Genomic DNA, 72,089 nt, shown 5'->3' on the forward strand with positions numbered 1-72,089 from the left:
TCTTTGCCTGTGATAAGTTTAGATCTTATATTGTTGATTCAAAATTTACAATTCATACTGATCATGCCGCAATTAGATACCTTATGACAAAGAAAGATGCTAAGCCAAGGCTTATTAGATGGGTACTTCTTTTGCAAGAATTTGATTTACATATTGTAGATAGGAAAGGTGCTCGATAATCCCGTTGTCGATAATTTGTCTAGATTGGAAAATATTGCTTATGATCCTCGTTCTCGTTAATGATAGTTTTCCAAATGAACAATTGGCTGTAATAAAGGTGAGCTCGCGGGACAGTCCTTGGTATGCTGATTATGCTAACTTTATTGTTTCCAAGTACTTGCCCCCAACCTTTTCAGCTCAGCAGAGAAGGAAATTCTTTTATGACTTGAGGCATTATTTCTGGGATGACCCACACTTATATAAAGAAGGAGTGGATGGTATTATGCGAAGGTGTGTTCCCGAATATGAACAACAAGAGATATTGAGTAAATGTCATGGCAAGTGCTTATGGAGGACATCACGCCGGAGATAGAACCGCACAAAAGGTTCTACAATCAGGTTTTTATTGGCCAACTCTCTTCAAAGATGCAAGGAAGTTTATTTTATCTTGTGATGAATGTCAAAGGGTTGGTAATATCTCCAGACGCAATGAAATGCCTATGAATTATACTCTTGTTATTGAACCATTTGATTGTTGGGGATTTGACTTCATGGGACCTTTTCCCTCTTCAAAAGGTAACACTCATATACTTGTTGCTGTTGATTATGTTACTAAATGGGTGGAAGCCATACCTACAAAAAGTGCTGATGGTGAGACCTCTTTGAAAATGCTTTTAGATATTATTTTTCCTAGATTTGGAGTACCTAGATATATTATGACTGATGGAGGTTCTCATTTTATTCATGGAGGTTTTAGAAAAACTCTTGCTAGGTATGGTATTAATCATAGAATTGCTTCCGCTTATCACCCTCAAACTAGTGGTCAAGTAGAATTATCAAATAGAGAAATTAAATCTATTTTGGGAAAAACTGTTAATAAATCTAGAAAGAGTTGGGCTAGTAAATTGAAAGACGCACTATGGGCTTATAGAACTGCTTATAAAAACCCCATGGTAATGTCACCTTATAAAATGGTTTACGGAAAAGCTTGTCATTTACCTTTAGAACTAGAACACAAAGCTTATCGGGCCGTTAGAGAATTAAATAAAGATCCTAAACTTGCCGGTGATAAGAGGTTGCTACAATTAAGTTCTCTAGATGAATGGAGAAGTGAAGCTTATGAAAATGCTAAACTCTTTAAAGAAAAAGTTAAAAAATGGCATGATAGAAGGATCATCAAAAGAGAGTTTAATATTGGGGATAAAGTCCTATTGTATCGGTCTCGTCTCGGATTCTTTGCGGGGAAATTACTCTCGAAATGGGAAGGACCATATGTTGTTGAGGAGGTGTATCGTTCGGGAGCAATTAAAATTAGCTCTCTCCAAGGCAATGCTACGCAAGTGGTGAATGGACAAAGACTCAAGCATTATATTTCAGGTGATTCTTATAATGTTGATGTTGATATTATTCGAGTGGAAACACCGGAGGCTTTCATAAAGGGACAAATTGACAGTCCGCCAGAACTCGACTTTGAATAGGTAACAGTACTGGTAATGAAAGGTTCGCGATTTACTTTCCGAACATTATTTTTGTTGTTTTTGGAAAATATGAAAAATTACGAGTTCGAAACGGAGTGGAAAGGACGCACGAGGGCGTGCCACCATAGGCCGGCGCGGCCTGGCTCGGGCCCGCGCCGACCTATGGTCCGGCCGCCTCGTCGCCCCTTTCCGACTCTGGTTCGATCTGGTACTTTCCGTTTGTTCTGAAAATTTTTATTATAAAATCCCCCGACCCCTGGAGGTCCGTATATCGTTTTCTCGACGTGTTTTGTTTCGAGCTGTTTCTGCCAGGATTTGTTTTAGATCTAGAGCCATCATGACTTCATCGGGAACTCCGAAGGACAACTCCTGCAAGGATGTTGGCGACTTGCACATGAAGGAGCTGAGGATGCACCCAAAGGAGTTGATGCTCGTCGAGGGAAAACTGCAGATCAAAGATGTTCAGGGACCCAAAGGAGAAGGAAGCTTGGAAGACAGGATGGAGAAGCTAGAACAAGAGGTCTTCAATTACAAGAAGATGGCCGAGCGTGAAGTGGATATTTTTCACAAGATTGTGTCTCGAACTCATTGCTTGAACACGAGAAGGAAACTGCGAAGCTATGGGGCGACATCCTCTCACTTCACGACACCACCAACAAGCCGCAAGCTCAACTCTATGACATTCATAATCAGAACTGTGAGTATGAAAACAGGTTCAAACATATAAGCCGTGCTGCTAGTTTCAGGATTCCCGAGACCAAGATGTCATTTGTTGATGGAGAGCCTCTATCTTGGAAGTCTGAAGACGGGAATTCATCACCACCATCACCAAAGGAGTAATCCATCATCGGTATTGGCATCCCCTTGGTTTGTTCCAAGCTTGGGGGAGTGCCGCGGTATCACATTATCATTACCTTTTACTTTTTACTATCAAGTAGTGTCATATCATGAGTAGGGAAGTTATCGTATGAGATGGGTTGCAGTGTGGAAGTATCTCTCCTTTAGTTTGTCTATGTATCCCTTGGTGTGAGTTATCGTTATGGAATATTAATGAGAAGTCTTATCATTTACATATTGCACACCTTATTTTAGTTTGCAATTTCTACTATATGATTGATCTTGATTTTAGTATTGGTACCACTTTGGGAGCATTAAGTAAATCTATTTGGTTTTGGCAAACTTAGCAATGGTCAATAGCAACAACACTTTGAGTTTAAGAAGAATAGAGGAAATACATGTAGAAGATATTATTATCTTTCTTATCAGTTCTTAGCTTAGTATTCTAGAAGTTAAAACTGTTTGTGCTTACAAGTAAGATGCATGATTGTTTCTATCACATGTATATTTGTTTGTTTCCCTCAACTCTTATGCTTGCTAATCAACCTTGCTAGCCAAAGACCTGTACTGAGAGGGAATACTTCTCGTGCATCCAAACCTGAACCCAAACCTATGCCATTTGTGTCCACCATACCTACCTAATGCATGGTAATTTCTGCCATTCCAAGTAAATACTTCATGTGCTACCTTTAAACAACTCAAAACTTATTACTTCTTATTTGTGTCAATGTTTTATAGCTCATGAGGAAGTATGTGGTGTTTTATCTTTCGGTCTTGTTAGGCAGCCTCCACTAAAGGACTAGTGGCTTCATCCACTTATCCTATAATTTTGCAATAAGAGCTGGCAACGGGGTTCCCAGCCCCAATTAATCAACCTTCATTAATAATTCTCTTCACATGTTTTGCCCCGATTCATCGAGTAAGCAACTTAATTTTGCAATAGACACTCCTCCATGGTATGAGATTGTTGGAAGGCACCCGAGGATTCGGTTAGCCATGGCTTGTGTAAGCAAAGGTTGGGGGGAGTGTCATCCTTAAAATAAACTAAAGTACATGTGTAAACAAAAGAGAAGGGGGATGATCTACCTTGCTGGTAGAGATAACGTCCTTCATGGGAGCCGCTCTTTGGAGGTTTGTTTGGCAAGGGGGTTAGAGTACCCGCTACCAGTCGTTGACAACAACAAACACCTCTCAAAACTTTACTTTTGTTCTCTTTATATGATTTCAAAACTGAAAAGCTCTAGCACATGATTTAATCCCTGCTTCCCTCTGCGAAGGGCCTGTCTTTTACTTTATGTTGAGTCGCTAAACCTATTTCCCTCCATCTCAAGCAAGCATTTGAGTTGTTGTGATCAAACTATTATATTGTGATTTGTTCCATCATGTCTTTACTCTTTCTTGTTTAGTACAAGTTTTACCTGAACGAATATAGCTTTGAAAGTCATCAATGATTAATATGGTTGAGTATGCAAATTTACCATAAGCCTTAATATGAGAGCACTGCTCAATAGATGAATATAATCTGTTAAATGTTCTCTGACCAAGAACAAAGTTTGCCATCACCAATTATGATTTCCTATGCACCTTTATTTGTGATTACCTTATACTTGTTTCAAGTTGAATTATATGAGGAAGTTGTTTACTATAATGTCTTGTGTGAATGAATATGATGCTTCTTGTCCGTATTCTATTTATCGACTCTTCACTCCATAAACATGTGGACCTGTTTACAGAGTTCAGTTTCGCTTGGGGACAAGCGAAGTCTAAGCTTGGGGGTAGTTGATACGTCCAATTTGCATCACTATTTTATATCATAATTTGTCTGTTATTCATTGATATATTTCATATTGGGACACAATACTTATGTTATTTCATCTATTTTGCATGTTTCATGATTATTTGGGGATCAAGCACCGGAGCCAGGATTCTGCTGGAAAAAGCACCGTCAGAATGCAATATTTCGGAAGATCAACCGTGGAAGGGAGTTTTACCAAAAATCCTATTTTTCCAGATGACGAAGGAAGCCAGAAGGAGGGGCCAGGAGGACCCAGGGTGGGCCCACACCCTAGGGCGGCGCGGCCCATGCCCTGGCCGCGCCACCATGTGGTGTGGGGCCCCCTCGGCCTCTTTCGCCTCCTTTTCTTCGCGAAACCCTTCGTCCCGAAGACCTAAGCCACGAGAGGAATCCTCACGAAGGGTTACAGCCGCCTCGCGGGGCGGAGAACACCGAGAGAGAAAGAGCTCTCCGGCGGGCAGGAATCCGCCGGGGAAATTCCCTCCCGGAGGGGGAAATCGACGCCATCGTCACCGCCATCGAGCTGGACATCATCTCCATCACCATCATCATCATCTCCACCATCATCACCGCCATCTCCACCGCTGGACATCGTCACCGCTGTAGCAATTTGGGTTTGATCTTGATTGTTTGATAGGGGAAACTCTCCCGTATCGATTTCTACTTGTTGTTTATGCTATTGAGTGAAACCATTGAACCAAGGTCTATGTTCAGATTGTTATTCATCATCATATCACCTCTGATCATGTTCCATATGATGTCTCGTGAGTAGTTCGTTTAGTTCTTGAGGACATGGGTGAAGTCTAATTGTTAGTAGTGAACTATGGTACGGTTGAGTAATATTCAATGTTATGATATTTAAGTTGTGGTGTTATTCTTCTAGTGGTGTCGTGTGAACGTCGACTACACGACACTTCACCATTTATGGGCCTAGGGGAATGCATCTTGTACTCGTTTGCCAATTGCGGGGCTGCCGGAGTGACAGAAACCTGAGCCCCCGTTGGTATATCGATGCAGGAGGGATCGCAGGATCTCCGAGTTTAAGGCTGTGGTTAGATTTATCTTAATTACTTTCTTGTAGTTGCGGATGCTTGCAAGGGGTATAATCACAAGTATGTATTAGTCCTAGGAAGGGCGGTACATTAGCACAGGTTCACCCACACAACACTTATCAAAACAATGAAGATTAATCAACTGTAGGTAGCGAAAGCACTAGACTAAAATCCCGTGTGTCCTCGAGAACGTTTGGTCATTATAAGTAAACAAACCGGCTTGTCCTTTGTGCTAAAAAGGATTGGGCCACTCGCTGCAATTATTTCTCTCGCATTTTACTTACTCGTACTTTATTCATCCGTTACATCAAAACCCCACGAATACTTGTCCGTGAGCATTTACAGTGAATCCTTCATCAAAACTGCTTGTCAACACCTTCGCTCCTCGTTGGGATCGACATTCTTACTTATCGAAGATACTACGATACACCCCCTATACTTGTGGGTCATCGGGGGTTCGGATGATAACTCTGAAGGTGGACTTTTTAGGCATAGATGCATGCTTGGATGGCGGTCTATGTACTTTGTCGTAATGCCCCGATTAAATCTCATAGTACTCATCATGATATATGTATGTGCATTGTTATGCCTTCTTTATTTGTCAATTGCCCAACCGTAATTTGTTCACCCAACATCTGCTATCTTATGGGAGAGACACCGCTAGTGAACTGTGGACCCCGGTCCTATTCTTTACATCCGAAATACAATCTATCGCAATTGTTCTTTACTCGTTCTTCGCAAACAAACATCATCATCCACACTATACATCTAATCCTTTGTTTACAGCAAGCCGGTGAGATTGACAACCTCGCTGTTACGTTGGGGCAAAGTTATGTGATTGTGTTGTGCAGGTTCGTTGGCGCCGGAATCCCTGGTGTTGCGCCGCACTACACTCCTCCGCCATCAACCTTCAACGTGCTTCTTGACTCCTACTGGTTCGATTAAACCTTGGTTTCTTGCGAGGAAACTTGCTACTGTGCGCATCACACCTTCCTCTTGGGGTTCCCAACGGACGTGTCAACTACACGCATCAAGCAAATTTTTGGCGCCGTTGCCGGGGAGATCAAGACACGCTGCAAGGGGAGTCTCCACTTCCAATCTCTTTACTTTTTTTTGTCTTGCTTTATTTTATTTACTACTTTGTTTGCTGCACTTAAACAAAACACACACAAAATTAGTTGCTAGCTTTACTTTATTTACTGTCTTGTTCTCCATATCAAAAACACAAAAAAAATTAGTTACTTGCATTTACTTTATTTAGTTTGCTTTAGTTACTACTGCTAAAATGAATACTCCTGAGAATACTAAGTTGAGTGATTTCACTAGTTAGGCTTAATGGAAAACAACAAAAATATTAGAGATCTGTATAGTATTTATCTTGAACTAGGACATGATGTGTTTGAAGAGAGAATTAAAAAACCCATGGAACTTTATATGCATGCTAATGGGAATGTTATTAGCATGAATGCTTTGAACACTATTGTTGCTAATGCTATGGAAAATTCTAAGATTGGGGAAGCTGGCTTTGATGAGCATGATATTTTTAGTCCCCCAAGCATTGAGGAGAAAATTTTCTTTGATGATACTTTGCCTCCTATTTATGATGATTATAATTATAGTGGTCTTTTGGTGCTGCCTACTATGGAGAGTAAATTTTACTATGATTATACTATGCCTCCTACACTTGATGAGAATAATAATGATAGCTACTTTGTTGAATTTGCTCCCACTACAACTAATAAAATTGATTATGCTTATGTGGAGAGTAACAATTTTATGCATGTAGCTCATGATAAGAATTTTTTATTTGATAGTTATATTGTTGAGTTTGTTCATGATGCTACTGAAAATCTTTATGAGAGAGGGAAACATGGTTATATGCATCTTAATAATATTAAGTTTTCCCTCTTTGTGCTGAAAATCTTGAAGTTACACTTATTTTATCTTTCTATGCTTGTTGCATTATGCTTACATGACTTGTTTATTTACAAGATTCCTTTTCATAGGAAGTGGGTTAAACTTAAAAGTGTTTCTAATTTGCATCTTGATGCTCTCTTTTGCTTCAACTCTTATTTCTTGGGAGTGCATCATTAAAATTGCTGAGCCCATCTTAATGGCTATAAAGAAAGAACTTCTTGGGAGATAACCCATGTGTTTATTTTGCTACTATTTTGTTGAGTCTTGGAAGTTGTTACTACTGTAGAAACCTCTCCTTATCTTTATTTTATTGCATTGTTGTGCCAAGTAAAGTCTTTGATAGTAAAGCCAATACTAGATTTGGATTACTGCGCAGAAACAGATTTCTTGCTGTCACGAATCTGGGAAGAATTCTCTGTAGGTAACTCAAAAAAATCTGCCAATTTATGTGCGTGATCCTCAGATATGTACGCAACTTTCATTCAATTTGGGAATTTTCATCTGAGCAAGTCTGGTGCCACTTTAAAATTCGTCTTTACGAACTGTTCTATTTTGACAGATTCTGCCTTTTATTTCGCATTGCCTATTTTGCTATGTTAGATGGATTTCTTTGTTCCATTAACTTTCAGTAGCTTTGTGCAATGTCCAGAAGTATTAAGAATGATTATGTCACCTCTGAATATATGAATTATGCACTCGACCCTCTAATGAGTTTGTTTCGAGTTTGGTGTGGAGGAAGTTTTCAAGGGTCAAGAGAGGAGGATGATACAATATGATCAAGAAGAGTGAAAAGTCAAAGCTTGGGGATGCCCCCGTGGTTCATCCCTGCATATTTTAAGAAGACCCAAGCGTCTAAGCTTGGGGATGCCCAAGGCATCCCCTTCTTCATCGACAACATTATTAGGTTCCTCTAGTGAAACTATATTTTTATTCCGTCACATCTTATGTGCTTTACTTGGAGCGTCTGTTTGTTTTTGTTTTTGTTTGAATAAATCGGATCCTAGCATTCTTTGTGTGGGAGAGAGACACGCTCCGCTGTTTCGTATGAACACATATGTTCTTAGCTTTATCTTTAATGTTCATTGCGAAATTTGAACTATTTCATTCATTGATATGTGGTTGGAAACGGAATATGCCGCATGTGGTAAATGGTTTAATGTCTTGAATAATGTGATGCTTGGCAATTGTTGTGCTCATATAGATCTTGTTTAAGCTCTTGCATCATGTACCTTGTACCCATTAATGAATAACTACATAGAGCATGTTAAAATTTGGTTTGCATGATTGGTCTCTCTAAGTCTAGATATTTTCTGGTTGAGGTGTTTGAACAACAAGGAGACGATGTAAAGTCTTATAATACTTACAATATGTTTATATGTGAGTCTTGCTGCACCATTTCATACTTGAGTTTGCTTCAAACAACCTTGCTAGCCTAGCCTTGTATCGAGAGGAATTCTTCCCATGCATCCAAATCCTTGAGCCAATAACCATGCCATTTGTGTCCACCATACCTACCTACCACATGGTATTTCTCCGCCATTCCAAAGTACATTACTTGAGTGCTACCTTTAAAAATTCTATTCTTTACCTTTACAATATATAGCTCATGGGACAAAATAGCTTTAAAACTATCGTGGTGAAGAATATGTACTTATGTGTCTTATTTCTTAGTAAGTTGCTTGTTGAGCGGTAACCATGTTTTCTAGGGACGCCATCAACTCTTTTACCTTTGTTGAATATCATGTGAGTTGCTATGCATGTTCGTCTTGTCTGAAGTAAGGGCGGTTTTCACAATCAAATGGTTTGAGTATGCATACTTGTTAGAGAAGAACATTGGGCCGCTAACTAAAGCCATGATTCATGGTGGAAGTTTCAGTGTGGACAGCTAATCCTCAATCTCTTATGAGAATATTAACTCGTTGTTGAATGCTTATGCATTAAAGAGGAGTCCATTATCCGTTGTCTATGTTGTCCCGGTATGGATGTCTAAGTTGAGAATAATCAAAAGCGAGAAATCCAATGCGAGCTTTCTCCTTAGACCTTTGTACAGGCGGCATAGAGGTACCCCTTTGTGACACTTGGTTGAAACATGTGCTATGCAATGATAATCCGTGTTAATCCGAGCTAATTAGGACAAGGTGCAGACACTATTGGTATACTATGCATGAGGCTTGCAACTTATAAGATATCTTATACATAACTCATATGATTTATTACTACCGTTGACAAAATTGTTTCTTGTTTTCAAAATGAAAAGCTCTAGCACAAATATAGTAATCAATGCTTACCTCTGCGAAGGGCCTATCTTTTACTTTATTGTTGAGTCAGTTTGCCTATTCTTTCTATCCCAGAAGCAAACACTTGTATCAACTGTGTGCATTGATTCTTACATGTTTACTTATTGCACTTGTTATATTGCTTTATGTTGACAATTATCCATGAGATATATATGTTGAAGTTGAAAGCAACCGCTGAAACTTATATCTTCCTTTGTGTTGCTTCAATGCCTTTACTTTGAATTTATTGCTTTATGAGTAACTCTTATGCAAGTCTTATTGATGCTTGTCTTGAAAGTATTATTCATGAAAAGTCTTTGCTATATGATTCATTTGTTTACTCATTATCTTCATCATTGCTTCGAATCGCTGCATTCATCTCGTATGCTTTACAATAGTATGATCAAGATTATGATAGCATGTCACTTCAAAATTTATCTTTGTTATCGTTTACCTACTCGGGGGCGAGTAGGAACTAAGCTTGGGGATGCTTGATACGTCCCAAACGTATCTATAATTTCTTATGTTCCATGCTACTTTTATGATGATACTCACATGTTTTATACACATTATATGTCATATTTATGCATTTTCCGGCACTAACCTATTGACGAGATGCCGAAGAGCCGCTTGTTGTTTTCTTGCTGTTTTTGGTTTCAGAAATCCTAGTAAGGAAATATTCTCGGAATTGGACGAAATCAACGCCCAGGGGCCTATTTTTCCACGAAGCTTCCAGAAGACCGGAGGGGAGATGAAGTGGGGCCACGGGGCGCCGCCACACTAGGGCGGCGCGGCCTAGAGGGGGCCCGCGCGGCCCTAGCGTGTGAGGCCCCCGTGACTCTCCCGACTCCGCCCTTCCGCCTACTTAAAGCCTCCGTCGCCAAACCCCCGCATCGAGAGCCACGATACGGAAAACCTTCCGCGAGACGCCGCCGCCAATCCCATCTCGGGGGATTTAAGAGATCGCCTCCGGCACCCTGCCGGAGAGGGGAATCATCTCCCGGAGATCTCTTCATCGCCATGATCGCCTCCGGATCGATGTGTGAGTAGTTCACCCCTGGACTATGGGTCCATAGCAGTAGCTAGATGGTCGTCTTCTCCTCATTGTGCTATCATGTTCGATCTTGTGAGCTGCCTATCATGATCAAGATCGTCTATTTGTAATCCTTCATGTTGTGTTTGTTGGGATCCGATGAATATTGAATACTATGTCAAGTTGATTATCAATCTATCATATATGTTATTTATGTTCTTGCATGCTCTCCGTTGCTAGTAGAGGCTCCGGCCAAGTTGATACTTGTAACTCCAAGAGGGAGTATTTATGCTCGATAGTGGGTTCATGCCTCCATTAAATGCTGGGACGATGATGATGTAAAGTTCTAAGGTTGTGGATGTGCTGTTGCCACTAGTGATAAAACATCGATGCTTGGTCTAAGGATATTTGTGTTTATTATATTACGCACCATACTTAATGCAATTGTCTGTTGTTTACAACTTAATATTGGAGGGGGTTCGAATGATAACCTGAAGGTGGACTTTTTAGGCATAGATGCATGCTGGATGGCGGTCTATGTACTTTGTCGTAATGCCCTGATTAAATCTCATAGTACTCATCATGATATATGTATGTGCATTGTTATGCCTTCTTTATTTGTCAATTGCCCAACTCGTAATTTGTTCACCCAACATCTCGCTATCTTATGGGAGAGACACCGCTAGTGAACCGTGGACCCCGGTCCTATTCTTTACATCCGAAATACAATCTATCGCAATTGTTCTTTACTCGTTCTTCGCAAACAAACATCATCATCCACACTATACATCTAATCCTTTGTTTACGGCAAGCCGGTGAGATTGACAACCTCGCCGTTACGTTGGGGCAAAGTTCCGTGATTGTGTTGTGCAGGTTCCACGTTGGCGCCGGAATCCCTGGTGTTGCGCCGCACTACACTCCTCCGCCATCAACCTTCAACGTGCTTCTTGACTCCTACTGGTTCGATTAAACCTTGGTTTCTTACTGAGGGAAACTTGCTACTGTACGCATCACACCTTCCTCTTGGGGTTCCCAACGGACGTGTCAACTACACGCATCACAAACCACATCAGATTTTCTAAGTCCGAAGCTGGTGATCCTAGTTGGATCCCGGCGGCCGCTCATCTCGCCCATCTTGTGAATCCGGCGTTGCAAAGGAAGGACCCGACGCGAAATAAACGCACGGATGATATCGTCTGAGCAGATGTTGGTATGTCTGTTTAATTGCTCCATAAACCGGACAATCCGGTTGGTCTCGATATGGGAGATCCCCGGGTTGTACTTCCAGTTAGCCCGCGAAGGCATTCCGGGAACATAAGCCGGGAGGTTGATAAGATCGGCGGTGCCGGTATTCTTGATATAGAAGAAGGTCTCTTGCCATGCCCGGCAAGACTCCAAGCCAGAGAACTTGTAGAAGGGGCTCCCCTAGCGTGCGGTAACGATACAGGAGCCGCACTGAACCAGAGGCTTGGGCTTGGGAATGTTCTTGCCCAGGTCCGAGTTGATCCAGAGAGTGAAAAAACGAGAGAAAGCCTCGATTGTGGGCAGGAGGCAAACATAGGCCTCCATAAAGGAAACGTAGCAAGAAAGGTAGAAAATGGCATTGCCAGGGAGATGATGAGGTTGGAGCTCAAAGAGATCTAAGAATCGGCGGAAAAAGTTCGATGCCGGTAGGCCTAGGCCGCGCTCAAAATGAGCGGCGAAGACCACTATTTCTCCCTCCAGCGGCACCGGCTCCAGCTCGTCGCCAGGAATGCGGCAGGCCACCTCTGTCGGTATCCTGCGGGAACGGTACAGCCAATCGATTTCTGACTGCTTCACGTCTGAGCCCTTCCAGGCTCCGCGGGTATGTGCGGTCGGGTCCACGCCGGAGCCTTGGCGGGAGCTGCTGGCCTCCTGACCCCTACTGGCAGCAACTTCTGGAGCGGAGGAAGTGGTATCCATCGGGGCGAGATCTGTTGTGAGCCCATCAGATGTTTGGTCAACCGGAGTTCTTTCTCCGGAAGGATCAGTGGAACTCCCGGTATGATGGCCGCTAGCCGCAGACTCGGTCTCATATTCCTCGGAAGACATGGCTAAGTTTCACAGATCTACCTAGAAACAGGTTTCCCCGGATCTATCCCCTTGCGAAGATCTACGAATAAGAGAAAAACAAAAGAAAAGGAAGAATAAATAAACTACCGGCCCAGGAAAAAGAACTCGAAGAAGAAAAGACGAAATGACTGTGAGGCTGACCTGAGAATGGTGGCGGAGAACGAAGAAGACGACGGCCGCCGGAGTTGGGCGAGCTTGCGGGTGATGGCGAACAGAAGTGAGGAAGAAGAGGGAGTGTCGTGGGGCGCTCAGAGAAGGAGAGGTGCAGTCCTTCGGCGAACCACTGCGAGGCGGAGTCCTGCGGAGCTTCTCGGAGAGTTCGTCAGAGGGCAAAGCTCTGGCGACGAGCGGTGGCGAAGGGAGCGCAACGGGCAGAAGATGCGAACTGCTCTGGAACTTGGCAAATGCGGGGAAGACGATGGCGTGGAACCGCCGCGCCCTTAAATAGGGGGTGGTGTTCGTGGGCCGGCAACCGCTGGGCCGCGGCGCTTCGCCTCATGGGCCGCCACGTGGCGCAGGGATACACGCGCAGAAAATAAGATGCCACAGGGAGGCCACACGGATCCGGAACGGCAGCGAGGATCCGGTGCGGCACATTTAATGCGGGCGCAGAAGCCGAAGGGAAGTGACCCCTGGCACCGGCGCATCAGAAACAGTGCGCATGTCTCTGACAGGCACTGTAACCGAGAAATTCTCGACTTCGCCGAGGAGACTTAATAACAAAGCTACCGGAAAAATGCCGGTAAGGAGAGAAAAGTTCGGCAGAGACGCCGGAAGGTTAGAGTTGGTTTTCGGAAGAGATAAACCGGTACGGTAAGAGATGGGAACCTGGCATGGTCTATCGGATAGGATCCACCGGACTATACCAGCTTCGGGGACTAATGTCGGGGGGATGACCCCCGGTATGCCAAAGGCTTGGCAAACTAGCCTTGTCTAGGCAGTAAACGTACCGGTTTAGAGTTATTTCCGGATGACAAAGACAGTCATGTGGCTAACAGAAACTATACCGGTATCCCAAGAGGGGTATACCGGAATAGGCTGAGAAGATACCAGAAGTACCGGCTGACAAAGTATTAACTTGTCAATGCCTACGTATTGTAGACTAGGGTTTGGTTGGAAGTAGAGGGCAAGTATATCTCGAAGGTTTCAGCCGAAAAGTACTCGATGATTAAGAAACTAGGGTTATGTTGACAATGGATTCAATCCTCTCTTCGTCCCTTGACTCCCCCTTATATAGGAGGCGGAGCCGAGGGATTCGTGATACACAAGTTACAGAGTCTGGGAGGGTTTCTAACTCGTCCCGTAAAATTACAAATCTCTATATTTCCTAATACAACTCTAACTTTTCTTAATATTAACTAGGCTTCCGAACTTCATATTCTTCGACTTGTGGGCCTTCAGTAAACCCCGGGTACCATCTTCGGCAGGCCCATTGGGGATGCCTATGTCAGTAGCCCCCGGGATTTGGCTTGAATCGAAGAATCAGGGAAAATCTCCGACTTTATAATCGTCAAGTAACTTTTTCAAGCCACCACATATCTTTAGATTAAATAATTATATATTGTACATGGATAATGGTAGTTGGTGCTAGTTCATCTGACGGATCAGGTACTAGTTAACTGCTCTAGTGGCAATCCGCAAAAACTTACTTCAAGATCACGTCCCTGGACATGATCTTGGGATACCGGTGTTAACCCGACAGGTGCCTCTTAAGGTCTTACCATTCTGTCGAGTCTCAGACATATTTTATCGGGTAACTAACGCGTCTGTTAGGATTTTTCTTCGTATATGTTGATACGGAAAAAAGTAGCAAACCGACGTCAGAGACGGTGCCACGCCGCTCAGAACGGATCTGGGGTCTTACCTTCGTAAAGTTTTGCGGCATTCAGAGATTATCCGCGACATTAAGCGCTCTGAGAATATATTGTCGAGTGCTTTTTTGGCTGTTGGAATAGCATATTTTATTGAGTCAACGGATGACTTATCTTGTCCTCCCGATGGGAGTATATGAAGAGTTATTTGCATAACTCGAAATATACGCATTATACTTTTTCAATTTCATCGGGCACGCGAACAGCGTTCCCGATGGGAGTAGCCCCCGAGGCTACAGCCAAGGACTTGTACTTGGTTGTAGGCTCAACATTTTACGCCTGATATCGCTATATTGTCATATCTTTTTGAGTTTATATTTCTATCGGGTGCGCGACCAGCGCTCCCGATGGGAGTAGCCCCCGAGGCTATGAACAAATGCTTGCATTTGATCATAGGCTCTCGCCATTTCTATTTTGTCGTACTCGGAATTTCCTTCTTTCAAAATTAGCCCCCGAGCATTTGATCAAAAACTTGTATTTGACCAAAGGCTCTCGAAATTATCATCACTTGTATTCTTTAACCGGTCTTTATTTTGTTGTTGTCGAAAATTTCCTCTACCAAAGTGACATCAATGCTGACGTTAGTCACGACCTCTTTATTTAAGAGACACAAATTCACCTCTGCCCCAGACTGGTGGACCCAAAATCCGCAGCAGTTTGACACGTTTGCGCAAGTGGGGGCACACGTTCTCCACTTTTTCTGGCACGCGCACTGTGGCGCCTATTCAGTTCCATCTTCATGAAAATACATTTTTACCCTCTTGTCCACGTGTAATCCATCAAGTTCATTACCACTCCATCCAACGGTTCACCGACCCGCACGCTTCCTATAAAAGGTCGTCTTCCTCCTCTGGTCGCCGCTTCACCGCGCCGCACCTCTGCTTTCTCTCTTCAAATCCCCCATTGCACCCAACACTTCCTGAGCTCAACCACACTTTCGCTTGCGCCTACGCCTTCGTTGATGCCACCACGTAGACTCACCAGGCACAGTACTCCTGAATCCAAGATGGCGGCGCAAGATCTGGGCACAACAGAGTGGGAAAGATCCAAGATTTCCAATCAGGATCTCAACCTGATGAAGAAGCTCGGGCTGATGAAGAAAAAGGATGCATTACGCTTCCCCAACGAAGAGAGCTATCCATCGCCTCCTATCGAGTATCGGGTCAGTTTCGTTGACCATCTTATCCGCGGTCTTTCTACCCCATTCACGATTTCCTCTGCGGTCTTCTCTTTGTTTACGGGTTGCAGCTGCATCAGTTGACTCCCAATTCTATCCTCCATGTCTCTATTTTCATTACTCTCTGCGAGTGTTTCCTCGGAGTCCATCCTAATTGGGTTCTGTGGAAGCGTATCTTCTGCCTCCGCTGCAACGGCTCCCACAACATCGCCTATAACATAGGCAGTGTTGTTATTTGCGTTCGCCCTGACGTCGAGTACTTTGACGTCAAATTCCCTGACTCCGTCCAAGGGTGGCGCAAAAGATGGCTTTATGTGCACGAAGAAAGCTCCGACTCGGTGGAGTATAACATAGCTCCTTTCGATGGAAGTGCCAAAATTCTTCGACGCCGCTCCTGGGACGCAGAGGCCACCGAAGAAGAGATAAAGGCGACAGAGGCACTGATGTCTCGTATTCACGAGCTCCAGAATACTCGCGGCAAGAAGTTATCTGGTATCCAAATTACAGCATACTTTCTTAGGATTAGGGTGCAGCCTCTTCAGGCTCGCAAGAACCCCCTTTGGAAATATAGTGGCGAGGAAGATGTCGACCGCCTATCCAAAGATCTTTCAGTGAAGGATTTGGAGAAGCTTGTCCGAAGAATCTCCTCATTGAGCAAGAAAGATGCTGTTCCATCCACTTGTTGCGTGGAGCCATATAGCGGCACCAACGCTCTCCCCAAGGTAAATTTCTATCCTTCCGAGTTTTTATTATTTGTCGATTACTATTTCTAATGGCATCCTGTGTAATCTTGTTGTCGCCATATCTTGCCTTTGTAGGAACACCAAGTCCTATCTTCTCTTCCTCCCCTTCCTGAAGGCGGTGAAGTCGAAGAACGGACTGTCGTCACCGACGAACCCCAGGGCACTTCTCGCCCTGAGAGCGAAGTTGTAGGTTCTCATAAATCTGCGGCTTCCTCTGAAAAAGAAGTCGAATCTGAGGCTTCGGAGTCCACGCATTCTATCCCCTCTGCTGTTTCTCCAAGGAACAAATGGAAGAGGGAGGATGCCGCAGACTCAGGCACCTCAAAGACCAACAAGTCCCCTCTCGAGGAAACTTTACCCGAGGAGGAGGACAAACCTTTCAATCCTTACGACGATGCCCTTGTCAGCTCGTAAGTCCCTATCAACTTTCCCTTTGTATCCAGTAATTTTGCCTATCTTTGTTCCTTATATTTTTTCCCTGATATGATAGTGGTGACGAGGAAGAAAATCCTCCTATTGACGTGACTGCTCGAACGAGCACGTCTCGTACTTTAGTTCTCTCTGAGACTCGTCCTGAAGCAGACGAAACCTCGCCTCCTCAACAGGATATCGGACATCCTAGTCCTGTTGTGAGCCCCCGTGCGTCGTCGCCAAAAAGAGCCAGAACTGATCAAGGAAAAGAGCCAAGTCTCTTGACCAACAATTTGGCGACCCCTCCTATGGATGATGTAAGTACCTTTCTTGCTATCTTTTTGCTGTCGAATGTTTCCCACTATTTTTTATTGTCGCATTCTTCGACCTTTCTTTTCTATTCTGTGTCATTTTTCAGCCTTCAATGAAGGAATTTGTGCGCCTTGGTACCCAATTTATCGGGTACCGTGACCTTGCCAATGAGCTGAAAGGTATTCTTTACTTGCTGCATTTCATCGAGTAGATTTGCCTCTTCTATTTTGTTGCCACTTATGTTACCCTTCATTTTGCTAGAATCCCTTTCTAAGGCAAACAAGCGTGCTGATGACCTTGCCCGCGAGCTTGAAAAAAGTGAAAAAGCTCGCGAGAAAGCTGAATTAGATGCTGCTTCTGTCGAGGGTCTTCGAAAGAGACTCCATGACGCAGAAACTGCCTTGAGTGAAAACATGACTCAACAGTCTCCTCGCGAAGAAGAAATTATCACACGCTTGGAATCACAAAGCCGGCGCTTTGTTAGTAAGTGCTCCACTATTTTGACTTCTTCAGGCATAATTTTCTTTGCACATTTGTTGACAAGCCAAATTTTACTTCATCAGGAAGAATGCACCAAGATTATGATCTGGAAAATCCTGAAGGTGCGCCAAGGCCTTGCTGACGCTAAATCATGGCTGTCACGGCTTTTTCCCTACTTCTTCGCGAAGAAGGAAGAACCCGAGACGTTCACTGCACTAGCCCGACACTTCATCCCTAAGGAAGATCTTGGGCTAAGTCTTCGGCAGGAGGGCTTGAAGATTGGCGTTGAAGGCACCATTGCTTTGGTTGCCGAAAGCCAACAAGTTGTCGATTGGACGAAGGTTGGTGATATCGGGAAGATGGAGACGAAGAAGTGGCAATCTATGATTAAAGCTGCTAAGCCAAACTCGAAGAAGATCCTCTCCTTCCTTGGGTGCAAACCAACTCCTTCCCCTAGCTCGACCAAGCCAGAGGTCAAGTAGACCGTCTTGCCTATCTTTTTTCTTCTTTTTCTCTTTTGACGACTGTCGCCATAGATGTAATTTGCGACAGCGCACTGTTGGTTCACTAGGATCCCAACTTTTGCAAGAACCATGTAAATACTTTGAAGATCAATGGAAATCTATTTTTCTTGATGATTGATGTCGAACTTTTATTTCCAGTTGGTATATGATAACTACACTTCAACTCCTCGTCCTTCCGATGCTTTTCCTGCTTCGTCCTACTTGAAGAAAACGCCTGTCGATGATGAACTTATTGAAGATTCCTCGAGTAAGGGTTCAGCACAAGACTTGGAAGAACTTCGCCAACAGCTTCAGTCTATGAAGAAACAATCACTTATAATAATGGAGCAGTCTCAAAAATCATCTGAGAGGGAAAAGGTTGCGCTTCAGCAGGCTCAAGATGCTATAGCTGTAAAAGAGGCCACGGTTACTGAGGCTGCCGAAGCTTCTTCACGAGAGAATTACATGCTTCAACTGATGAATGATTCCAGCTTGGATATGACAGGTATACTTCGTTCACTTGACCGTGCTTGATTTTTGTTTTTGCTATTTTTCCTTCCTTGCTGATTCCTCCACTGAAACAGGTTCTTTTTTGGATACCGCTGCCGAGGATCAACGTGTTGAAGCTCGATCCAATGTGCTTCTCAGACTTGCATCAGAACATGGTTCTAATTTTTGGGTTACGCCTGAACATACCCGCCAAATCGTCAGATTTCAAGATCGCGCGAGTCAGGTCCGTGATTTCCTCGACTTCTGCACAAGGACATTGTCCTTAGTTTATAGCACCATGTTCCCGCGCAACAAGATGCCAGAAACCCTTCCTGCTCTGATGGACAAGTTTCGAGATGCCCCTCGAATCCATGGCTTTGTGCGGGCCCAATTGTCTGCCGGCGCGAGATTTGCTATGATTATGATACAAATCTGCTATCCGGAGTTAAATATGAATCAAATTGTTGCCAAGTGCCAAGCCAAGATGTCGAAGAGGAAGAGGAATATTGACAAAATCGATGATGTTGTGACCCCTGTAGCGGAAGACATGATGGATGAACTGCTTCGGATGGACGATGAGTTCTTCGTGAAGGGTAGCTATGCTGAACATAGTACTCGTGCTGCGAATAATGAGAGATTAACCATAGATGATATACTAGGCAGCAATTGAGAGTTTTTTTCCTTTATCTTGTCGAATTTATCTCAGTAGTTGCATTTTGTATGTTGTGAACATAATCTATATTGTAAAGCCGCTGGATATATTTTTCTTATTTTTTCTCATCAAGCCCCTGAGTGTATTGTTGACATGTGGTTATATTTTGTTTGGCGAACTATCTTTTTGTGCCAAGGTAAATAACTATATTGCGCTAGAAGTTATATATTTTGTTTATGAGCCCCCGGGCCTGTCGACGAGAAAGATATAGGTCATCAATATCTTTATTATATTGCAGCACCGCAAGCCCGCCTCATTAAAAACCTTTTCAGCCCCACTCGGTGCCCTGAAAAGGAAAAGAGTGCGTCTGAAAACCCGCGGGCGTTTCAGTACATTGTATGTTTACAAGGAAGACTATATTTTGACTCTAGGCGTAGAAACGTCTGAGCTACGCCACGTTCCAAGGGTTTAGCTCAGCAACTCCTGTCTTCTTGTCCTTGATTCTGTATGCTCCTCCTTCGATTACTTCTGTGACGATATAAGGGCCAAGCCACGGCGACTCGAGTTTTTCATGGCTTTTTTGTGTCAGCCGAAGAACTAAGTCACCTACTTGGAAGGATCGTGGTCGCAAACGTCGACTGTGGTAATTTTTTAGGTCCTGCTGGTATTTGGTGACTCGTGACATTACTTCGTCGCGGGCTTCATCGAGTGCATCGACATCGTCCTCCAAAGCTTTTCTTGAAGCTTCTTCCTCATATTCCATTACTCTTGGAGAGTTATGCTCTATTTCTATCGGCAACACGGCCTCAGCTCCATGGACTAGAAAGAACGGAGTTTCCTGTGTCGCTGTATTTGGTGTTGTTCGAATACTCCATAACACACTGGGCAACTCCTCTGGCCAGGTATGTCGAGCTTTTTCCAATGGTGCTAGCAGACGTTTCTTGATACCACTGCATATGGTACCGTTGGCTTTCTCGACTTGACCATTGGTCTGCGGGTGCGCAACGGAGGCAAAGTGTAATTTGATGCCTACCTCTGCGCAATATGCCTTGAATTCATTGGATGTGAAATTACTACCATTGTCCGTGACGATGCTGTTAGGTACTCCAAATCGAAAAACGATACTTTTCACGAACTTGACTGCTGACGCCGCATCTGGTGAATTTATCGGCTTTGCTTCTATCCACTTCGTGAACTTGTCGACGCCTACGAGCATATACTCGTATCCTCCTGGCGAAGCTTTGTGCAATTTTCCCACCATATCAAGGCCCCACTGAGCGAAAGGCCATGACAACGGTATTGGCATTAACTCTGCTGCCGGAGAATGAGGTTTGGCGGCAAACCTTTGGCATGCGTCACAAGTGCGTACTATGTCTTTGGCATCCTCAGTTGCTGTTAACCAATAAAACCCTGCTCTGAAAACCTTGGCTGCTATAGCTCGACTACTTGCATGGTGTCCGCATACTCCTTCGTGTACATCCTTCAGAATTAACCTCCCTTGCTCAGGTGTGACACATCGTTGTAATACTCCCGAGATACTTCGTTTATTCAGCTCTCCTTTTACCACAGTAAAGGCTTTGGATCGCCTAATAACTCGCCTTGCTTCAACCGGATCATCGGGTAGTTCCTTTCTTGTAATATATGCTATATACGTCTGCATCCACGGAATCTGTATCATCATCACTACCTCAGGTTCATCCTCTTCTCCTGATGGTATTTCTTTAGCCCCCGAGGGTTTCTCTTCTTTCTCCTTCTTCTGCTGTTTCTTCGGCTTGGTGGATCTCTCAGATATCTCTTCCCAGAACACACCAGGTGATATTGTGAGACATTGCGACCCGATGTTTGCAAGAACATCGACTTCGTCATTACTTAGCCTGCTGATATGATTTACCTCGCACCCATCAAACAACTTCTCGAGCTCATTATACACCTCCTTGTATGCTATCATGCTATCATTGACTGTGTCGCATTGATTCATGACTTGTTGAGCCACCAATTGCGAGTCGCCAAAGATTTTTAATCGAGTTGCGCCACAAGCCTTCGCCATCTTCATCCCATGTATAAGAGCTTCATATTCTGCCTCGTTGTTAGACGCGTTTGGAAACGTCATCCGCAAAACATACTTCAATTTATCGCCTTGTGGTGATATCAGTATCACGCCTGCTCCAGCCCCCTCCAATCTCTTGGACCCGTCGAAGTTCATAGTCCAAGTTCTCGATAAATCCGGGGGTCCCGTATTTTGTAGCTCCATCCACTCGCAATAAAATCGGCAATATTTGCAACTTTATTGCCTTTCTCTTTTCATATGTGATGTCCCGAGGGGAAAGCTCTATTCCCCAAAGGCAGACACGACCCGTAGCCTCTGGATTGTTTAATACATTGGACAAAGGTGCCTCATTAACCACTATTATCAGATGCGCCGAAAAATAGTGTCGCAGTTTTCTTGCGGTTGTAAACACCCCATATGCTAGCTTCTGGTACTGCGGGTACCGTTGTTTGGAAGGCGATAAAACTTCGCTAACGAAATATACCGGTTGTTGCACTCCATGGAGTTTTCATTCTTCTTCTCTTTCAACCACAAGCACTGTGCTAACCACCTGAGGTGTGGCTGCGATATATAACAGGAGAGGTTCCTTTTCCTTAGGCGCCACCAAGATTGGTGGTGTCGATATTGTGCGCTTGAGATCCTCGAAAGCTCTGTCCGCTTCTTCGTTCCATTGAAACTTCTCTCCTTGCTTGATCAACGCGTAGAACGGCAATGCCTTCTCTCCTAGCCTGGCGACGAATCTGCTCAAAGCTGCAACTCGCCTAGTCAGCTATTGTATTTCTTTCAACTTTGTTGGCTTCCTCATTGTTACGATGGCTTGGATTTTCTCTGGATTGGCATCAATCCCTCTTGCTGATACTAGGAACCCGAGAAGCTCTCCCGCGGGAACACCAAAGGAGCACTTTGTCGGGTTCAACTTAAGGCAGAACTTGTCAAGGTTGTCGAAAGTTTCCTTCAGATCCTCGATCAAAGTTGACCCCTTCTTTGTTGTTATGACGACATCGTCAATGTATACATGTACGTTTTTACCAATCTATATTGCCAAACACTTTTGCATCATCCGCTGATATGTTGCTCCCGCGTTTTTCAGACCAAAAGGCATTGTTCGATAGCAGAACACACCATAAGGAGTTATAAAAGCTGTTTTGACCTCGTCGTCTTCTTTTAGTCTGATCTGGTTATAGCCAGAATATGCATCCAAGAAGGAAAGACGTTCGCATCCTACCGTGGAGTCGATAATTTGATCGATCCTCGGGAGGGGAAAGTAATCCTTTGGGCAATGTTTATTGAGACACGTGAAGTCGACGCACATGCGAAGGACTTTCGTGTTTTTCTTCGGGACCAGAACTGGGTTAGCTACCCATGTGGCCTCCGTATGCAGTTATTTGATAAAGCCAGCTTCTCTGAGTCGATTCATTTCTGACAGCACAGCCTTGCGGTTTGGTTCCGAAAAACGCCGCAAGGGTTGTTTGACTGGTTTCGCCACTGGATCCAAATTGAGGTGGTGCTCGGCAAGTTCCCTGGGTACTCCTGGCATGTCAGCTGGACACCATGCGAAGATTTCCCAGCGCTCACGGAGGAACTCGACGAGCGCGCTTTCCTATGCGAGATCCATGTTTGTTGTGATGGATGTCGTTTTCTTGGGATATGTCGGGTGAATCTGGACTACCTTAGAATCCTTAGTAGTGTCGAAGGTTGGTTCCCTGAGTGGCCTCCCTGAATCTGGCAACACATCATAATCCGTTGTTAACTTTGATGCCATGTATTCTGCCTGCATCCCGAAAGTTTCTGACAGTCGATGAAAGTCCTTGTCGCATTTATCAGCTAGCGCAAAACTGCCTTTTACTGTAATTGGTCCCTTGGGTCCAGGGAGCCTCCATAGCAGGTACGTGTAATGTGGTACCTCCATAAACCTGGCATACACTGGTCTTCCCAATAAAGCGTGATACTGTGAAGGGAAATCCACGACTTCGAACTCCAATCTTTCTATCCTGTAGTTTTCTCGAGTTCCAAACTGAACGTCGAGATTGATTTTTCCCAGCGGATAATTTGGCTTATCCGGTGTGATTCCATGGAAACGTGTATCAGTTGGCTTTAAGTTCGCCAGGGATATGTTCATCTTTCTTAGTGTATCTGCATACATAAGGTTTAAACGGCTGCCTCCATCTATGAACACTCGAGAAACGTCGAATCCTGCGATCACCGCTGGTAAAATGAGTGTCGACCGCCTCGGTCGAGGAACTTGCTGCGGATGGTCCGCTATGGTAAAACCAATGTCCTGTCCCGACCAATTTAGGTACTCTATTGTAGGTGGCGGCATCTTCTCTGCCATAAAAACTTGTCGCGATATCACTTTCTGAGCTCTATTGGATGGCCTAGCTTTCTGAATCATCGAGACCGCGCCGTTGGCGTTGGGGTCGATATATGGAGGTGGGTGTGGTGCTGCCGCTATTCTGAGCTGGTGAAGATTTTTGTCCGTAATTGCGGGAGGAGGTGGAAGGTGGATCTCACTCCTTGGCCCCTGGGGGTTTCTATTCGCTGCTTGAGCATTAGCTTTCCCTGCAAATCTCAACATTGCTTGAAAATTTCAACAGTCCTTCTGCAGATGTCCTGACTGTCTCTTCCCGTTGTTATCAAGATAAAAATGCATCTGACACGGTCCATTCATCATATCCTCGGGAGACACATATGGTCTCTGGAACCTTGGTCCGCTATTGTCTATTATTACGGGAATCACCTCTGTTGTCGCCTTGCTGCTCGCTACTTCTTTGATAATCATCTCGACTGTTTCCTCCAGTATTTCCTCGGAACCCAGCCGATATTTGGCCAGGAGCGTCATAACTCGAGAATTGTCGAGAGAATCGTCGTCTATTTTGGAAATTTCGACCGTGGTCCTCCTCTAGCGACCTATGTCGCTTGTTGTGAACAACATCTTCTCCATCTGCCCATCTGTTCGCTATTTCCATTAATGCTGATATTGTTCTTGGATTGGTTCTCCCCAAGTCTTCGACAAAATCTCTCCGTCGAATTCCTGCCACAAACGCATCTATTGCCCTCTCGTCAGATATGTTTTCTGCCGAGTTTTTGATGATATTCCACCTCTGGATGTATTTTCTCATTGGTTCGTCATACTTCTGCCTGCAAGCCCTCAACTCCTCTAGTGACGCGGGTTTTTTTGCATGTGGATCGGAAATTCTTCACAAAAACGTCCTCGAAACTATCCCAGTTGTTGATGGACCCCGGAGGTAACTTCTTTATCCATGATCGTGCTGCTCCACTCAAGTGCACTTGGATGCTCTGCATGGCTGTTGCCCTGGTTCCACCTATCAACTTCACCGTCTCGAGGTAATCAACGAGCCAATCCTCGGGATCCTGTAAACCATCAATTTTTTTGAAATTGTCGGGTAACTTAAACCCTGACGGGACTCGAGTTTTTCGAACTTGTCTCGTGAAACACGGAAGTCCACACGTATCTTCCTCATCGACTTCTGGTGAATGTCGATGTTCTCTTCTATCCTGTCGCGCTCTATCCACCCTTGCCTGAGTCGCTGAATCTCTTGCTCTTGCTCTCGGTGGATCCTGCACTACTGCGGTAGGTCGCGAACTATTTTGCCTTGCAGCTCCTTCGGGAGGTGTAGTTGTGAACGTTGTTCCCATGGCTCCAACTCCTGCCATTGCCATGTTATAGAACGCTTCTCTCGGATCCCCAGGAGGTGGCCTGGACACGAGGATGAAAGCTTGCGTTGCCATGTATCCAGCTTCGAGTGTTTTGGGAATATTGTTTCCTCTTGTGTCGATTGACATAAAAGACATGTCGAGGTTTTGAACTAAATTCTCCCTCTCTGCTTCAGGTATATTTTGCAGCCGAGATCTTGCTCTCCTTCGAGCTTCTCTGTGACTATCTCCCGAATTTCCTGATTGTCGACTCAGATCTGCCCTTCGCCTGCTTGACGCGGAAGCTGCCTCCCTTCTTCTATTTAGTTCAGCTGTCTGTTTTTCTAACTCTCTGCCAACACGAGCGAGTCTGTATTGGTAAGCTTGCAATTCTTCTGCCGTAGCAGTTGTGGTCATTGGTTCTGTACCATCCATGGCTCTTGCGGCTCTGTCCCATGCTTCTTGCGGGAGTTGAACCCTTAAACGCGGTGTAGGCCCGACATATTTGGTGCCTAAACCTCGCCTAAGATCAGCGGGATCGACATATGGGTTTCCCGCATCGTCAAAAGCCTCTGATGTCTCCGGCTCTGCTCGGTTTGTTTCTCCAATTGCATAGATCTGATGATATTTTGTATTTTGATTTTTGTCAGGATTGGTGACACCATCATGTAGATTGGTGAAGACCTTTCCAACAACAATAGATCTGTCGATGAAATTGAAGCTGTCGATGCTGTCTGAGTCGCTGCTTATATCAGAGTCCGCAGACGACTCGAAGGACATGTCGCTGAAGATCTTGGCGAGCTTTTCGCTTGCCATAGTGTTGACGAAGCATGGCGACGAAATCTCCTCTTCGCCTGACGAAAGGTCGGAATCGACCGCTGATAATCCCGATGAGATCGGAACTTCGAGACGATACGATCCTTCTTTCTCGACACAGAATCGGAATTTTCCGAGCGTCATCTCCATGGGCTCCTCCAAATACGCATATGCATCCAAACGGGAGGGCGGGTGAGGAACAAAATCAACTAGATCAGTTTCGATCTGTTTACCTCGATCCATCCCGTTGCTTGTTACCGACGAAGTCGACGATTTTGAACGTGCCATCGAGATCAGCTCCTTGTCTCCTCTAGTTCCCACAGACGGCGCCAATTGACAAGGTATTAACTTTTCAATGCCTACGTATTGTAGACTAGGGTTGGTTGGAAGTAGAGGGCAAGTAGATCTCGAAGGTTTCAGCCGAAAAGTACTCGACGATTAAGAAACTAGGGTTATGTTGACAATGGATTCGATCCTCTCTCCGTTCCTCGACTCCCCCTTATATAGGAGGCGGAGCCGAGGGATTCGTGATACACAAGTTACAGAGTCCGGGAAGGTTTCTAACCTGTCCCGTAAAATTATAAATCTCTATATTCCTTAATATTAACTGGGCTTCCGAACTTCATATTCTTCGACTTGTGGGCTTTCAGTAAACCCCGGGTACCATCTTAGGCAGGCCCATTGGGGATGCCTATGTCACCGGCAAGGGCTACACTGTAGCACGTCGGCAAGATGGTCAAAGATTCTCTCAAGAGCTAGAGGACAAAGATGAGCGAAGCACTTCAGCTTTAATCGAAGCTCTGAGGCCAAAGCAGAGGATGACGCAAAAGGTACCGGAGGACGTCAGCCTCCCTGATTAAAGACATACCGGCGTCACCGGTAGCCAAAGAGGCTTTGTAAAGTAGTTTGTCTAGTCAAAGATGCCATTAGGGTTTCCTAGGGTTTCTTCCCCTGTAAGCCACCCTCTCCCCTATATAAGGAGAGGGAGCACACCTCATCGCGGGCATGTACGAGAAGAGGCAGATAGAACGTCCAAGCTACTAGCTGAAAACCTGTAACCTTGTTCGATCATGGAATAGAGAGATCCAGAGCTAAGATAATTCTTGTGTTCTTCTTCTTCTACCTCTGGCCAAGGCCAAGTTCATCTAGACAGCATCCGGTAATCCATCCGGAATCTATCCCCATATAACCAAAACCCTCCCCCGAATCCTCTAGCGCACATTTGGCCCCAACTCAAGCCATCCCATGGCATCTATCTGTTCACCACGATGACACGACACCATAGGGAACTTAGAGTCCCAATTTGTATCCATGAATACGCGATCTAGCTTCTGGTAAGTAGGTTCAAGAAGGTAGTTTGCCCAAGTAAACTGCCTTCCAATCATGGACACCTCTCTAAGATCCAAGCTATCAATGACAACATTGAATAGAAAGAGCCAATGGTTATCAAATCGGATGCCTTTACTCTTCTCAAAAGGAAACCTAAGCAAGTTGAAGCCCCTCCCCCCAATGAGAATTGGGTGTGGGTTATCTTTTGGTAGGTTCACCATTTCAGGAATTAAAGCGGCCTTAGAGTCTTCGTGGGCCGCACCATACACAACAACAAGACTCCCAAATGAAGTTATCAACTTTATTCTGAATGTTGAGTTTAATGTGAAACTCCCCATGATAATTACCCAACACTTTCATGGTATTTGTCCTGACACCAAGTAATATGCCCCCCATATCTTCCGCGAGGTGGACAAGAAATCCATGTAAAGTTTATTCCCCTAAATACGGTTAAGAAGACTTTGCGAGAAATCTCGTTTAGTAGTTTCAGAAATAGCCAAAAAATCCAAATTATTATTCCTAATACCATCCGCAAAGTGCACATGTTTAGCCAAGTCACTAAGACCTCTGCAATTTGCAAACGTTTCATTCATTGAGAAACAATGGAGGATTTGGAAAAAATTGACCGTTTCCACGGTTTCTTATTAGAGGAAGATTTGGATTTTAGTACAGATGCTTTTAACTCATACAATGACTAAAGCCCGTCCTCATCCAAGACAATCTCCGATACTTCACCAACTAGTCGAGAGAGAAGCTGACCATCTGCTGTGGTATTCGCTTCCTCGTCATTAATATAGGTGGTATCCAACAAGGTCAAAACTTCAAGAATAACCGTAACACGGTCAAATTCCATATGCATCAAGACTCTAGTTGAAACATCGATCTCATTTATATTACTATCCATACTAATACCAAGGGAGCGAAGGGATTGAGGCAGAAAGGAGAAGGCGATGAAGGTGGTGATATCAGATAGCTTTGTTTCTTGGAGGTAGAGAATAGATGGAAGGGTAGTTTCAATAGCTGCCCGAACATCATCTCGCTTGCGGCGCAACCCAAGACCACGCACGTTCCACCAATCAAGAAGGATTTTAATTAACATCAGGATAAAAAAGGCACCAAAGACAGGTATCCCAACGTGAGATAGAGAGGTAAAGAAAACAGGTAGCATTTAAACCAATAGTCATACAGATCCGGTTACCGAGGCAAACATACGTGCCCAAAAAAAACCAAGAAAAACAGCACGGGAGCCAGTCCAGAGTGGCTGATCATAGGCATAGCTTCAGGGTCATTGTGAACCAGATGCTCGAGATGGATATTCAAAGACATGGCTGAAGGCAAAACAGCGGCAACCCGCCGAAAGGTGAAGCTGGGACCGCGAATAGGAAGAGCTGGGCTGGCCGCGATCATGGAGAGCCGGAAGCCACCGAAACTGTGACAGAGGCCAGGTCGAGGTCGGAGAGAGGGATGCGCAAGCTTTGGCCAGCACCCCAACATCTTCCTCAGGCAGCTGGCCGCCTTCGTCAAGCACAACAGCAAGCAGAGCATTAGCCGAGAGCTCACCTCAGCGTCGAGAAGCCACCGAAGTCCCATCATTGATGTCCTTTTCCCTCGCAATGGCCTTGTCGATGATGGAGACGCAACGCTCATGGTCCAGCGTCGCATCTGCGGGATAGGTGGCGAGACGCGCCATACCGCGCCGGCCACAGGAGAGGCTTCCACAGCTAGCAGCTGCACTTGCAGCGGGCGCACCGGAGAGGTTGGAGGAAGGGGAACGTCGGTGGTGGCCACCGCTGCCTCAACCAAGGGCAGAGACTCGACGAAGCTGCCCTTGATCAAGGCGTCGGCGACAGCAAAGAGGGACGGAGGCGCCAGCACCCTCCACATCAGAGCGGGCGAGGACGTTGACGGTGAGGACGGGGCGGCGCAGGGGCCCGAGCAGCGCAACGGAGCCCTTTGCAGCCCTGGTCAGAAGCCGCCTTGCGCAGCGGCAAACGGAAGAAGAGTCGCTCGCCAGAGGGGGCAGAAACGGTGACGTCGAAGAAGCCGAGGCGGAGCCTGACTTGCACGCTGGTAGGCTTGGAGAGGAATGGGCTGCCTGTCACCGACGGCAGGGGAGGCGCATTGGCGAGGGCGCGAGCCACAACGGACGTTGCAGGAGCAGCGCTGTGGGGCTCCCCTTGCGGCACCCGGGGCGGCGGAACGCCCAGAACCTGCAAAGGGCTTGTCATATGGCTTATGTAAAAAAACAAAAATTGGTGATAAAGATAAGGCTTTTTAGAATGTAAATTTTCTATTTTTTACATAGAGCACAAAAAATATCTGTTTTTCACGAAAATTGACAAACACACAAATATTTTGGAGATGTACATGTAAAACTTTTTGTCGAAAAAAATCGACGCTGTGAAATATGTTTTTTTTGGTAGAGGGAGCATACACATGTGGAAAAGGTGTCGAATTGAATTTCGGTAATAATATATGTACACACTCAGAGTGAATTTGCATTCTCGGAACGCCGTGTCCTGTCCCACACTCCCACTGCAGACATATTTGCACATCTCAAACTGAAATAACAGACGGTGCGCGCGCATGCGCACATCGCCAACCGATCAATGGATGCATATGCCAGGGACCTTCCACCGCACGGGACCTCGCCGGCGCTGCTCGTCGTCCATCCCCCTGTACGCACGCCACTCCTTCATCAGGTTCCCGAGGTCATGGAGCTTGGCGCCGAGGCCGACGCAGCAGTTGGCGTGCATGGTGTAGAGGGTGTTGAAGTCACGGGTGTTGTTGCAGAACCCGGCGTTGTGCACGGTGTCGAGGAACTGCAGCCGCAGCCCGCGCTTCTCTATGAGGTCGAACTTGATCTCGTTCAGCACCTGCTGCTCATGCTTCCCCGGGAAGGACGCCCGAGCTCCCCGCCATGCCTCAAAGATGCCCACCGTGCGATTGCTTGACTTCACGTACAGGAACCCCGTGTTCGGGGCGTTTATGGGGCTGTACGGGTCGCCGAAGTAGAAGTCCGACGAGGTCACCATGTGTGCCGCCACGGACATCCGCTCGAACGGGTTGCGGAACCACATGATGTCCACATCCTACATTTAGGACGCGAAATGTCAGAAAAGTTGTAGATGTTTGGAAATCAAGTATGGAAGTTTCAGAATACTCCAAGGAATTTGAAAGACAGGTACAACATTTCTAGAAGGAAGACATATATCTTTTGAGATTTTTTTAGAAACTTCCACAGGGGCTTCCTAAAAACCCACCAACTGCGAGAGGGATGTTTGTGCGAAAATGTGCTCACATTGGACCGTTTCTCAGCTTTGTTTTTTTTTTGGGTTCATTTTGATTTGTCTCTGTCAAAGCAATTGTTTCAACTGCTACGATGACGTACGTACCGTGAAGAGGAAGTTGTAGCCGAGCTCGAGGATCCTCTGCTGGAGCCTGACCTTGCTCCACACCAGGTCGATGTAGTCCTTGCTCATGAACACCTTCTCCTCGGAGAGGTCGCTGCTGTTGCCGGCTAGCGGTGGCAGGAGGTAGCAGTGTGGGTGCACGGCCCGGCACCGCTCGAACGCCCCGGCGTCCAGGGCCACGATGAGGAGATGCTCCACGAAGTGCGCGATCTTCTCCCCGTTTTTGAAGCTCTCCAGGAACAGGTCTAGCAGCGACCCTTCCGACGCCCACGCCTCGTTCACCGACGTCATGATCACCGTCCGGTCCTCGTTCGCCACCGCCCGCAGCAGCCGCTCCAGCTCCAGCTCCTGCTCCGCGGCCTGCGCGTCGGACAAAAATTCAGACGTCAATCGCAAGAACCATCAAAGAGTCGAGCTACTTGACAACTCGCCGAGGCAACTAAGAATCTAAGATACAGAGACTGCGCAAACGTATATTACAACTTTGTAGCCAGAAGAATTTCAGAAACCTGGATAGTGTGGTTGGCCTCCTGAGGGGAGGCGACCTCAACCCTGCTCGTATGGTCCTGGGCTGGAGTATCCGGGAAGGCCATGGTTCCATTCGACCAGCTGGATATGCCGGCGGTCGATGGTCGCGAAACGACCCCTTCGGACGACAAGAAGAAGATCAGCACCCCGGCTGCGGACGCCCCGAGGAGGAACGACACCAGCTGGTTGAGCAGGTTCGGCTGCATCCCCATCATGACCGTCGGCAGAGCAGATGGAGAATTTAGAGTCGGAATGAGAAGAGGTGTGCCGTGGAGGGAAACTTGGTGTGTCTACTTAACTCTGAATCCGGTGTTAGCCAGGATGCTGATATATTCAAACATGGTGTGTCACCGGGAAATTGCCCCAATCAGACCGATTCTACATGGTTACAATATTGGCGCAACGTGCACTTGTCATGTGTAAAGTCAGAGAACCCTCTTGGTTTAGTTGGTTTCGATAGGGAGATGGCCAATGCGCTGTGCTCATCAGCAGTACCCGTGAACTGTTACTCCATGTGTATACGCTATCAGAAACTAGAAAAATCCTACTGATGGTGTACCGTTACCCCACCGACTAATGTCACAAACATGTTCGGGAACTGGTTAAATGGGGTGGGTAAGACGGCTAAAGTTAGAATTAGAATTGGTTTTAGCGTGTTGATGTGGGCTATATGGAATAGCCGTAATGACATTGTCTTTAACAGGAATACAAATGTTAATTTTTTACAGGTTATCCGTATGGTATCACACTGGATCCATGACTGGTCTCTCTTACTGCCGGAGGCGCAACGAGAGCCTATACATGCTGGATGCCGCCGGCTGAAAGCGGTGGCACATGCTATTTACAGCCAGGCTGGTTGGCGACCTACTAAACGACTTCAAGATGCATAAACGTGTCACTATACTGTTTCGTTGGCTAGTTTATGTGTACACGTTGTTTGATCTTTAAGTTGTAAAACTTTGATGCTTGATATTTTGATACTTTGGGTAATAAAGAGAGTTGTGTGCATCGATTGATGCAGAGGCTGGGGATATACCCCATTTCGAAAAGAAAAAAAACTGATGGTGTACCATTTATTGTACTTCCTCTGCTAAAACTCACTTATTATGGATCAGACGGAGTATATATAGCTCACGTGAAAGGGAAGCCCACACCCAATTCTTAGATTTTAATTTGCTTGGATTTTCATTCGAGAAGAGTAGAGGCCGTTTTGATATTAGCCATTTCTATTCGATAGGGTCATCGGCAGCTTGGACTTAAGAGAGGTCGCTATGATTGAAAGACAGTTTACTTGGGCTAATAGTTCTTCCGAAACATACTTACAAATAGCTTGATTGAGTACTCATGGATACCGATTGGGTCAAAATTCCCAATAGTATCGGTATGAGCTCTAGAGCGTATTATGGATCACGCTCCCATCTAATTGACTATTAGGATGTCAAAACCACCGTCTACTCGTAGGTTCAGGTTTGAACTTGACTGGTTACAACGAGAAGGCATTCATGATATGGTCAAGAAGATTTGGCAAAGGCCTGCTACTGGAGAGTCTCCAATACAGAGGTGGAATAACAAAATGTATGTCGTACACAAGCACCTATGTGGTTGGGCTCGACATACGACAAGGTTACTTAAAAAAGAGAAGCAATGGCTTTCATCCATGATTGATGACCTCGAGGCTTTTGCAGAAGTTCGGCCGGTGTCAACACAAGAAATTGAGCTTACAAACCAATCTAATGTGGACATAGCAAAAAACGAGGAAAAACTTAAATAGTACCAACAATCTAAAGTACAATTTATTTTTTAAGGGTACTCAAGTACAAAATACTTTCATAATGTCGCTAATGGTAAACATAGGAAGAAACTTATTCGATCCCATATTCAGGATGAGGGTATGATTGAAGGCCATGACCAACTTAAGTCGTGTATCACTAATTATTACAAGGGTTTGTTCGGCGCACCCGAGGAAGGTAACTTCTCTCTGGATGAGTCTAGAACAGACGATATTCCCCAGGTTTCCGATGAGGAAAATAGCTTAGTTACTGCACCTTATACTGAGGACGAAGTACGTAAAGCTGTTTTCCAAATGGAACACAACAAAGCCCTAGGTCCTGATGACTTTCCAGCTTAGTTTTATCAGTCCTTCTGGGATGTCATCAAGTCTAACCTTCTAGTCCTGTTTGGTTTTCTTCGTCGTGGACAACTAGAGTTATTTCGTTTGAAATTTGGTGAGATAATTTTGTTGCCTAAGATTAGTGAGGCAGAAAAGATACAACAACATCGACCTATCTACCTTCTTAATGTTAGCTTTAAAATCTTCACTAAAGTCACCACGATAAGGCTGAACTTGGTGGTTGATCATGTGGTTCGTCCATCACATACTGCTTTTATGCAAGGATGTAACATCCTTGATGGGGTGGTTACCCTCCACGAGACGGTGCAAGAACTACATCGAAAAAAGTTGAATGGTGTGATATTAACGATTGACTTTGAAAAAGTCTACGATAAGGGTAAGTGGTCTTTCCTTCAGCAACTCTCAGAGTGAAAGTTTTTCTGATGAGTGACGTGCCTTAATTCATAGTTTCATCTCAAGAGGAAGTGTTGCTAAGTCAATGATGATGTTTGTAAGTATTTTCAAACCAATAAGGGACTTATACAAGGCAATCCATTATCACCAATGCTATTTAATATAGTGACTGATATGCTAGCCGTCATGATTGAATACGCAAAGTCTGATGGCCAAATTGAAGGTGTGATCCCTCATCTGGTTGATGGGGGGCTATCCATTCTTCAATATGCCGACAATACAGGTTTTTTACGGAGCATGACATCAAAAGGCAAAAAATCTGAAGTTAATTCTTTCAGCGTTTAAGCAACTATCGGGTCTAAAGATAAATTTTCATAAGAGCAAATGTTTTATTATGCGAAGCTCAGGAACATGTTGGCATATACGCTGCGCTTTTTCGGCTGTGGGCAAGGACAGTTTCCTATTAGGTATTTGGGGATCCCAATACATTATCAAATACTCACTATTGCTGATGGAAGTTGGTGGAGGAACGGCTACAAATGAGATTAAGTAGTTGGAAATGAAGATTACTATTCCTGGGAGGAAGGTTGGTTCTTATCAATTCAGTACTAAGTAACATGGTACTGTATATGATATCATTCTTCCAACTACCCAGAGGAGTCTTAAAATGATTGGATTATCCTCGGTCAAGATTATTCTGGCAAGGTGATAGTGGGAAGATTAAATATCGACTGGCTAGATGGAGTGTGTTTTGCCGAGTCAGAGATGAAGGAGGTCTTGGAATCCCTTGAGGTAAAAAAACAAGGTACTCCTCGGTAAATGGCTTTTCAAGCTACTTACCGTGGATGAAATTTGGCAAACCCTTCTTAGGAGAAAGTACATCTGCTCAAATGCGTTATCTCAAGTTTCATGGAAACCTAGAGATTCTCATTTTTGGGCGGGTCTTATGGCGACAAAGAATTTATTTTCCCCATATGGATCTTCTCTATTATGTACAATATTGTGCGACACAAGAGTGATACACTTGCTAAGGTGTTAGAAACATTCCCACCGAATGTATCATTTAGATGAAGTCTCATTGGGCCTAAACAAGCATCATGGAATTCTTTGTTACAACGTCTGGATGGGTCCGATGTTTCTCATTGGAATATAACTGAGAGTGGTTTATTCTCGGTGACTTCTTTGTACAATGCTCTAATCCAACTTGATATTCTAGTCGATAATAATGTAAAAATTTGGAAGATGAAGATACCACTCAAATGTAAGATGTTTGCGTGTTATCTTCGTCGAGGGGTGATTCTCACCAAAGATAACCTTGCAAAACGCAATTGGCAGGAAAGTAAAAAAGTATGTCTTTTGTTATCATGACGAGACCATAAAGCATTTATTCTTCCAGTGTAAATTTGGTAGATCTATATGGTCAACCATCCAAATAGGTTCTACCTTATATCCACCACGCAATGTTGCGAATGTATTCAACCACTGGCCTGTGGATCCTAGGTTTAACCTACTTATTAGGGTGGGAGCGATTGTCGTTATTTGGTTGTTGTGGCTATGTGGAAATGATAATGTTTTTAATAATAAACCATCTTCTCTTATGCAGGTCATATCTACCGTTGCACATGTACACTCCTTTTGTGGTCACCTCTACAACGTGTGAAGCATCGTAATATTTTTACGGTAGTATCTACACGGTTGGAGGATACGATGAGAGATATTTTTTTCCTACATGGATAACAACGTGATCTGCGGATTGGCTCCTCATTCGCCATAAGTGCGTTTAGTATATCTTTTGTATTTATCGAGCTTTGCAGTTACGGTTGCCTTTTGTGGATTTTGAACGGCTGTGTGCATCCTAATTATAATATTAGCCAATGCTTAAACTTTAAGTAAGAAAGTCCATTATTAAAAAATATTCAGCTGGTAGTTCTTTGTGCAAGCTCAATCGATTCCGATTAGTAATTGCTACTGAAACTTGAGTTGCTACACAGGCAGTTCTATCGCTTGCGCTGCTTAGGCTTTAAAAATACTAGAGAGAAAATTAGCTTCGATGCGTGCAACGATGGTGAACCACATGCAATTTAGTATTTCGCAGTTGCTTTCTTCCCCAACTACTCCCGTGAATGATGCATATATCTCACGTGGACGGTTCATTCGTTTTTCTAATAATTCACTTGTCAACTCCGATGGCTCCGTGCGACCGTGTTGGACCAAGACCAAAGCAGGTTACTTGGGAAGTTTGGCTATCTACAGCATTTGTTTATTTATCCACAACTATCTGTAGGTATTGCAAAGCACCGTGGAGGTTACATACAGTACACATACTTGTACATGAAACTAGGCATGACGTCAGAAATCTGTATAGTTCATAGCGATGTCTGCGCTTTCAAATTGGCAAGACTTCTCTTCGTTTTCTCCCAAGGAAAAGAACATCTCCTCCTCCTTTATTAAACTGCGTTGTTTCTTTTAAACTTCAACAACAACTTGTTAAACAACATGATATATGTATACGGTTAGAGATAGATAGAGTTAAGTTGTTAGGAGTTTGTTTCCTAAATAATTTGGGTTTCACGTTGTAAACCATTGGACCCAGATGAGGATCACGATGGCTCCTTCTTTCTCTCCTCTCTCGTTGTAACCTCTCGATGTAATCTCTCGGGCCTTGCCCCTATATATTAACACACAGCCGATGGGAGGCCAACCATCGTTAAACCATAGCGTGAACTATCACATGGTATCAGAGCCACTTCTTCCCAAACACATCTAGCCAAAATTCATGTGCCTCGCTCCTCCCACCGCTGCCATGGTGAATTCTTTCTCCGGCATCAGCGTGAGCGAAAAACTGACGAGGAAGAACTACCTCCTATGGCAGTCCCTTGTGCTGCCTCCCATCCGTGGCGCCCGGAGGATGAATTTCCTCGACGAGAAGGCCGAGCCACCACCAGAGTCCATCACCGTCGAGAAGGACGGCAAGACCATCAAGGAGGAAAATCCCGCGTACTATACGTGGGTAGAGGCGGACCAGCAGGTACTGTCTTTTATTTTGAGCACTCTGTCGCCTGATGTTGATGTTGCTACTATTAGCATGGACACGGCGGCTGAAGTGTGGGCAGCGATCAAAACCATGTTTGCTGCCCAATCGAAGATGCGGGTGTCAAACCTGCGCGTTGCCCTCGCCAGGACAAACAAGGAGGGCAACATGACGACGACGCAATACTTCACCACGATGAAGGGCTTCGCCGATGAGCTCGCAACTGCGGGTCGAACGATCGACGAGGATGAGCTCGTTGAGTATCTCCTCGCCGGTCTTGATGATACCTACAATCCTCTCTTCGCCGCCATCGGGATAAACGGTGCGGAGGATCTCACCGCGGGCGAGCTATACGCCCAAGTCTGCGCCTACGACAACCGCCTCAACCTTCTCGGAGATGACTTCGGTGGAGGCTCCTCCGCCAACATCGCCGCTCGTGGACGCGGCAACAACCGTGGTGGACGACGCGGTGGCGGACGCGGCAACAGTCGTGGCCATGGCCGCGGCGGACGAGGCAACGGCGGTGGACGCCGTGGCGGCGGACGCGGCACCAAGAACCGCGACGACACCGTCTGCCAGATATGTGGCAAAGCTGGCCATGAGGCATGGCGCTGCTGGCATCGTTACTCTGATGACGAAGGCGAAGACGAGGAGGAGGAGAAGGGCGCTCACGCGGCGTCCTACGGCGTGGACACCAACTGGTGCTACGACACTGGTGCCACCGACCACATCACTGGCGAGCTCAATAAACTCACTTATGACCCACAAGTATAGGGGATCGCAACAGTCTTCGAGGGAAGTAAAACCCAATTTATTGATTCGACACAAGGGGAGGTAAAGAATACTTATAAGCCTTAACAACTGAGTTGTCAATTCAGCTGCACCTGGAAAAGCACTAGCAACAAGGGTGATGTGAAAGTAGCAGTGATATGAGAGCAATAATAACAGTAACACAGCAGCAGTAATAACAATATGAGAGCAATGGCACCAGAAGATAGTTGATACTACTTCCAATGACATGTAGAACGAGTATATGATGATGAGATATGGACCGGGGTTCCCAGCGATCTACACTAGTGGCAACTCTCCAATAACAAGTGTTGGGTGAACAAATTACAGTCGGGCAATTGATAGGATTGAAATAGCATTAAGACAGAATATCAAGATTATTAATCATGTAGGCATGTTTTCCAATTATAGTCGTACGTGCTCGCAATGAGAAACTTGCACAACATCTTTTGTCCTACCAGCCGGTGGCAGCCGGGCCTCAAGGGAAACTACTGGATATTAAGGTACTCCTTTTAATAGAGCACCGGAGCAAAGCATTAACACTCCGTGAAAACATGTGTCTCTCACATCACCGCCATCCCCTCCGGTTGTCCCGATTTCTGTCACTTCGGGGCCTTTGGTTCCGGACAGTGACATGTGCATACAACTTGTAGATACAATCTAAGCAATAAGTATAGAGCTCAAATCTAAGATCATGCCACTCGGGCCCTAGTGACAAGCATTAAACACAACAAGATTGCAGCAACAATAACTTCATAAACTTTGTAGATAGACAATCATAACGTAACAATCCATCGGATCCCGACAAACACAACACCGATTACATCAGATGAATCTCAATCATGTAAGGCAGCTCATGAGATCATTGTATTGAAGTACATGGGGGAGAGAATACCAACTAGCTACAGCTAGAACCCGTAGTCCATGGGGGAACTACTCACGGAGCATGATGGAGGCGATGGCGTTGATGGAGATGGCTTCCGGGGGCACTTCCCCGTCCCGGCAGGGTGCCGGGACAGAGACTTCGTCCCCCGAATTGGAGTTTCGCGATGGTGGCGGCGCCCTGGAGTCTTTCTGGAGTTTCGTCAAGTGGTACGGTGTTTTTAGGTCGAAAGGGGTTTTATAGGCGAAGAGGCGGCGCGAGGGGGCACTCGGGGCGCCACACCACGGGCCGGCGCGGGCCCAGGTCAGGCCGCGCCGCCTTATGGTGTGGTGGCCCTCTGGCCCCTCTCCGACTCTTCTTCGGTGTTCTGGATGCTTCCGGGAAAAATAGGAGGTTTGGTCTTCGTTTCGTCGAATTCCGAGAATATTGCCCGAACAGCCTTTCCGGAACCAAAAACGAGCAGAAAACAGAAGCTGGCACTGTGGCATCTTGTTAATAGGTTAGTTCCGGAAAATGCATGAAATCATCATAAAGTGCAAGCAAAACATGTAAGTATTGTCATAAAACAAGCATGGAACGACAGAAATTATGGATACGTTGGAGACGTATCATCATCCCCAAGCTTAGTTCTCGCTCGTCCCGAGCGAGTAAACGATAAAAAGAATAATTTATGTAGTGACATGCTACTTACATAACCTTGATCATACTATTACAAAGCATATGAAATGAATGAAGTGACTCAAGGCAATGATCTATAGTTGCTAACAAGTAGATAACATATAGCAAAACTTTTCATGAATAGTACTTTCAAGACAAGCATCAAAAGTCTTGCGCAAGAGTTAACTCATAAAGCAATAAGTTCAAAGTAAAGGCATCGAAGCAACACAAAGGAAGATATAAGTTTCAGCGGTTGCTTTCAACTTGTAACATGCATATCTCATGGATAATTGTCAACACAAAGTAATATGATGAATGCAAATATGCAAGTATGTAAGAATCAATGCACGATTGACACAAGTGTTTGCTTCTAAGATGGAAGGAGGTAGGTAAACCGACTCAACATAAAGTAAAAGAATGGCCCTTCAAAGAGGAAAGCATCGATTGCTATATTTGTGCTAGAGCTTTGGTTTTGAAAACATAAAGAGAGCATAAAAGTAAAGTTTTGAGAGGTGTTTGTTGTTGTCAACGAATGGTAGTGGGCACTCTAACCTCCTTGCCAGACAAACCTTCAAGAGCGGCTCCCATGAATTATTTTTATTTTTGGGTGGCACTCCTTCCAACCTTTCTTTCACAAACCATGGCTAACCGAATCCTCGGGTGCCGTCCAACAATCACATACCATGGAGGAGTGTCTATTTTTGTTAATTAATTTGGGACTGGGAATCCCATTGCCAGCTCTTTTTGCAAAATTATTGGATAAGCGGATGAAGCCACTAGTCCATTGGTGAAAGTTGCCCAACAAGATTGAAAGATAAACACCACATACTTCCTCATGAGCTATAAAACATTGACACAAATCAGAGATGATAAATTTTGAATTGTTTAAAGGTAGCACTCAAGCAATTTACTTTGGAATGGCAGGAAATACCACATAGTAGGTAGGTATGGTGGACACAAATGGCATAGTGATTGGCTCAAGTATTTTGGATGCATGAGAAGTATTCCCTCTCGATACAAGGTTTAGGCTAGCAAGGTTGTTTGAAGCAAACACAAGTATGAACCGGTACAGACAAAACTTACATAAGAACATATTGCAAGCATTATAATACTCTATACTCGTCTTCTTTGTTGCTCAAACACTTTTACCGAGAAAATATCTAGACCTTAAGAGAGATCAATTATGCAAACCAATTTTAACAAGCTCTTCAGTAGTTCTCCACTAATAGGTTTAAACTACATGAAAAAAACTTAATCATGATCTACTTGAGAGCTCAAAACAATTTCCAAGTGTCAAATTATCCAAGACATATGAGGCATTTTCTGTTTCCAACCAAATATAAATAAGTGCAATAGCTTCCAACTTTTATTCATTGAACATTAAAAGTAAAACGAAGAACACAAGTGTTCATATGAAAAAGCGGAGCGTGTATCTCTCCCACACAAGGATTGCTAGGATCCGATCTTATTCAAACGAAAACAAAAATAAAAGCACACAGACGCTCCAAGTAAAACACATAAGATGTGACCGAATAAAAATATAGTTTCAGGGGAGGAACCTGATAAGTTGATGAAGAAGGGGATGCCTTGGGCATCCCCAAGCTTAGACGCTTGAGTCTTCTTGAAATATGCAGGGATGAACCACGGGGGCATCCCCAAGCTTAGACTTTTCACTCTTCTCGATCATATATCATCCTCCTCTCTTGACCCTTGAAAACTTCCTTCACACCAAACTTCTCATAAACTTCATTGGAGGGGTTAGTACTCAAAAAATTTGAACCCACCTTGGTCCTGTAGTGGCACATTGCAAGAACTCAATAAAACATTAGCTACAGCCCTCTACGTCTAGAAAACCTCGCTTAAAGTTCACAAGAGACAATGCAAAAAACAGAGACAGAATCTGCCAAAACGAACAGCCAGGTAAAGACGAATTTTAATAAAATACTTCCGTTGCTCAAATCAGAAAACTCAAAACTAATGAAAGTTGCGTACATAACTGAGGATCACTCACGTAAATTGGCATAATTTTCTGAGTTACCTACGAGGAATTAGACCCAGATTCGTGACAGCAAAGAAATCTGTTTCTGCGCAGTAATCTAAATCTAGTATCAACCTTCGATTAGAGGCTTCACTTGGCACAACAAAACACAAAACTAAGATAAGGAGAGGTTGATACAGTAGTAAACAACTTCCAAGACACAAATATAAAACAAAGTACTGTAGCAAAATAACACATGGGTTATCTCCCAAGAAGTTGCTTTCTTTATAGCCATTAAGATGGGCTCAGCAGTTTTAATGATGCACTCGCAAGAAATAGTATTCGGAGCAAAAGAGAGCATCAAGAGGCAAATCCAAAACACATTTAAGTCTAACATGCTTCCTATGCAAAGGAATCTTGTACACAAATAAATTCATGAAGAACAAAGTGACAAGCATAAGAAGATAAAACAAGTGTAGCTTCAAAATTTTAAGCATATAGAGAGGTGTTTTAGTACCATGCAAATTTCTACAACCATATTTTCCTATCTCATAATAATTTTCAGTAGCTTCATGAATAAACTCAACAATATAACTATCACATGCAGCATACTTTTCATGATTTCCAAACACATGATTTTTATCAAGTTCAAGAATAGTGGAATTAAAACTTTCAAACTTACTTTTATTAATAATATAACAAGGTAGTTGATCAATCTCAATAGATATGGGACTCATAGAATAAGTCAAGAACTCTCCAATCCCATTTTCATTAGTAGTACAATTAATATTATCAAGTAACATAGGACCATCATCTAGAGCTTTATCATAGACATTTGCCAAACAAAATTCTTTAGTACCATGCATTTCGACATCTGGCACAAACAAAGCATTATCATAAGATTTATCAAAGTAGCATGGATTATCATATATAACAGTAGCATAATCATTCTCACAAGTATTACTCATGGGTACTATTTCAAGAGAATCCACAGGAACATAACATTCAACCTCTTCCGGTAAGCATGGAGGACAATCAAATAGTGTAAGAGATAAAGAGTTGATCTCATTAGAAGGTTGACATGGGTAGCTAATCCATTCTTCCTCCTTTTGTTCGTCGCTCTCCTCTTCTTTTTCATCCAATGAGCTTTCAGGTTCATCAATTTCCTCCTCTTTTTCATCCAATGAGCTTTCAGGTTCATCAATTTCCTCTTCCACCGGTTCCTGCAAATTGTTAGTGCATTCTTGTGCATTAATGTGTCTCTCTTTATAATCAAGAATATAAGGATTCCTACTGTAGCATTCTATGCAAGAATTAAGGATAGTAGAGACATAATCTTTAAGGTCCTTACAAACAACACAAGTTTCATAATTCTCAACCATGAAGGATTCTATCTCGGAGGCTCCCATAAATAAGACAAATTGTTCTACCTCTTCGAACCCATAATGAATATAGCAATTCCGATTATAGTTCTTAATAAAAAATTCCTCACTAAAGCCACATTGAAATTTAAGATGTTTAGTATCCTGTTGAGAGCAACAGTTTATATCATGGCATTTAAGCAAGATTTTAGCAATTGTATTCAATTGTTCTATCATAGCACTCATTATTTTACCAGTTCTTGATTCTCTATAACAATTATAACATTCTATAAGCTCCAAGTAGGTTGTTGGTTCTCCCATAGCAGCAGTTTTTAATTTTTTGGTTTTTCAAATTTTTATGGATTTTTGGGTATATGAGACAAATAAAACAAGACAAAAATAAACTAAGCAAAAGTAAACTAAGCAAACTAATACTAGACAGAAATAAACTAAGCACAAATAAACTAGACAAAAGTAAACTAAGCAAAACAAAACAAAATAAAACAGAGGGAGATGTAGAGTGTACTCCCCGGGTGAACTTATGAGTAGAGCTATGCCTCCCGGCAACGGCGCCAGAAAATAGTCTTGATGACCCACAAGTATAGGGGATCGCAACAGTCTTCGAGGGAAGTAAAACCCAATTTATTGATTCGACACAAGGGGAGGTAAAGAATACTTATAAGCCTTAACAACTGAGTTGTCAATTCAGCTGCACCTGGAAAAGCACTAGCAACAAGGGTGATGTGAAAGTAGCAGTGATATGAGAGCAATAATAACAGTAACACAACAGCAGTAATAACAATATGAGAGCAATGGCACCAGAAGATAGTTGATACTACTTCCAATGACATGTAGAACGAGTATATGATGATGAGTGGCAACTCTCCAATAACAAGTGTTGGGTGAACAAATTACAGTCGGGCAATTGATAGGATTGAAATAGCATTAAGACAGAATATCAAGATTATTAATCATGTAGGCATGTTTTCCAATTATAGTCGTACGTGCTCGCAATGAGAAACTTGCACAACATCTTTTGTCCTACCAGCACGGTGGCAGCCGGGCCTCAAGGGAAACTACTTGGATATTAAGGTACTCCTTTTAATAGAGCACCGGAGCAAAGCATTAACACTCCGTGAAAACATGTGTCCCTCACATCACCGCCATCCCCTCCGGTTGTCCCGATTTCGTCACTTCGGGGCCTTTGGTTCCGGACAGTGACATGTGCATACAACTTGTAGATACAATCTAAGCAATAAGTATAGAGCTCAAATCTAAGATCATGCCACTCGGGCCCTAGTGACAAGCATTAAACACAACAAGATTGCAGCAACAATAACTTCATAAACTTTGTAGATAGACAATCATAACGTAACAATCCATCGGATCCCGACAAACACAACACCGATTACATCAGATGAATCTCAATCATGTAAGGCAGCTCATGAGATCATTGTATTGAAGTACATGGGGGAGAGAATACCAACTAGCTACAGCTAGAACCCGTAGTCCATGGGGGAACTACTCACGGAGCATGATGGAGGCGATGGAGTTGATGGAGATGGCTTCCGGGGGCACTTCCCCGTCCCGGCGAGGTGCCGGGACAGAGACTTCGTCCCCCGAATTGGAGTTTCGCGATGGTGGCGGCGCCCACGGAGTCTTTCTCGGAGTTTCGTCAAGTGGTACGGTGTTTTTAGGTCGAAAGGGGTTTTATAGGCGAAGAGGCGGCGCAGGGGGCACACAGGGCGCCACACCACGGGCCGGCGCGGGCCCGAGTCGAGGCCGCGCCGCCTTATGGTGTGGTGGCCCTCTGGCCCCTCTCCGACTCTTCTTCGGTGTTCTGGATGCTTCCGAGAAAAATAGGAGTTTTGGTCTGCGTTTCGTCGAATTCCGAGAATATTGCCCGAACAGCCTTTCTGGAACCAAAAACAGCAGAAAACGAGAACTGCACTCGTGGCATCTTGTTAATAGGTTAGTTCCGGAAAATGCATGAAATCATCATAAAGTGCAAGCAAAACATGTAAGTATTGTCATAAAACAAGCATGGAACGACAGAAATTATGGATACGTTGGAGACGTATCACTCACCATGAAGGAGAAGTATCAAGGCCGTGAGCAAGTCCACACGGCCAACGGTCAAGGTATGAACATTAGCCATGTTGGTCATACAATTGTCAATTCTCCCTCAAAAATTTTGCATCTTAAAAATATTCTACATATTCCACAAGCCACCAAAAGTCTGATTTCCGTTCATAGATTTACCAAAGACAACAACGTCTATATTGAATTGCACCCTTAGTATTTTTATGTCAAGGATCTGGCCACGAGGAAGGTACTTCTCAAAGGTAGATGCATCAAAGGCCTCTACCCCAATGTTTCTTCAGCATAATTCAAGAATAAGCGAGCTTTTAGTGTCATCAAGCCTTCAGCTTCGAAATGGCATAGCCGCCTAGGACATCCCTCGTCTCGTATTGTTGAACAAGTCATTAGTAAACATCAGCTTCCTTGCTCAAATAAGTCTAGTAATGAGTCTATTTGTGATTCTTGTCAGAAAGCTAAAAGTCATCAATTGCCTTATGTAAGATCTACTAGTGTCTCCACTGCTCCCTTGCAACTTGTATTCAGTGATGTGTGGGGCCCTGCACCATCCTCTGTAGGAAGAAAATCCTACTATGTAAGTTTCATTGATGACTATAGCAAGTTTGTTTGGATTTACCTTCTCAAGAAGAAGTCAGATGTCTATCAAATCTTTCATGATTTTCAAAACCTTGTTGAACGCCAATTTGATACAAAGATCCTTGCCATTCAATCCGATTGGGGTGGAGAATATGAGAAACTAAATTCTTTCTTCCAAAAAGTTGGCATAGAACATCATGTGTCTTGCCCTCATGCACACCAACAAAATGGATCAGCTGAACGCAAACACCGACACATTGTAGAAGTCGGTCTCGCTCTCCTTGCCAATGCATCTATGCCTTTAAAATTTTGGGATGAAGCTTTCTTAACCGCCACCTATCTCATCAACATACTTCCTTCAAAGGTCACTGCCAATGAAACTCCTATGGAACGCCTTTTTCACAAAACTCCAGATTATGCATCTCTCCGTGTTTTTGGTTGTGCTTGCTGGCCCAACCTTCGCCCATACAACAAACATAAACTTGCTTTTCGATCTAAGCAGTGTGTTTTTCTTGGCTATAGTCATATGCACAAAGGTGTTAAATGTCTTGATGTCAAATCTGGTCGAGTCTGTATCTCTCGTGATGTTGTTTTTGATGAAACGGTGTTCCCCTTTGCTGCTCTTAATCCCAATGCAGGCTCATTGCTACGGCAAGAAATTCTACTCCTTCCAGAGTCACTTCAAAATCCATCGGTGTCATCTCATGAGGGGGAAAACAATTGTACTGATCTAACACCTAATGTCTCTGTAAATCCTGGTATTTCTAGTGCCTCTCAGGTACAGCAAGAAGCAGAAACAAATTTGGAGCAAAACGGTGTTGAAACGGATGCAAACTGTTGTGGGTATACTTCATGGGTGTACCATCAACAGTGCTTAGATCCGGCAAGCCCGGGTGGCCCATAGACGGTGATGTGGCATGTGGCCCATCGGGCGGCCCAGTTGCTGTTGATCATGAAGGATGAAGTCTGGCCCAGGATCAGTTAGCCGGATCCGCACCGACCTTCGGAGGAACCCGGATCCATGGAGGCCCGTGAGGAACCCGGATCCGGTACGACGTATATGGAAGGCGGATCCTTGACGTACACGGCAAGTCATTATACCGTAGTTAGGCAATTTGTAATCCGGCTAGGACTCTCCATGTAAACCCTAGATCCGTGCGCCTTTATAAGCCGGATCCCGGGAGCCCTAGAGGCACAACCACAACTCATTGTAACAACGCGAAAGCGCCCAGATAATTCCAGACAAGCGGCAGTAGGCCCTGTCATCGTGCAGGTATTCCGAAGCTGGGTAAATCGCGTACCACCGTCCCATGTGCACTCCGCCCTATGGCCCCTACTTCTTCTCCCCCTCGTGAGGATCCCTCCTCCGAGGCACCGTCGAATAGGCAACGACAGTTGGCGCCCACCGTGGGGCCTGCGGCGTCTGGAGGCCGGAACCGGGAGGGTTCCGCCATGGGAAGCTACGACGACACGATCACGGTGGGGCGTGTTCTTTACGCCGGAAATCTTCCGATCGTCCCTCCGGATGAGTGCTGGATTTCGGCTAAGACTAACCCCGTCAAGCTCTCCATCGTTCCAATCGGCGGCATCCACATCTTCATCGGCGAAACCGTCGATTCCGACGGGAACGCGCTGGTAAGTAACGCTGACGCGACCGCCGCTGAGCAGGACGCAGTCGCGAAGATCCGATCTGAGTCGCAGGAATCTCCTAACGAAGATTCCGCCTTAGATCTGAAAAAATCAAAGCCCACCCAATCCGCCCCTGAGCAGGAAATAACGGTGGAAGACCACTGCAGATCCGCCTGGGTTTCCCAGGTGTTAGAGAAGCAAAGGTGTCACTTCGTAAACTTCATAGCCCATACCGCAGGAGCCGCCCCTCAAGAAGTCGGAGCTGGTCCCGTGCAGGTTGAGGTACCGGAGAACGACGACGCTCCGGATCAGCAAGAGGCTGTCGGAGAAAGCGACGCCCGGGTGAAGAGTCGATTCGGGCAACCTGAGCCCAACTTCCGATGATTCCTCCTCTATGGACACGGAAGAGTTCAATCGCAAGATAGAAGAGCTCGGAGGCGGTGAGCAACCCGAGGTCGATTCCGCCCGGCCTATGCGGGTTCTCGCAACCGTGGCACCGGCTGGAACAGCAGGAACGCGAAGATGAAAACACCACCTCCGACCCAGGACCATCTAATGCCGGATCTCCGTTAGATCGGGAACGTCCGTTTGAGGATGTCCCGTCTCCGGAGAAAATAGTTGCACAAGCACACATGGATTTGGTCGCACAGTCAGACGTCCTCAACAAGCCAATAACCCCTGGCGACGCCGCAGATCCGGAGGCTTTAGAGGCCACTAGAAAGGAGATGCTGGCCACAGCCAAGAAGTTCGCCAACACCGCAGCTGCTATATTGGATGAGAGGGAAGAAGCTGCGCATCTCATGGATCGCTTTGAAAGACGAGGATCGCGAAATCACCGCAACACTCGAGCAAGTCAAGAGTATGAGAAAAGAGTGGGAGGTGAAAATGACCTACGCACGAGCGGAGGCTGATAGAATCATCAGAGAAGCAATCCCTCCCCGCAGGATCAACTTCGCAACCCCCGTCGAACAGCAGCCGCTCGCAACTCCAAAGGATAACATGCAGAAAGCAGCGGAAATCCTGAACAAAAAGGACGAGGAAATTGATATTGATTACGTCCGCAAGCTCGTTGCTTCTGCAATGCAGCAGCAGAGTAAGGCAGATACTTCACGCAGGTTGGAATCCAATCCGGATCACTGTGTATCCACCGCGTAGAAGGACGCCCGTAACAATCGCCACCTTGATGATGAGTCGCGCACCGGATCCACGGAGCGCAGAAGAAAAGCAAGGGAGCACCCGAATCCAATCCCCGTGCCGTCGAAGACGCCTCCGTCAGATCCGAAGAAGGGAAAGGATGCAATGTACACTGGTAGGAACAAGTACCGGGATCCGTCACCTCCGCCTAACGGGTACCCGCGTCCCCCGCCACCTCGCCGCCGCAGTCCAGCCGGAAACACCAGGCCCCATGGGGCTGGTGGAATTAACATCCGCGACAATATGCCGCCGCCAAGGACCAGGGCGCATACGCCGGAACCACGCCGGAACCAGAACAACGAACATGAGCCCGAGCCCAGAAGGAGCCGGAATAATGATCGCGAGCCGGAGCCCAGGAGGAGCCGGAACGCGGAACGTGAGCCAGAGCCTCGCCGGAGCCGGAACGACGGAGGAGACTATCACCAAGGTGAAGGTAGCCACCGAAGCCGGAGCGAGCCTCGGGAAGACCGCCGGGATTCAGAAGGCGGAAGCAAAAAATCTTATAGGCCCCCTCGCAGGTCCCCTTCACCGCCACCCAGCGGCGGAGGCGGAGGCGGAGGCGGTGGCCGAAGATCCCGCTCCCGCTCAAAAACCTCAGGCGGCGGCCCACGCGATGCCCGAGAACGCCTCAATGAGTACAGATCTGACTACATTGGCCCAAAATGCTTTGGCAGGATGATTCGAGAGGAACCAAAGCCAAGGATGAATCTCAAGCTACCCGGAAATCTGAAGAATTGTGATGGCACGGAAAGGCCGGATACCTGGATTGAGGATTACTATAATGCTGTAACCTTCGCCGGAGGAACCCCTAACATCGCCTGCCGCATGCTTCAGTTGTACCTTGTAGGTCCAACCCGGATCTGGCTCAACGACCTCGAGAAGAATTCCATCTTTTGCTGGTTTGACCTGAAGAACGCTTTCGAGAAACACTTCAGGGGTACAAGAGACCTGCCACAACAAGCGACCTGCAGGCATGTATCCATAAGAAGGGTGAAACATCGAGGAATTTCCTCACCCGATGGTTGGCATGCAGAAACGAGTGCGAAAACGTTGATAACCGCACAACAATGCACGCCTTCATTGGTGGCTTGCAGCGAGGAGGACTGCTGCGGCACAAGCTGACATGCTTGGTCAATGCAAATAAGCTGACTTTGGATGACATGATCACCATCGCTAGTGATCATACTGCCGCTGATGACGACGCAGGCGGAGATCTAGCAGCTACAGCAATCCCCCTGCACCAGCAAAAGAAGAACCGTGATAACGGCAGCAGCAGCGGCACCAAGCGGAAAAACCCTCCTGATGACCAAAAGAGCGGCGGATCCGACTTGATCGCCATGGCCTTCCAGCGCGGAGGCCAAGGAGGCGGAAGAGGCCGCGGCCGCGGAGGCGGAGCTGGAAGGGGCCAGCAGCGTGGCGAAGAGGTTACTGCTGCCGGAACCCGCGCCCCCCAAACTTATGAAGAGTACAGAGACATGCCTTGCCTGGCCCATCTGGACCCGGTTACAGGGAAGTCCACTCACACAAACCGCAACTGCAAATGGGTCAATGATCTCAAATCTGACCCGGAAGCAGGATACAAGCGAGCCCGAAAGCACCGCCCACGCGGCAAAGGAGGCAAGCGCAAGAACAAGGACAAGGATGAAGACAGTTCCGAGGCGATGGACGAGGATGACGCTTCGTCGGATCCCAAAGCCGGATCCGCGGCTAAACCTAACCCATTCGACAAAAAGAGTGCGGGCGCATACCACACTTTCCTTGGAACTCCAACAGTCCGTGCAAGCAAATCAGCTCTCCGGATCCTGAACGCCACAGTTCCCGCTGTGCCGCAGTATGTCAGGTGGTCGGAAACTCCATGTACGTTTGACATGAAGGATCATCCTACTGTCATTCCAAAAGAGTGCTACGCCTTGGTTGTAAGTCCCCGCATCGACGGGTATGATTTCTCCAAGTGCCTCATGGATGGAGGAGCCAGCCTAAACATCATGTACCTGGAAACTTTGGAGCGGATGAACCTTACCAAGGAACAGCTAAAGCACAGCACCACTGAGTTTCATGGTGTGGTTCCGGGTAAAAAGGCAAATTCCCTGGGCAGCATTAGACTTCCCGTGGCCTTCGGCGACACAAATAACTTCCGCCAAGAGATGATCACGTTTGAGGTCGTGCCCTTCAAGAGCTCCTACCACGTCATCTTCGGCAGGCCCACCTACCACAAGTTTCACGCTAGAGCGTGCTACATCTACAAGAAGCTCAAGATCCCGGGTCCCAAAGGTATGATTACCGTATCCGGAGACTACAAGAAGGCTCATGAATGCGAGTTAGGCGAAGCCGCCTTCGCGAGTCCGTGATATCCGGAGAGGAGCCGCAAGGCTACAGAGCCGCGGTGGATCCGACTGAGATGCAGACCACCAAGAAGCAGATCTCCGAACAGAAGACCTCCTTCAAGGCCGCGATAGAAACCAAGAAGCACGACCTCATTGTAGGCGACCCCTCCAAGCAGGTTTCAGTCGGAGCCAACATGGACCCCAAATAGGAAGGCACGCTCGTCGAGTTCCTCCGCGCTAACATGGATATCTTCGCATGGCAACCTTCTGACATGTCCGGAGTACCTAGGGAACTCGCCGAGCACTACCTCAACATAAATCCGGGGCTAAACCGGTGAAGCAAGCTATGCGACGCTTTGGAGATAAGAAGCGCCGCGCCATAGGAATGGAACTAGCTAAGTTACTAGAGGCAGGTTTTGTAATAGAAGTTATCCACACCGATTGGGTCGCAAATCCCGTCCTTGTACCCAAAAAGAACACTGAAATACTAAGAATGTGCATAGATTACTCTGGCTTGAACAAGCATTGTCCGAAGGATCCGTTTCCCTTGCCGCGCATTGACCAAGTCATTGATTTGACGGCGGGGGCGGAACTTCTTTGTTTTCTTGATGCATACTCCGGGTATCATCAGATCCGGATGAAGGAGTCTGACCAAAAGGCGACTTCGTTCATCACCCCCTTCGGCACTTACTGCTATGTCACCATGCCCTTTGGTTTGAAAAATGCAGGTGCCACCTACCAACGTACGATGCAGCGGTGCACCGAAGGACCAAATCGGCCGGAACGTGCACGCCTACGTCGACGACATCGCGGTCATGACCCGGAAAGGATCCGACTTGATCGGCGACCTCACGAAACCTTCGACAATCTCCGCGGGTACAAGATGATGTTGAATCCGCCGAAGTGCGTCTTTGGCGTGCCAGCCGGAAAACTCCTTGGCTTCATAGTCTCTCACAGAGGCATTGAGGTTAACCCGGAAAAAATCAAGGCAATCCTGTGTATCAAACGGCCAACTTGTCTCAAAGACGTGCAACGACTAACTGGTTGCGTCGCAGCAATCAGTAGGTTTGTTAGTCGTCTTGGCGAGAAGGCGCTACCTTTGTACAAGCTGCTGAAGAATACGGACAAATTGCGTGCGGGACGACGCAGCTGACGCAGCTCTTCGGGGGTTGAAGGAAATACTCACCTCCCCACCTATCTTGGCAGCTCCAGTAGAGTCAGAGCCAATGCTCCTTTACCTGGCAGCTACCAACAAAGTCATCAGTCTCGTCATTGTGGTGGAGCGAAAGGAAGAAGGTCATGAATATGACGTCCAAAGACCAGTCTATTACATTAGCGAGGTACTGACGGAGTCAAAGCAAAGATACCCTCACTTTCAGAAGCTAGCTTATGGAGTGTTCCTAGGCAGCCGGAAGCTGAGACATTACTTCCAAGAGCACCCAGAATGCGGTCGTGAGCAAGGCTCCGCTATCGACGATTCTCAACAACGCTGACGCAATAGGACGTACGGCAAAATGGGGCATCGAATTATCCGCCTTCGACATCGCTTACAAGCCTAGGACTGCGGTTAAATCCCAAGTCTTGGCAGATTTCGTTGCAGATTGGACAGAAGCTCCGGATGCAAGTCTGGAGCCGGAACCAGAAACATGGGTCATGCACTTCGATGGATCCAAGCAGCATCAAGGCTCAGGAGCCGGAGTCACCCTAAAGTCCCCTATCGGAGAAGAACTGCAGTATGTTCTGCAGATCCACTTCGAAGCTACAAACAATATGGCGGAATACGAGGCTCTACTACACGGTCTGCGCATCGCTAAGGAAATCGGGATCAAACACATTATATGCTGTGGAGATTCCGACCTGGTGGCACAACAAGTAGCCGGAACCTGGAACGCCAGAAACTCCGTCATGACGGCCTATAGAGACGAAGTTGACGAGATCGCTAAGTGCTTCCTCGGATACGAAGTCAAGTACGTCAGGAGAAACGATAACTCAGCGGCAGACATGCTATCCAAGCTCGGATCCGGCAGGAAGCAAATTCCGCCTGGCATTTTCCTGGAGCGCTTACGGATACCCTCAGTTAAGGGCGCTAACCCGGAAAACCCAGAGGTGGCAGTATCTCCGGCAAAGGAAGTGATGGCTATCATTCCGGCTTGGACCCAGCCTTTCCTGGACTACCTCATTGATCAGAAGTTGCCGGAGGACGAGGTCCTAGCACGACAGATCATCAGACGAGCAAGATCCTACACAATCGTTGATGGACAGCTCTACAAACGAAGCGCAACGGGAGTGTTCCTCAAATGCGTTTCCAGTCAAGATGGCATTGAAATACTCAGAGAGATCCATGCAGGGGATTGCGGGCATCACGCCGCTCCCAGGTCCCTTGTTGCCAAAGCTTTCCGGCTAGGATTCTACTGGCTCACAGCTAAAGAAGATGCTGACAAGTTGGTAAAAACCTGCCGAGGTTGTCAGTACTATGCTACTCAACCAAATGCTCCAGCCCAAGAGCTGAAGACCATCCCTATCACACGGCCGTTTGCGGTCGGGGGCTCGATATGGTTGGTAAGTTAAAGAAATCATCTCCTGGCGGTTTTGAGTACCTCTTGGTCGCTATTGATAAATTCAGTAAGTGGATCGAGGCAAAGCCAGTGAGAAAGGCCGACGGTGCTACGGCACTCAAATTTGTCTGCAGCCACGTTACGAGATTCGGCATCCCGCACAGCATAATCACAGATAATGGCACAAACTTCGCTCAAGGAGAATTAAAGGATTACTGCCATGACGTTGGGATCCGACTAGACTTGGCATCTGTGGCTCACCCACAGTCCAATGGCCAGGTCGAAAGAGCCAATGGACTCCTCTTATCCGGAATAAAACCACGCCTTGAAGAACCGCTACGCCGCGCAGCCGGAGCTTGGGCAGAGGAGTTAGACTCCGTCATGTGGAGTTTACGAACTACCCCCAACAGGCCAACAGGATTCACTCCGTTCTTCCTGCTATACGGATCCGAAGCCGTGCTCCCCTCCGACATCATCCACGATTCACCGCGAGTTTCCGCCTATGATGAAGAAACCGCTGACGAGGCCAGACAACTATCTGTGGACCCGATCGAAGAAGCTCGGAACTTAGCGGACCAACGCTCCACCATTTACCGGCGAAGCTCCGGCGTTATCATAGCCGTCGAGTCCGGAATCGCTCGTTCATGGCCGGAGACCTGGTTCTCCGCCTTTGCCAGGTGAAAGATCACAAGTTGCAATCTCCATGGGAAGGACCCTTCGTCGTTAGCAAAGTGCTTCACAATGGATCGTACTACCTTGTCGATTTCCGAGAGCTAAAGGATAGACCTGCTAACTGGCGCCGGAAACGCAAAAGGGAGGATCCGGGTGACATCTACGACGAAACAGAGCGTCCTTGGAACATTGCACAGCTACGTCCTTTCCACACTTAGCATATAATTACATACATTGTAACAATCATACATGATCAATGAAATAAAGCTTTTGGTTCACTCTTTGAGTCTTTTACCTCCTTTACTTGTTCATTTTAGATCGTGTATGCTTTTTCCGACTAAAACCGCAGAGCTGGATATTTCCGCCTAGGCGTGTATGAAAGTTGTGATTTCTCAAAATCGTCCTTTAGGACGTAAGCTTAAGTTTTCCGATGGAAATTTTTTCTGTTGCGAACTCATGGATTCCTAGTAGCGATTTCTGGCATCTCGGTTGGGGGCTTGTTTCCGCGGTTATTGACGGATTGCCATTGGGCTTCGTCGCCGCTGGCGAGCGTTTCCAGCTAAAGGTCTTCCGGCTCGTGGAAGGTCAAGCGAGTAAGCCGGAAAACATAGAAATCAGCACTTGCTTTCCAAACAAAACGAAACATGCAAATAATATTAAACGGATAGCAGGATAAGTGTTTCCCGCCCGCGCATAACATGTTTTCGTCCCTAGCTACTTAAAAATTTAAGTTATTCATTACAAACCCACTCCGGGGTCAAAAGTGATGCATCAGTTTTCATTGTTTCACAGATTCTAGGAGGACTGTTCTTCGTCAGAAGCTATGTAGGCGGAGCCATCATCCGAGCCATCGCCTGAGCCGCCGTCGTCGAAGTCGGAGCTTTCCTCGTCTTGGTCAGCACTTGACCCGGAGCCTTCCTCGTCGCCTTCCTCGGCAGCTTCTTCTTCCTCTTCCTCCGGGTCGGAAAAGCCTTTGGGAAGATCATATTTGTTGTACCAGAACGAGTGGTTAACTCGTCCAGCAAAAAGGCGATCAAATCCCATGGCTTCCGCGAGGAGATGTCTCATGACGGTATCCTTGGGGACTCCGCGTGCGACATCTGCAAATTTCATGGTGGGGAAGTGCGCCTTGCAGGTGGCCAGCATGAGGGCAGCGACTCCGCGAGATGAAGACTCCTGCCAATCCTTGATAAGTTCCGGCACATTCCGCATGAGTTTCGTCATGCGGTCAATCACCGTTGTCTTGGCTCTCTTCAGGTTAAGGGACTTGGCAATTCCGCGGCATGCTTCGACGAGGTCATCGATTGAACTCCGTGCTTCTTCATATGCCTCAGTCCTTTTGAGGGTTGAATCTTTGGTCCATTCAAAGCCTAGACTTGCTGCAAAGTAAAAAAGATCAGTTTCTTCCGTGGACAGAGAAAATTTTGAGGAAGCCGGAAGTCAAGACAATAACAAAAAGGGTCCTTACGGAAGATCAACTTGTCAATAGCCTCCGCCTCTGCCTCCTGGCTCTTGTTCTTGGCCGCCAGGGTGGTCACCCTTTGATGGCTTTTCTTGAGTTTGTCAGCCAGTTCCGCCATCTCGCGGGAGTGTTTCTCGGAGAGCTCCTTCTTTTCTTTGATTTCCTTCTCGGAGGACTCTTTCAAGAAGTTCTTCAGAGTTTCATTCTCCGCCTCCAATACTTGGACCTTGGCGGATAAGGCATCGATGGTGGGGCGCTTGTCAGTTTCTTCTGAAAACAGAACATCACACAAGTTATACACTATGGTTGCTCATACAGTTCAAATTTAAGCAACTCGGGTTTCTCACCCTTCAATCGGGTCTCCAGGCGGAGCACAGCTTGACGACTATTTTCAGCAGTCTGGCGCAGCCCTTCTATTTCCGTCATCTGCTCCAGCACATGGACGCGCAGATCTTCGTGCAGCTTCCGCGTGCTCTGAGATGCAGAGAGGATTTAGCCGGAAATTCAAAATTCTAGGGGCTGGCGAGGAGTTCAAAGTTTTGGATAGAGAAAATTTTAAATTTCCCTCTAAAACTAATGTTGAGAAAAGCATCGGCTAACACATGTTACACGGAAAAAAATGTCTGAACCAATGCTTGGGGGCTAGTGTTACCTGGCGCACCTCCTTATGCTTAGCAAAGAAGACCTTGAGTTTGCTCTCGAGGTCGGAGAGCTCCTTCATCTCCGTATCCGCAGGCCCCCACACCTTCTCCATCATGGCCGAAATTTCCGCGTGACGTTGAGAGAGGGGGAGCTTCTGCAGCGACGGAGTCTGGGATGCGCCAGCGGCATGGATTAGCTGCACTTTCTGCTCGTATTGTTCGGCCGTGGGCTCGGCGGAAGTAGCGGTGGGTTGCTCAGGCGGAGGAACAGATGAGGAGGCACCCTTGCCGGAATCGCCTTGTGCAGTCTCGGCGATCGGATCTTCAGGGATGTCATCAACGTTGATGACGTCCTTAGGATCCGGCTTGGCGGCTGAAGCATCCTTGGGAGGAACTCCGACTTCCGGTGTGACTGGTATGGAAGCCGGAGATGGCTTAGTCTTCTTCTTGGGGGCTTTACGGGCCTTGGGGGGCTGGTTTTCGGAACTTCTGTCGCGAAAAGAAAAGAGCGTTACGATTAAGTATGTGCTGATTCACGATGGCGGAAGAATTTTCCTTCGGAGACTTTGCACTTACCCGGAAGGTCCGAAGAACTGGTGGATGTCCGTTTGGGCTCGGTTGCTGGTATCAATAAGCTTGAGGCGTTTTTTCTCCGCCTCCGCTTTGCGCGTTGCCGCGATGCTAGGCACTTCGCGGGCATGTTTGGCCGAAGGACTGGAGGGGGCAGCTCTCTTCCTCTTGGATGGACGCGGTGCTTCAGGGGCTTCCGCCTCCGATGCGGCCTCCGGGTCAGTATTGCCCGCGTGAGGAACTCGGAGGAGGGTTCCGAGGTCGCCTTCCTCGAGGGCATCGAGCTTTGGTGCAGAGCCAGTACTTAGCAAAATTGCAGATTACAAATAAAATAACAAGTCAAGATGCGATAACATACCGCGGTCCCGGAACCGTTGGTGTGGATGTCCTTGTTACACACGTGAACATGAAGTTCACGCGGAATCTTGATGAGGACTCGAATCCTCTTATCGATAGCGTCGGCGGAGAGGTTGTCTTTTGTGGCGCGCATTGGATCGTCGCGCCCCGTGTAATGGAACATCAAGCTGTCTCGATGCGGCAGTGGTTGAACACGCATGGTAAACCAAGACATGGTTAGATCCTTCCCCGACAGGCCCTCCTCCGTGAGCTTGCAGATCCGCCCGATAGCGCGGGTCAGCTGAGGCGAGTCGGAGAGGTGGGGGCACTGTGTCCATGCCGGAGTTTCACTGGCGGGGCTGTTCTTGAATAACGGGAGTTTCCTGTCGCTCGCCGGGTCGGAGACGTCCTTCAGGTAGAAGAAGCCTCCGGACCAATACCGCGCGGATTCGTGGCGGTCGGTATGGGGGTAGACGCGGCCAGGGCGGAGCATGAAGGTGATGGATCCGCAAGTCGCCAACTCAGAGGTCTGGTGGATCTTCTCCGTCTTGACGGAGAAATAATATTGGAAGAGAGGAAGTTCGGGAGTTACCCGGAGGTGGCCCTCGCAGAGAGTGACATGGTTGCTGATCGCCAGGACGCTGTTCGGCGATATGTTGTGGGGCTGGAGCCCGTATGCCTTCAAGATTTCCGAGAAGAAATCCGATGGCGGAAAGGAGAAACCTCGCTCCACCAGCGCCTTTGTTACCACCATCTCGCCATCTTGTGGGGCTGGAGCCAGGGAACCCGGAACTGTTCGCCAGCTTCTGGGGAGCAGAAAACCTTCTGCCTCCAAGTTCTTCAGCTCCGTATCGGTGGTGGTGCAGGGCCACCATTTCCCTTTGGCTTCAGCATCTCGCTGACGAGCTTTGGTTTTCTTGGCGGCGATTTCTTCTGCCTTCTGTTCCGCCTTTTCCTCCCCGGAGGCTTTCTCCGGGTTAGCAGAGGTTCCTTCGGTGTCCTTGCCGGAGTCCTTGATGGGATCCAGATGGACCGGGGCTAAGGGTGGAGGGGCGGAGGAGATAGGAGTTGCCATGATGGGCTCGGAGGTTGGAGGCGGAGTCACAGAAGACATCTGAAGAGAAAAGCAGTGGCGGAAAATGTAACTTAGTCGGATCCACATTGTCTTCCTAAGAATCATCCCTTCCAACTACGGCGAGAAGACTGAAGCTCGGGAACTCACCGTGATGGTTTCCGCGGTGGTCGGGGTCGCTAGCGACGAGGATTTCGCGCGGTGGCTCGCCGAAGTTAAGAACTCGATGAACTGCGCGGTGGTGAAATCGCTCCAGCGAAACTCCGGTGAGTTTTCCGGCAGACTCCGGCACGGCGGAGGAGGAGTTCGCGGGCGGCGCTACGCAGAGAGGTGAAAGGGGGGTGAATGGAGAGATTAGGGTTGACGGTGGATATTTATAGGCCGAGAGGAGGAGATTCGTGTTCCGCATCCTGTGGTCGGAACGCAAGCGTCGCGCCGTTGGATGCGCGACACGTGTCAAAACCCTAAAACGGTAAAAATGGCTAAGGATAAGTTACCGCTCAAATCGCGCGAAAATGGCGCCAAAATTGGCGAAACCGTTTGAGTCTGTTAAAGATTCCGGGTAAAAGCATGAAGATAAGTAATTCTCATTCGCAAGTAGGGGAGTAACCCGGAGACATGTTTGAAACTGTCGATGGATGAAGTCCCGCAGGATGGGGGGATTTTCTGACTAAAGGTTGGGAAAGAAGAAAATGTGAAGTTGGAGTTCTTCAAATTTCTCCGCGTTACCAACAATGCCGGAGACCGTAAGGTGTAAGCATGGCGGAAACTGCAGGCGAAACTCGGAGAACTCTGGGGGCTACTGTTGTGGGTATACTTCATGGGTGTACCATCGACAGTGCTTAGATCCGGCAAGCCCGGGTGGCCCATAGACGGTGATGTGGCATGTGGCCCATCGGGCGGCCCAGTTGCTGTTGATCATGAAGGATGAAGTCTGGCCCAGGATCAGTTAGCCGGATCCGCACCGACCTTCGGAGGAACCCGAATCCATGGAGGCCCGTGAGGAACACGGATCCGGTACGACGTATATGGAAGGCGGATCCTTGACGTACACGGCAAGTCATTATACCGTAGTTAGGCAATTTGTAATCCGGCTAGGACTCTCCATGTAAACCCTAGATCCGTGCGCCTTTATAAGCCGGATCCCGGGAGCCCTAGAGGCACAACCACAACTCATTGTAACAACGCGAAAGCGCCCAGATAATTCCAGACAAGCGGCAGTAGGCCCTGTCATCGTGCAGGTATTCCGAAGCTGGGTAAATCGCGTACCACCGTCCCGTGTGCACTCCGCCCTATGGCCCCTACTTCTTCTCCCCCTCGTGAGGATCCCTCCTCCGAGGCACCGTCGAATAGGCAACGACACAAACGAAGCAGAAACATGTGCTACATCGCATGTGTACGCGCCAGGCACGGAAATCGATGCAGATTCGCCTGGGATCATGCGACGCGCCTCCGACACCAGCAGATCAGCATCGGGATCGCCACCGAATCCCGCGTCTCGATCCAGCACGGGCGCGCGGGCTGCCTCCTCGCATGGACGAGCGGGCGCCGAGTCACCGCATGCCACGCGGAGCCGGTCGCTGTCGTCGGCCCACTCGCGGGACCCACAACCCGCGTCTCCTGCCACGGACACAGCGTCGTCGCGCATGGAATCTTCTGCGGCGGGATCAGCGCCGCACCAGGCCAGCACACACGTGCATGCTCCAGGATCTTCTGCGTCAAGGCGTCCTGCAGTGCAACCTGCAGCACCAGTTTACAGAACAAGATCAAGAACGGGTAACTCAAAACCAAAAACTTATACTGATGGTACAGTTTGATATGGCTTATCTTGTACTTGTAGATGAACCCGAAAATCTCGAAAAAGCTTTAGCAAATTCAAATTGGAAAAATGCTATGGATGATGAGTATAGGGCCTTAATGGAAAATAAAACATGGCACCTAGTACCATATAAAAAGGGTAGCAACCTTATAGATTGTAAATGGGTCTATAGAATTAAAAGAAGGGCTGATGGAACTATTGATAGATATAAGGCTAGGTTAGTAGCAAAAGGCTTTAAGCAAAGATATGGTATAGACTATGAAGACACCTTTAGTCCTGTTGTAAAAGCTGCTACTATCAGACTTGTTTTAGCCATTTCAGTTTCAAAAGGATGGACCCTAAGACAGCTAGATGTGAAGAATGCGTTTCTTCATGGCGTTCTGGAAGAAGAAGTTTATATGAAGCGACCACCTGGTTATGAGAATGCACGTGCACCCTCTTTTGTGTGCAAACTGGACAAGTCATTGTATGGACTTAAACAAGCTCCAAGAGCATGGTTTTCCATGCTAAGTTCAAAGCTGCAAGAGCTCGGTTTTCTGGCATCCAAGGCAGATACATCACTATTTATATATCACAGGTCAGGTATCACCATTTATGTGCTAGTGTATGTTGATGATATCATAGTCACTAGCTCCTCCAGCAAAGCCATTACAACACTTCTTCATGATCTTAATTCATCTTTTGCATTAAAAGATCTTGGTGACTTGCATTACTTCTTGGGAATTGAAGTTAAACAGTCTAATCATGGTATTGTTCTAACTCAAGAGAAGTATGCTTTAGACTTGCTTGACCGAGTTGGGATGAAAAAGTGTAAAACATTTCCCACACCGTTGTCAGCTTCAGAAAAACTCTCAGTTACAGGAGGAGAACTTCTAGGACCTTAAGATAGTACAAGATACAGAAGCATTGTTGGAGCATTACAGTATCTAACTCTTACACGGCCAGATATTGCCTTTTCTGTTAATAAGGTATGCCAGTTTCTTCATGCCCCTACTACTGTACACTGGACAGCTGTGAAAAGAATTTTGAGGTATGTCAGTGGTACAGCAAGTATTGGATTAACCTTTCGGAGGTCACCCTCTACTCTTATAAGTGCCTTCTCAGATGCTGATTGGGCAGGCTGTGTAGATGACAAAAGGTCCACAGGGGGTTTTGCAGTATTCTTTAGACCTAATTTAATTTCTTGGAGTGCTAGGAAATAAGCAACAGTGTCCAGGTAAAGCACAGAGGCTGAATATAAATCTCTAGCTAATGCTACAGCTGAAGTCATTTGGATGGAGTCTCTTTTAGGAGAACTTGGCGTCAAGAGGAGACAAATTCCTTGCTTGTGGTGTGATAATATGGGAGCAACATATCTTTCGACTAACCCTATTTTTCATGCCGGAACAAAGCACATAGAAATAGACTTCCATTTTGTAAGAGAAAGAGTAGCAAATAAGCAATTAGAGATCAGGTTTATTTCCTCTAAAGACCAAGTGGCAGATGGCTTCACAAAGGCATTACCAGCTCGAGAGTTTGAAGCATTCAAGAACAATCTCAACCTCAAGAAGGCTGTGATTGAGGAGGGGTGTTAAACAACATGATATATGTATACGGTTAGAGATAGATAGAGTTAAGTTGTTAGGAGTTTGTTTCCTAAACAACTTGGGCTTCACGTTGTAAACCATTGGACCCAGATGAGGATCACGATGGCTCCTTCTTTCTCTCCTCTCTCGTTGTAACCTCTCGATGTAATCTCTCGGGCCTTGCCCCTATATATTAACACGCAGCCGATGGGAGGCCAACCATCGTTAAACCATAGCGTGAACTATCACACAACTAAGCCTGATTTCAGAGCCTTGTCACCATGAGATAGCAGAAACTGGCATATGGAGAATTCCTTTTTTTTTTTTTGAGGAAATATGGAGAATTCCTGACTCAATTTGATTCCTGACTACCAAGGCCAGGCCCGCATATACAGAAGAGTTGCCTCACAACTGTCTTATTTGGGCCTAGTAGCAATAGGGTTCCCCAAATTCCAGCTCAGGCAGTTGTTGAGAAGAAAATCCAAGCGCAGACAGGCAGTGCGTGATCTGTGTATCGATCATGACAGCCAGCTCAAACTTTCAAGTATCCACGATGGGTTCCCCAAATTTCAATGATCAGCTGAAGTCATTTGGATGGAGTAAACACGAAAATAAAATGAATGGTCTCGGTGAGGCTGGGCGTCACGTAGATTGAGGTCCACATCAGCAGGGCCCTTCTGGTAGGTCGTACACAGTCAATGGCTGCAGGCGGCAGAGCTATCACCGTCGCACGGACTGCCCCAGCCCCCAGGTCTCGAGGAGCAGGAGGAACTCATTGGACTCTAGTGGACCGTCCATCTCGTCGCCGCTTTTGCCTAGACGGTGGCGATAGCCTACGCGGGCGTCGCCGTCACGCTCCCGGCCGGTTTCTCCGGCGAGTCCGGTCACGCAAGAAACGACGCTTTTCCTTCTCTCTTTTTTACCCTTCGTGACTGGACTAGCCAACACTTACACTATATTACAGTAGTATATACAGTATTTATCCTCCTTTCTTTTGAGATTATTTTTTATCCTCCTTTGATACATGCGAATGTGCAAGTACTCTATTTGATCCACAGTAAGTGCAGTTTAAATTTCAACTATAATCACGACAATTATTATGGATAGAAGGGAGTACTGATCACCAATTGATAGAAGGGAGTGCTGATCAGCCCGACTTCGATGATAGTTATTATGGATAGAAAGACGTGTGATAGTTCTTGTGGTCTAGTATACCTAGCCATGTGTCAGACCGGGCCGAGAAAAGCAAGACACTGAAAAATCAGGTGCAAGCCCAGCACGACCAAATACCCACAAAGCCCATCGGGCCACGGGCCGAGCCACACTGTTAAACGCAATTTTTGGGCTACCTAGGCCCGCCTATTGGACCAACATTTACAGGCCTAGGCTCGGTTTTTTTTTGGGCCGGGCGTGTCTAGTAGTGATTTTAGTTTTCAAGATGACCCTACTCTATCAAATTTGCATATCAAGGACATGCGAAGAATTACTCCCTTCGATCAAACTTTTTTTTATGCAAGTCAATGGTTTGCATGCATGCAAAAAAGACAGAACCGATACAATCCTATAGGAGGAGAGAGGTGGAGCACAACGCGACATAGGTTTTATGCACCTCTCGATAGCGACATCGCCGGTCTGTCCCACCTCCGGCGGCCCGTATGGGCGTTGGAGGCGCGACGAACGACTGCCCCTTGTTGACGGGAGGATTTTCGCGTGTATTTCTGCAATTTTAGTGTCTTCTTTGAGATGATGAGACGCCCGCAACATCCTAAAGTTATAATAAGGCCCTTTTCACCATGTCCTTGCGTTGGTGGAGAGCGTGTGGACTTGTGTGCTTGGCATATCTTCTTGGATCTCGTCTGTTTTTCGTGGTCGTTGTTATAATCTCAAGTCTCGTTCTTCTGATCTACCAGTCTTATTATTGACGATGGTTGTTGCTCTTGTGCACTTATCCTTTGGGGTCTTAGAACGATGACTTCTTGTATGTCTACTACAACAAGCTCCAGTATGACAATATTTGCTAGGCTCCCATGACAGAGCGACGGGGAAGATAACGTGACATCGGGTCATTTTAGTACTTTTTGGTTTATTTGTGATACCGTTGAGTATTATTAATAGATTGGTTGACCTTTTCGTGAAAAAATTAGTCCTCGAAAAAATTGTGTATTTGTCTAAATTTAGAAGTATCTGTAAATTTGCTAGTTCTCGGCTGAGAACTAAGTTCGTGTCCAGTCAAGTCCTAGATCGTTTGATCGGATCGTTATTTGTGCATGTGAGTTGTAAGTTGGGTTGCTATTGAGCTTTTTCGGTTGTAAATGGCATTGCAATTGGTATTTTTAATGCTATGTGAAAATGCAACTAAGAAAAATGATTTTTAGGAAGTAGTGGAAATGCAACAACGAAAAGTGATCCAAAATCGTTAGACTTGCTTCCCTATTTATGCTATACATGAGTTGTAATATGAGTTGAAACTAAGATTTACTGTCATCATCTAAATAGTTTTTTTTAGATCAGCAGGAATCACTCCCCGACACCATTTCATAGAAAAAAAGTTATACAGATTTCACAGGTAAAAGAACTGAAAACGAAAGAAGTTATCCCAATAGCCACACCCTTTATTTGAGCCTAACGTTGTTGCATCTTCACTTAAGGAAATTATCAATATGTTTTTCAGATAAAATTATCCACCTGTTGGCGATTAAAACTTCTCCCGGATAGTGCGTTCACTGACTTCAGTTGAACCAGCACAGCTAGTTAGTATCGTATTCCACAAGTAAAAGTTTGAGACTGCCGCCGAGGCACTACTAAACGGTAAAAACACGGCCTTAAAAAAAACGGTAAAAACACGGTGGATTATTTGATGATGCCCGAAAAAAAGTGCACGTTCTTCTTGCTCCGTAAGCCAAGAAGAAGACGAGGGTTATAAAGGTCAAATTCCCCCGCATCTCCTTCCCTCTCCAGACTCCAGCGCTCCAAATACAATACGGGCATACCCCCCTCCACACCTCCCGATTCAAATCCGCAGCCCCAGAAAAAATCAGACGCCGAGCTCTCGCTCTCGATCTAGGGATTGATTCCTCCTGCTCCCCCCAAAACCCTAGGCGACCCAGCGGCGGAGGACCTCCACCGCCGCGCGCGCCCATGGCCGACGACCTCTACTCCTCCTCCTCCGGCGCGGCGTCGCCGGCGGCGGCGGCCGCCGCGGCCGCCGCGGCCGTGGGCTCGTCGGTGATCCCGATCGTCAACAAGCTGCAGGACATCTTCGCGCAGCTGGGGAGCAACTCCACCATCGACCTGCCGCAGGTCGCGGTCGTCGGCAGCCAGAGCAGCGGCAAGTCGAGCGTCCTCGAGGCGCTCGTCGGCCGCGACTTCCTCCCGCGCGGCTCCGACATCTGCACGCGCCGCCCGCTCGTGCTCCAGCTCGTGCACCAGCCGCTGCGCCCCTCGGGCGTCGACGACAACGAGTGGGGCGAGTTCCTGCACCAGCCCGGCCGACGCTACTCCGACTTCCGCGAAATCCGACGCGAGATCCAGGTCCACCTCCCCTCCTCGTAACCTCTCATCTCCCTAAGCGATTCGGCTACCTAAGCTCTGTAATAGGGAACCGATTGGTTTGGGGTATGCGGGTAGTGTGTTGGCCAGCATCGTAGCTATAGTATTGCAATGACACCCTCTACAAGGGTTGCAGATGACTGTTTAGTTGCGGTTTTGCTGCTTGTTTGGACACTCATATACTTGGTGCTGCTGGTGGGTTTCTATCAGCATATATATAGGTAGCCTATATCACAGCAGCTGCTGCTGCTGTCTAAACATATATTTTTGGATTTAGGGGTGATGCTTGTTGTTCTGGGTTAGTTGGCACCATATTCTGATTTAGTGGTGCCGATGCTTTGTCCATGCTGCTTCCTGGAGCAATTTCAGTAAGCGTTCTATAGTGTTGCTCTGAAAGGCTGTAGTTAGCCCTCTCTTTGATTTATTTGGTGCACTTTATATTTTGCTACATTGTGGTATGCTATTTTGCTTGTTTGAACTTGGTCTTCTGACGGTGTTAACGAATAGTGGGACTGTTTGCAATTTTTTATATTGCTGTGCATATTTAGCGAGGTTCAGAGGTTGACCCAGCTGCTGATCCCGTGTAATTTCTCTAAGTGTTCGTTTAAAAGTGTTGGAGGTTTTCAGTGATGCATTAAAATTTGGTATCCTTGATTCTATGGACTTCTGTTTATGTGCTCCTGCTGATACTGTGTAATTTTGCTTATGTTACTGAAAGAATTGCTGAGAGTTTAGCGACCATTACAATCTGGGTAGTGTAGTGCACCAACTTGGTTTAACTAGAATATCTTGTACTTGTCAATGACAAGCTTCACAAATAATGCAGGCAGAAACTGACAGGGAGGCTGGTGGTAACAAGGGCGTGTCAGATAGGCAGATACGTTTGAAGATCCATTCGCCAAATGTTCTTAACATCACTTTGGTCGATTTGCCTGGAATTACTAAGGTGCCAGTTGGCGACCAACCAACTGATATTGAGGCCAGAATAAGGACTATGATATTGTCATATATCAAGCACAAGACATGTATCATCTTGGCTGTTTCACCTGCAAATGCAGATTTAGCTAATTCTGATGCTCTTCAAATGGCTCGTCAGGCAGACCCTGATGGTATGTATGCCCTGCAAAGTCCACCTTTAGTTCAGTAGACCAGTTCTATCTAGATGTAGTATCTTACTAGGCTGATCCCTCTTCTTGTAGGTTCTCGAACAATTGGTGTTATCACAAAGGTTTGCTCCTGAACCATAAATTTTTACTATATTTGTTCGGAAAGCAAATGCCCTTCAAATGTCAGCCAACTTCTGATATTTAATGATCTTCTGTTTTCCTCCAGTTGGACATAATGGACAGGGGCACCGATGCCCGTAACTTTTTGCTGGGAAATGTCATCCCATTACGACTTGGTTATGTTGGTGTCGTAAACCGCTGCCAGCAGGTACTTTTTTCTGCAATATTTTACTTAGTTTAAGGGTGCTGATGTATTTATAACTTGTCATGACATCGTCTTATTTGCAGTTTGATAGTGATCTAACTTTTTTGTCACTGTGCTCATTCTGTATAATAACAAAGACTTACAAATGACATATTTTCGTCTCATTGCTGACTGTTGCTTGTTGAGAAATAGCGTTCAACAACCATAGAAATTATAGATAAATTAATACCTGATGTAAAAATAGATGAACTTAACACCTAGTTCATAAATAAAAATCATTCAGAATGCTGCACTGCTAAGTAGTAATCGTTGTAATGTGTTGGGCGTATTCTGTTATTGCACATCACCGTCTTGAGTGTTATGAAAGGTTTTGTTTTAGCTGTCTAACTTTTGTTGTTAAATAATGTAGGATATCATCTCTGATCTCAGTATCAAGGATGCCCTGGCACGAGAAGAAAAATTCTTCCGTAATCAGCCGGTATGCTGCAGTGAAGTTCACGCTTTCTTCATTCTTGCGTTCTTTCATATTTCGTCGTCCTGAAATGGCATTCTTTTCAGGCATACAATGGTCTTGCTCAGTACTGTGGGATACCACAGTTAGCAAAGAAGCTAAACCAGGTATTTTGGTAAATAATATATCTGTTATGGCCAATGTTACATGACTTCCAGATGTATGCTGTGATTTAAACTAGGAAATGAATCTATGTGGTTTCAGATCTTGGTCCAACATATAAAAACTATTCTGCCGGGACTGAAGTCACGCATAAGTTCTCAATTGACAGCTATTGCCAAGGAGCATGCCTTTTATGGTGATCCAGTCGAGTCCAAGGTCGGTTTGAATTAATATTATTTGGTCAAACTGATAAGAAACATACACTTTTTTGTTGCAAAATCATTTGTAACAAATTATATTCTCTTGTCTGACATGGTTTGTTTAGCAGCTAGTAAAATCTGGTTGCTTAATCTTCCTTTTTTTTTTGTTCTTTTGGTCTTTGCATTACTGACTAATCCCTATGTTCTCTGATTTCAGGCTGGGCAAGGTGCTAAGCTTTTGAACATTCTAGCTAAATACTGTGATGGTAATAACTGAACCATGACCACTTTCCTGGTTCCTCTGTTTCAGTCCTATATATTTATGCTTTGTGTCATTATTTTATTCCTAAATGTAAACGTATGTGTGTGCTGTAGCTTTCTCCTCGATGGTAGAAGGAAAAAATGAAGATATCTCAACAATTGAGCTTTCTGGTGGAGCAAGAATTCACTATATTTTCCAATCTATCTTTGTCAAAAGCTTAGAGGTTTGTAAGTTCGCATATACTGGCTTACTGGATCTTTTGGTACCCTGCATGGTAGCATTTATCAGATCCATGTTATCAGGAGGATCTAAGATCTGCCTTTTGTAGGGTGTTGACCCTTGCGAGGATGTCACCGATGAAGACATCCGCATGGCTATACAAAATGCAACTGGTCCTAGGAGTGCTTTGTTTGTACCTGAGGTATATTGCATTTGTGCCCTTTTGTGTAAGAATATGTTAATTTGTACTAGTAGATGCTTGCGTATTGGTCAGTTGGCTGAAAACTTGTCCTTGTGCTAACAATTTGTCAGGTGCCATTTGAAGTGCTTGTACGTAGACAAATCAGCAGATTGCTTGATCCAAGTCTTCAGTGTGCAGAATTTATATATGAGGAACTAGTCAAGGTATGTCAGTCCAGTTGTAAAATCTTGGAAACAGAAATTTAAGCATTTACTGGCTAAGGTTTCATAGTGTTAAATAACATTTAACTTGCTGATTTACCTTTTCTATTTTGCTTATCCTGGTAACTTGTGTTTTGCCTTAGATGAGCCACCGTTCTCTTAGCAATGAGCTGCAGCAGTTTCCTATACTCAGAAGGAGCATGGATGAAGTAATTGGGAAGTTTTTACGTGATGGGCTTAAGCCAGCACAAGATATGATAGCACACATTATTGAGATGGAGGTAAACATTTTTTTGCCCTATGGGGATTCTAATTGATTTTCGTAGTACCCCATAGGAGTTTAAAGACATGTGGAGTACATCACTTGCCTATATTCTATTTCGAGCTTCCGCATATAGTGATGAAAACACCTGCACAATTTGTTGTCTTAATAGTAATAAGAAACTAACTATTTCGTACAATTATTGTGACTCAAAAGTGATCTGAATAACTTGTTTCCTTTGTTATTCTTTCCTTGCACTGGTGTCTTGTCCGTTTTCATTATTTTTTACTCGAGATGAAATTATCTTGCAGGCCGACTACATAAACACATCTCACCCAAGTTTCATTGGTGGCAGCAAGGCCGTAGAGCAAGCGCAGCAACAAGTCAGAACGGCTAGATTGCCTGCAACGGTGGTTAGAAGAGTATGTATATTTTATTGAACATTATAGAGTAATTTCTTCTGTTTTGACTCTGGGCAACTTAACTGTAGAATCGCTACCAACTAGAATACAAGTATATGCTGAAAAAGAATCACTGCTCAACCGCAACATTGATTACGGTGCCTCGCAAATGAGCTATTTTCTGTTTCTTTCTGTCATTGATATGCCCTGTCAGAACTCTGAATTAGATGAAAGCTTAATTTATATCCGATGGAGAACTTCGCTGTCCTACTAGCAACAGTTACTTGGATGTTAATTTTTTCTTGAAAGTTTCTCAATGCAATTCCTGATAACCCTGTTGTTATGCTCCAAACCATAAGCGAATAAAGTCAATGCATAAACCAAATGCCAGAGCTATATATAAATTATTGATTTGGGGAATCAAGACTTTTTTTGATTTGTCAGGAAATATCATAGAATGGTTAGATATCATCACATTAATTTGTTAATATCAAACCATTTATATCTTTGGGAAGGCGTGTATACCAAGCCAACTCTCGCTGTACATGCTAGAACTTGTGGTGCTAGATAATGATTGTGGACATCCAAACGTCTACTATTTATTTTTGGCACATTTTTAGCATGTTTAATAATGTTTGAAGATGTTTAACTAAGTTATGCCTTTATTATTGATGTCCTTCATTTGTATTTTGAGCCAGTCCACATTCTGTAAACTACATCCTTGTATTTAACAATACTACACTGCAGGATGGAGTAGATGCCGATAAGCCACAGGCTCCTGAGAAAACCCAAAGATCACGTGCATTATTGGGTAGAACTGCTGGTGTGAATGGAGTTGTCAACGACCAGATCCAGGTTTTTTTGCGTCACTTATTTTTTAATCAGCAATGATTTGGTTGTGTTCCTAAGATTATGCTCCTTTCCTGTTGTGGTCATTAAAGCAGGGTGTACGATCTGCTGCTGAGGCAGATAGACCGGGATCTTCAGGTAAGGATTCCGTTGCAAATGCATTGTATCCTTTGATTGCGTATACTATCGTATCTGAGTGTAGTAGGTCAGCGATGTTTTTTTATTATAAGTATATACTACAATATCACCTCGACCCATTTTACTTACCTGATTATCATTCAGGTAGTGGAAGCACTTCCTTTTGGGGCTCAATATTTACCTCAAATGAGGACCGTGCACACTCTTCAGCAAGAGATAGTTCAGTGAACAAATCTTATGCTTCAGCCACTCCTAGCCTGGAACATTCATTCTCTTCAATACATTTAAAAGAGGCGAGCCATCTTGCTAATGCTCTTTTAATTTTCCTTTGTTATTTGAACGTGTTAAGTGATTGATGGATACCATTCTTAACAGCCGCCGCTAGTCCTCAAGCCTTCAGAAAATCATTCTGAGCAGGAGGCCCTTGAAATAGCAATTACAAAGTTGCTGCTGCAGTCATATTACAATATAGTCAGGAAAAATGTTGAGGACTTCGTACCAAAAGCTATTATGCATTTCCTGGTATGATTCTTGTAACTCTTAGCATCTCTACTGAAGAGTGCATATCTTGCTTATTTTCTTGTACAATTTTTTCCTATTCTGTGCGATGTTTGTGTTATTTTTTAGTTGCATGGTAAACATAGATGGGGGACAGTTCATATATAAATCCGGCAATGCTTTGTCCAACTGCCAAGCATGGTTAAACACCATTCGTAGAATCACAAACACTATATTGGGAACCTATATTATTGTGGCTTTGCAGCATTATTAAATTTGCATCTTTCTTATTTGTTAGCATTTGCTTTACCAATGAGCTTTCAGAGCTTTGCATAGCATTGTGCAGCTTGCTCTGAAGCTCCTTTTCTGTTTCTTGTTTGAAAAGGAGGTGGGCTTGATCAAAGTCTTGCCTCCTTTCTTTTCCTTGTGTCTTGATTCAGCTTTCTGCAGCAAGCAGCACAGAACACTACTGACTTTTTTTTTCAGCAATTTTTTTTTTACTAATGAGCTTTCAATGCTTTGCATTGCACTGCAGATCACCCTCCCATTCGTTTTTTTTGGAAAGAAAAGGGTGGACTTGATCAAATTCTTGCCTCCTTTCTTTCCTTAACTCTTGATTCAGCTTTCTGCTGTTGCTAGTGGCAGGAAGCCACAGAAAGCCTAGTACTAAGTATTTTTGTTTCCCAGCTCTGTTACTTAAGAAAACTGTTTGTCTTGCAGGTTAATCACACAAAAAGAGAGCTGCATAATTTCCTTATAACTGCCCTTTATAGGTGAGAAGGCAGTTCCTACTCCTATTTGAATCATATTCCGTAAACACCATAAACAGAACAAAATTATTTGCTGTTACTCCTATACAATTATAGTTCATATTTACTTACCATTGCAGAGAAGAGCTCCTTGGGGACATCCTAAGAGAACCTGATGAAATAACTACAAAGCGGAAGCAGATACGTGAAAACCTTAGGATCCTTCAGCAAGCCTACAAAGTATGTTTTCACAAACTACTTGAAGCTTTCCATCTAATCATGTTATATACTACTAGATCTGACGCAACTTTTTTGCGCCTTTTGTATTTTGCAGACTTTGGATGAGATACCGCTAGAAGCAGAGACAGTTGAGAGAGGATATTCCCTGGATTCTGATGCGACTGGTCTACCACGGGTCCATGGGCTTTCTTCATCCTTCCACGACGGAAGCTCACCATATTCTACCCCAAAGCAGTCTAGGAATCGGAAGGGCCACTCTGGGGAGCAACAACCTTTCAATCCCAGCTCAAGTGGCAATGGATTTTGATATTGCCTTTCACGACCGTCCCCCGGTTTAGTGACTTGAGCCAGCAGATGGCTGGTAGCAACACGCTATTCCAAATTCAGTTTGCGGGTGCCCAATAGATATATGTTTTTTCTAGCCATTGTTATTCTTTGTAGTGTTGCGCCCAACGAAGCATTGGCATGGTGCCAGATTTTTGCCGCTTGCCTCTCTTGTACAGTATATCGCAGCCCAATCATTTCGTCTTAAAATGATACCGGTGATGGGTAAGTTTTTTTTGGTTGAAACCCATGTAAGAAGCTATGGGGACCTACTAGTTTTAGTTCTGAGTGTCTGAGTACTGTATCTGAAGATTCTGAACACGGTTTATTTTTACCGTGATAAGTCTGACATGGTTCGTGGGAAGATGTTAAGAAATGGTGCTACAGGAGTTTTAATGTTTCATCACCCCATCACTTTGATGATTAATATCCGTATTTTTTTACTAATTAATTCCTTTGCCATTCAATAGTTCTCTTCTGCAGGGAACAATTCGGCTCGTTCAATTTCGTTTTCCATATAAAATCGACTATTTACTGAAGGTTGCAACTTTTCTCTTTGTTAGTCATAGGGGCTAAGGTCCTATATTCTGATCATTCACACTATTTTAATGTATCGCTCGCTCACAATACCGTGTTTGATGGCTAACGTGCAAAGGGTGCTTGCAACAGGCCAACAACACCTACAAATAATACCAGATGCAGGCATCACAACTGCACTTCAGTCTTCCTCCATCTGAAGAACACTAGTGTAGGATAGATATCTGCATTGTTTTGAGATATGGGAGGAAAACAAGAGGCTAGCACATACCGATTGAGAAATCGTACATAGATATGATACGCTTGGCTGATAAATCGGCCGTATCTAAATATGGTGTCTACCCAATTAACTGTAGCTTTAAGCTGTATGATGGTGACACGGAGGACGTCCACATGGAGGCTACGGAGTTGTAGACATGCGGTATTAGATGCGGATTGAAAAGTAGTCATTGACACATGAAAGGGAAGAGATAATAACTTAGTTGATTACGATTACTTAATAGCTAGCAATGTATTCTGGATCTGCCGTACTTCAAAATGTGCATAGATTTCAAAAAGTCTTGCATTGGTTGCCTGTGTCTGACTTGGACATGATAAGCACAGAGTTCTCC

General features: G+C 45.6%; 2 protein-coding genes across 3 annotated transcripts; one reads left to right on the forward strand and one right to left on the reverse strand.

Annotated features, from left to right (window-relative positions):
• Positions 1-29,731: 29,731 nt before the first annotated feature.
• LOC124659953 (uncharacterized protein At1g28695-like) lies at positions 29,732-31,281 on the reverse strand. Its single transcript, XM_047197757.1, has 3 exons — positions 31,048-31,281; positions 30,521-30,898; positions 29,732-30,217 (listed from the first exon to the last, which is right to left on the reverse strand). Exons 1-3 carry the CDS (start codon positions 31,279-31,281, stop codon positions 29,732-29,734), a joined length of 1,098 nt encoding a protein of 365 aa, XP_047053713.1.
• A 32,523-nt stretch (positions 31,282-63,804) lies between these two features.
• On the forward strand, positions 63,805-71,372 carry LOC124660136 (dynamin-related protein 3B-like). Of its 2 annotated transcripts, none has more exons than XM_047197924.1 (20): positions 63,805-64,335; positions 65,180-65,462; positions 65,553-65,581; positions 65,686-65,787; positions 66,194-66,262; positions 66,343-66,402; positions 66,500-66,613; positions 66,815-66,863; positions 66,973-67,082; positions 67,188-67,280; positions 67,391-67,483; positions 67,624-67,761; positions 68,054-68,164; positions 68,891-68,998; positions 69,085-69,130; positions 69,275-69,423; positions 69,506-69,652; positions 70,349-70,401; positions 70,518-70,617; positions 70,712-71,372. In XM_047197924.1, the coding sequence occupies exons 1-20, from the start codon at positions 63,943-63,945 to the stop codon at positions 70,922-70,924; spliced, it is 2,460 nt and encodes an 819-aa protein (XP_047053880.1). In that variant the 5' UTR covers positions 63,805-63,942; the 3' UTR covers positions 70,925-71,372. The 2 variants fall into 2 exon arrangements, with proteins under 2 accessions (XP_047053880.1, XP_047053882.1); XM_047197926.1 differs by having other exon boundaries at positions 69,088-69,130.
• Positions 71,373-72,089: the final 717 nt, after the last annotated feature.

This window comes from Lolium rigidum, chromosome 6, assembly GCF_022539505.1.
Source record: "Lolium rigidum isolate FL_2022 chromosome 6, APGP_CSIRO_Lrig_0.1, whole genome shotgun sequence".
NCBI classification, from domain to species: domain Eukaryota; kingdom Viridiplantae; phylum Streptophyta; class Magnoliopsida; order Poales; family Poaceae; genus Lolium; species Lolium rigidum.

Coding starts and splice junctions, on each gene's coding strand:
- LOC124659953 (XM_047197757.1), bottom strand. CDS start 31,281: ATGATGGGGATGCAGCCGAACCTGCTCAACCAGCTGGTGTCGTTCCTC. Junction 30,899..31,047: donor AGGCCAACCACACTATCCAG/GTTTCTGAAATT, acceptor TCCGACGCGCAG/GCCGCGGAGCAGGAGCTGGA. Junction 30,218..30,520: donor GCTACAACTTCCTCTTCACG/GTACGTACGTCA, acceptor TCCTAAATGTAG/GATGTGGACATCATGTGGTT.
- LOC124660136 (XM_047197924.1), top strand. CDS start 63,943: ATGGCCGACGACCTCTACTCCTCCTCCTCCGGCGCGGCGTCGCCGGCG. Junction 70,402..70,517: donor CTTATAACTGCCCTTTATAG/GTGAGAAGGCAG, acceptor TTACCATTGCAG/AGAAGAGCTCCTTGGGGACA. Junction 70,618..70,711: donor TCCTTCAGCAAGCCTACAAA/GTATGTTTTCAC, acceptor TGTATTTTGCAG/ACTTTGGATGAGATACCGCT.